This window comes from Somniosus microcephalus, unplaced genomic scaffold (assembly GCF_052327205.1).
Source record: "Somniosus microcephalus isolate GS21.2 unplaced genomic scaffold, FLI_Smic_1.0 unresolved_chr1, whole genome shotgun sequence".
NCBI classification, from domain to species: domain Eukaryota; kingdom Metazoa; phylum Chordata; class Chondrichthyes; order Squaliformes; family Somniosidae; genus Somniosus; species Somniosus microcephalus.
In genome coordinates this window covers 24,260,573-24,332,661 of record NW_028225179.1, presented here as the reverse complement: position 1 = coordinate 24,332,661, position 72,089 = coordinate 24,260,573, and the positions used below count along the sequence as shown (strand labels likewise).

The following is a 72,089-nucleotide window of genomic DNA, read 5'->3' as shown; positions in this document are numbered from 1 at the left end:
TTGAGGCTAAAGGGATCAAGGGATATGGGGAGACAGCAGGGACAGAGTACTGAATTTGGATGATCAGCCATGATCTCATTGAATGGCGGAGCAGGCTCGAGGGGCCGAATGGCCGACTCCTCTTCCTATCTTCTATGTTTCTTCTTTGTTTAATCTGAAGAACACATGAGAGAGGGGGAGGGAGTCCCTTTAAATGTAGAGGAGGTGGGTGTCCCATTAAATGTGGAGGGGTGGCGGATTGAGCCGGAGCAATGTGATTCTGACTGACGGGAGCGCTGACCAATAGGAAAAGGGCTGAGCTGGGAGGACTGAGCTGGGCGGCCTGATCCTCCAACCAATGGCGGCGCGGCTAGGGGGCGGGACATTCCGCCCCGGCGCTGAGGCTGGGGCCCGATTGTGACGTCTTCAGAAGAAGAGGCCGAATCAGGTGGATGGAGGCCCGACCCGGCCTGTGACTGACGGGAGCTCTGACCAATAGGACGAGGGGGGGGCCTCCAACCAATGGCGGCGCGGCAAGGAGGCGGGCCTCCTCTCCAGCTCAGGTGAGCTGGGCCCAATTGTGTCGCACTGTCCCCAGGTGAGAGCAGCTCAGGCAGCACAGAGCTGGGGCTGGAATCTGGGAGAGGGGCCGCAGGCAGCACAGAGCTGGGGCTGGAATCTGGGAGAGGGGCCGCAGGCAGCACAGAGCTGGTGCTGGAATCTGGGAGAGGGGCCGCAGGCAGCACAGAGCTGGGGCTGGAATCTGGGAGAGGGGCCGCAGGCAGCACAGAGCTGGGGCTGGAATCTGGGGGAGGGGCCGCAGGCAGCACAGAGCTGGGGCTGGAATCTGGGAGAGGGGCAGCACAGAGCTGGGGCTGGAATCTGGGAGAGGGGCCGCAGGCAGCACAGAGCTGGGGCTGGAATCTGGGAGAGGGGCCGCAGGCAGCACAGAGCTGGGGCTGGAATCTGGGAGAGGGGCAGCACAGAGCTGGGGCTAGAATCTGGGAGAGGGGCCGCAGTCAGCACAGAGCTGGGGCTGGAATCTGGGAGAGGGGCCGCAGGCAGCACAGAGCTGGGGCTGGAATCTGGGAGAGGGGCAGCACAGAGCTGGGGCTAGAATCTGGGAGAGGGGCCGCAGTCAGCACAGAGCTGGGGCTGGAATCTGGGAGAGGGGCCGCAGGCAGCACAGAGCTGAGGCTGGAATCTGGGAGAGGGGCCGCAGGCAGCACAGAGCTGGGGCTGGAATCTGGGAAGAGGGGCCGCAGGCAGCACAGAGCTGGGGCTGGAATCTGGGAGAGGGGCTGCAGGCAGCACAGAGCTGGGGCTGGAATCTGGGAGAGGGGCCGCAGGCAGCACAGAGCTGGGGCTGGAATCTGGGAGAGGGGCCGCAGGCAGCACAGAGCTGGGGCTGGAATCTGGGAGAGGAGCCGCAGGCCGTGGGCCTGGCAAAGGGGCACAAGCTTCACAATACAAGCTTCTTTGAAATGCAAAATTGTTTCCTACAGACAGCCTTGGTCACTCTGCAAAAAAAACTGTTTAACAATTCATCATAACTCCCCTGCTTTAGGAGAGGGGTAGATTGCAAAAGCAAGGAAGTTATGATGAAACTGTGTAAAAGACTGGAGTCAGCTGTGGCTCAGTGGATAGCAGAGTCAGAAGGTTGTGGGTTCAAATCCCGCTCCAGGGACTTGAGCATATCAAGCGAGGCTGACACTCCAGTGCGGTGCTGAGGGAGTGCCGCACTGTCGGGGGGGCAGTACTGAGGGAGAGCCGTATTGTCGGAGGGGCAGTAATGAAGGAGCGCTGCAGTGTCGGAGGTGCCGTCCTATGGATGAGACGTTAAACCGAGGCCCCCGTCTGCCCACTCAGGTGGACGTAAAAGATCCCGTGGTGCTATTTCAAAGAAGTTATCCCCGGTGTTTTGAGCCCAATATTTATCCCTCAATCAACATGACGAAAAAACATTGTCTGGTCATTATCACATTGCTGTTTGTGGGAGCTTGCTGTGCGCAAATTGGCTGCCGCGTTTCCGACATTACAACAGTGAATACACTTCAAAAGTACTTCATTGGCTGTAAAGCGCTTTGGGACGTCCGGTGGTCGTGAAAGGCAGTTAAGAAGGCAAATGGTATGCTGGCCTTCATTACAAGAGGATTTGAATGCAGGATTACAGAAGTCTTACTCCAATTATATCTTCTTCTTTCTTCTGAGGCAGTCCCTCGGAACCGAGGATGACTTGCTTCCACATTAAAAATGAGTTCTCAGGTGTAAGGGTAAACCGTGAGAGCTTCTTCTCCCCGAGACGGACCCTCTGATATAAAGGGTCGACTGGATCCATGTTTATCTGTAATTTAAACAGAGCTCTGGTCGTCTTCCAAGCTCTTTCCCCTAGAGGAGAGGGTAGAATGGGGGTCTTTAGTGTTAAATGGTTTCACCTGGGTCCAGTGCTTCCATCGCATACCCATCGGTTCCTGTAGACAAACACACGTATCACTTGTCATTAATACAGTACATGGCCCCATTCCCTTTCTTCCGTTAACTTGCGTCATTACTTGTTGACCTATTCTGGGCAACTCGTCTGGTTTAAGTCCAGCATTCTGCCTTTCTAGATCTTTAATCTGTTGTTGGTTCCTTACTTCTTTGTTTAGTGCTTGTACCTCCTGATTTAGTTGTACTAAGTATCGCCTTAATCTATCTTGTACTGGTCCTGGTTCTCCCACCCCTCCAGCCAAATCCTCTGGTAGTCTAATAGCTCGTCCTGTAATTAATTCATGGGGGGTCAGTCCGGTTGTTCGTCCTGGGGTGGCTCGCAGCCTCATTAATATGCTGGGTAATAATTCCGACCATCGCTTCCCTGTTTCTTGGATGGTTTTTATCAGCGCGTTTTTCAGTGTCCTATTCATTCTTTCTACCATCCCCGAGCTCTGGGGGTGATATGGTTTGTGGTATTTTTGTGTCACATGTAGCAGCTTACAGATTTCTTTCATTATTTTGCTGGTGAAATGGGTGCTGTTGTCTGAGTCAATTTGCAGAGGCTCTCCCCAACGGGGTATAACCTCGGTAGCCAATATTAGTGCAACTGTTTTTGCAGAGCAGTATCGGGTGGCAAAGGCTTCCACCCACCTGGTAAATTGGTCAATTATTACCAGGCAATATTTCTTCCCCCGGTCCTGCGCTAAGGGGCCGGTAAAGTCAATTTGTAAGTTTTCCCAGGGTCCTTGGGGCCTGGGTTGGTTTGCTACTCTAACTCTACATCTCTGTCCTACATTATTCTTGCGCATATTATACAGCGGTGGCAATATTTCGCTACTTCCTGACCTATCTTTGGCCACCACCAGTACTGTGTCAGTAGGTGCAACATGTTACTTCTGCCAGTATGTGTTACACCATGGTATAGCGCCATCAGTTGTTGTCTACAATATTCCGGTGCCACCACCTGGTTACGTGGGCCCCATTTCCAAATTCCATCTTGTAATTGTGCGCCAGCTTGTCTCCATTTCTCCTTTTGCTCTTTACTAGTATTTTCTTGTAGCTCCATTATATTCACTTCATGTAACCCACTGACTATCATGACCATATTTATTTCGTTTTTGAACGCGTCCTCTGGTTGCATTTATTCCGCAGCTACTTTTGCGGCTAAATCTGCATACCTATTCCCCATAGGGGTCTGGTCCTGGGGTTCATAGAAACATAGAAGATAGGAGCAGGAGTAGGCCATTCGGCCCCTCGAGCCTGCTCCGCCATTCAATGAGATCTAGATGATTATCCAATTTTGGTACCCTGTCCCTGCCTTCTCCCCATATCCCTTTAGCCTTAAGAAACATAACCAACTCCTTCTTGAATATATTTAATGAATTGGCCTCCACTGCCTTCTGTGGTAGAGAATTCCACAGGTTCACCACTCTCTGGGTGAAGAAATTCCTCATCTCAGTCCTAAATGGCTTACCCCTTATCCTTAGACTGTGACCCCTGGTTCTAGACTCCCCGACCATCGGGAACATCCTTCCTGCATCTAGTCTGTCTAGTCCTGTTAGAATTTTATAAGTTTCAATGAGATCACCTCTCATTCTTCTAAACTCCAGCGGGTATAAGCCCAATCGACCCAATCTCTCCTCAAACATCATTCCTGCCATCCCAGGTATCAGTCTGGTAAATCTTCGCTGCACTCCCTCCATGGCAAGAACATCCTTCCTCAGATAAGGCGACCAAAACTGCACACAATACTCAAGGTGTGGTCTCACCAAGGCCCTGTACAACTGCAGCAAGACATCCTTGTTCTTGTACTCGAATCCTCTCGCTATGAAGGCCAACATACCATTTGCCTTCTTAACCGCCTGCTGCACCTGCATGCTTACCTTCAGCGACTGGTGCACAAGGACACCCAGGTCTCATTGCACTTCCCCTTCTCCCAATCTATTGCCGTTCAGATAATAATCTGCCTTCCTGTTTTTGCCACCAAAGTGGATAACCTCGCATTTATCCATGTTACATTGCATCTGCCCAATCCTCCAACCTATCCAAATCATACTGGAGTTTCTCGGCATCCTCCTGACAGCACACACACCCACCGAGCTTTGTGTCGTCTGCAAACTTGGAGATATTACATCTAGTTCTCTCGTCTAGATCATTAATATATATTGTGAATAGCTGGGGTCCTAGGACCGATCCCTGCGGTACCCCACTAGTTACTGCCTGCCGCTCGGAAAAAGAGCCGTTTATTCCAACTCTTTGCTTCCTGTCTGCCAACCAGTTCTCTATCCAAGTCAACACCTTGCCCCCAATCCCATGTGCCTTAACTTTACACGCTAATCTCTTATGCTGGACCTTATCGAAAGCCTTCTGAAAATCCAAATACACCACATGCACTGGTTCTCCCTTATCTATTTTACCAGTTACATCCTCAAAACATTCCAGTAGATTAGTCAAGCACGATTTATCTTTTGTAAATCCATGTTGACTTTGTCCAATCCTGTTACTGTTTTCCAAGTGCTCTGCTATTACATCTTTTATAATGGACTCTAGCATTTTCCCCACTACCGATGTCAGGCTTACCGGTCTATAATTTCCCGTTTTCTCTCCACCACCTTTTTTGAATAGTGGGGTAACATTAGCTACTCTCCAATACATGGGAACTGTTCCACAGTCTATCGAATTTTGGAAGATGACCAGCAATTCTGTCCCTCTAGTGCTACTTGTCTCTCCCAGTCCTCTCTTCACCTTGTTTCTCCTCTCTAATGGTTCATCCTGGTGCCCATCCCCCTGTCTAATTAATTTAAACCCTCCCCCCACAGCACTAGTTAACCGTCCCATGAGGACATTGGTCCCAGCTCTGTTGTGGTGTAACCCGTCCACCTTGTACAGGTCCCTCCTGCCCCAGAACTGGTCCCTCCTGCCCCAGGAATCTGAAGTCCTGCAATATTTCTCTTTCAGGGGCTTATCCAATTCCCTTTTGAAAGCAGTGATTGAATCTGCCTCCACCACCCTTTCAGGCAGTGCATTCCATAAGCACATAAGAAATAGGAGCAGGAGTAGGCCAATCGGCCCCTCGAGCCTGCTCCGCCATTCAATAAGATCATGGCTGATCTGATCCTAACCGCCAATCTACTATCACAGAACCATCTCCTGAATCTAACAGAATTAGACACACGAAATAGGAGCAGGATCAGACTACACGGCCCCTGGGCCCGCTCCGCTACCCACAGGGCCATGACCGATCCGGACCTAGACTCATGTCCAAATTCCTGCCCGCTCCCCGTAACCCTTAATTCCCTTTACTTCTAGGAAACTGTCTATTTCTGTTTTAAATTTATGTAATGATGTAGCTTCTACAGCTTTTTGAGGCAGCATATTCCATGGACCTACCACCCTCTGAGTGAAGTAGTTCCTCCTCATCTCAGTTTTGAACGAGCAGCCCCTTATTCAAAGACTATGCCCCCTAGTTCTAGTTTCACCCATCATCGGGAACATCCTCCCCGCATCCACCCAATCCAACCCCTTCACAATCTTATATGTTTCAATAAGATCGCCTCTCATTCTTCTGAACTCCAATGAGTAGAGTCCCAATCTACTCAACCTCTCCTCATATGTCCATCCCCTCATCCCCGGGATTAACCAAGTGAACCTTCTTTGTACTGACTCGAGAGCAAGTATGTCCTTTCTTAAGTATGGACACCAAAATTGTACGCAGTATTCCAGGTGCGGTCTCACCAATACCTTGTACAACTGAAGCAATACCTCCCTATTTTTATATTCTATCCCCCTAGCAATGAAAGCCAACATTCCACTGGCCTTCTTAATCACTTGCTGCACCTGCATACTAACCTTTTGAGTTTCGTGCACCAGGACCCCCAGATCACTTTGTACTTCAGTACTTTCCAGTTTCTTGCCATTAAGATAATAACTTGCTCTACGATTTTTCCTGCCAAAGTGCATAACCTCACACTTTCCAGTATTGTATTCCATCTGCCAAATCTCTGCCCACTTACTTAGCCTGTCGATGTCCCCTTGCAGGTTTTTTATGTCCTCCTCACTCACTACTTTCCCTCCCATCTTAGTATCATCTGCAAACTTTGATATGTTACACTCGGTCCCCTCCTCCAAATCGTTAATATAGATTGTAAGGAGTTGGGGACCCAGCACTGACCCCTGCGGAACACCACTTGTTACTGATTGCCAGCCTGAGAATGAACCATTTATCCCAACTCTCTGCCTTCTGTTAGATAGCCAATCCTCTATCCATGCCAGAATATTACCCGCAATCCCATGATTTTTTATCTTAAGCAATAATCTTTTGTGTGGCACCTTGTCAAATGCCTTTTGGAAGTCTAAATACACTACATCCACTGGTTCCCCTTTATCCACCCTATATGTTACTTCCTCAAAGAACTCCAGCAAATTTGTCAAACATGACTTCCCCTTCATAAAACCATGCTGACTTTGTCCTATTAAATTATGATTATCCAAATGTCCTGTTACTGTCTCCTTAATAATGGACTCCAAAATTTTACCTACCACAGATGTTAGGCTAACCGGTCTATAGTTTCCAGCCTTCTGTCTACTGCCCTTTTTAAATAAGGGTGTTACATTAGCAGTTTTCCAGTCTGCCGGGACCTTTGCCGAGTCCAGGGAGTTTGGGAAAATTATTACCAATGCATCCACAATCCCTACTGCCACTTCCCTCAAGACCCTAGGATGTAAGCCATCAGGTCCAGGTGATTTATCCGCCTTGAGTCCCATTATTTTACCGAGTACCACTTCCTTAGTGATTTTGATCGTGTTTAGCTCCTCCCCCCCTTTAGCCCCCCGTTTGTCCAGTGTTGGGATATTCTTAGTGTCTTCTACTGTAAAGACTGATATAAAATATTCATTCAGTGTTTTTGCCATCTCCATATTTCCCACCATTAATTTCCCGGTCTCATCCTCTAAGGGACCAACATTTACTTTAGCCACCCTTTTTCTTTTTATATAACTATAAAAACTCTTACTATCTGTTTTTATATTTTTTGCTAATTTACTTTCACAATCTATCTTCCCTTTCTTAATCAATCTTTTTGTTATTTTTTGCTGTCTTTTAAAGTTTTCCCAATCCTGTATCCTCCCACTAGATTTGTCTACCTTATATGCCCTTGTTTTTAGTCGAATAATATCATAAATTTCTTTACTTAGCCACGGATGGCTGTCTTTTCTTTTACACCCTTTTCTTCTCAGTGGAATATATATTTTTTGGAAGTTGTAAAATAACTCCTTAAATGTACACCACTGATCATGTACCGTCTTACCCTTTAATCTATTTTCCCAATCCACTCTACTCAATTCCGCTCTCATACCTTCATAGTCTCCTTTATTCAAGCTTAGCACGCTTGTTTGAGATCCAACTTTCTCACCCTCTAATTGAATATGGAATTCAACCATGTTATGGTCACTCATTCCAAGGGGATCCTTTACTAGGACATTTTTAATTAATCCTGTCTCGTTACACAGGACCAGATCTAACGTTGCTTGCCCCCTGGTCGGTTCAGTTACTGCTCAAGAAACCCATCCCTAATACACTCAATGAACTCATCCTCAAGGCAGCCCTGCCCAATTTGATTTGTCCAATTAATATGATAGTTAAAATCCCCCATAATTATAGATGTTCCCTTATTACAAGCCTCAACTATTTCCAGATCCTAACCACTCGCTGCGTAAAAAGTTTTTCCTCATGTCGCCTTTGGTTCTTTTGTCAATCACCTTAAATCTGTGTCCTCTGGTTCTCGACCCCTCTGCCAATTGGAAGAGTTTCTCTCTATCTACTCTGTCCAGACCCCTCTTGATTTTGAACACCTCGATCAAATCTCCTCTCAATCTTCTCTGCTTCAAGGAGAACAACCCCAGCTTCTCCAGTCTATCAATGTAACTGAAGTCCCTCATCCCTGGGATCATTCTCGTAAATCTTTTCTGCACCCTCTCTAAGGCCTTCACATCCTTCCTAAAGTGTGGTGCCCAGAATTGGACACAATACTCCAGTTGAGGCTGAACTAGTGTTTTATACAGTTTCATCATCATTTCAACACTTTTGTACTCTATACCTCTATTCATGAAGCCCAGGTTCCCATCAGCTTTTTTAACTGCTTTCTCAACCTGCCCTGCCACCTTCAATGATTTGTGCACATATACCCCCAGGTCTCTCTGTTCATGCACCCACTTTAGGATTGTACCCTTTAGTTTAGATTTCCTCTCCTCATTCTTGTATCACTTCACATTTTTCTGCATTAAATTTAATCTGCCACGTGTCCGACCATTCCACCAGCCTGTCTATGTCCTCTTGAAGTCTATCACTATCTTCCTCACTGTTCACTATACTTCCAAGTTCTGTGTCATCTGCAAATTTTGAAATTGTGCCTTGTACACCCACATCCAAGTCATTAATATATATCAAGAAAAGCAGTGGCCCTAGAACCGACCCCTGGGGAACACCACTGTGTACCTTCCTCCAGTCTGAAAAACAACCATTCACCACTACTCCCTGTTTCCTGTCACTTAGCCAATTCCCTATCCATGCAGCCACTGTCCCTTTTACTCCATGGGCTTCAACTTTGCTGGTAAGCCTATTATGTGGCACTTTGTCCAACGCCTTGGAAATCCATGCACACCACGTCAACCGCAGTGCCCTCATCAACCCTCTCTGTTACCTCATCAAAAAACTCCAAGTTGGTTAAACACGATTTGCCTTTAACAAATCCGTGCTGGCTTTCCTTAATTAATCCACACTGTTAATTTTGTCCCTGATTTTTGTTTCTAAAAGCTTCCCCACTACCGAGGCCAAACTGACTGGCCCGTGGTTGCTGGGTTTGTCCTTACACCCTTTTTTGAACAAGGGTGTGACATTTGCAATTCTCCAGTCCTCTGGCACCACCCCAGTTTCTAATGAGGATTTGGAAGGTTATGGCCAGTAGCTCCGCAATTTCTTCCTTCACTTCCCTCAGCGTACTAGGATGCTTCCCATCTGGTCTTGGTGACTTATCTACTTTAAGTACAGCCAGCCTTTCTAGTACCTTGTCTTTATCAATTTTCTCCCATCCAGTATCTCCTCGACCTCCTCCTTCACTATGTCTATGGCAGCATCTTCTTCCTTGGTGAAGACAGATGCAAAGTACTGATTTAGTACCTCAGCCTTACCCTCTGCCTCCGTGCGTAGGTCTCCTTTTTGGTCCCTAATCAAACCCCTCCTCTTACTACCTGTTTATTATTTATATGCCTATAGAAGACTTTTGGATTACCTTTTATGTTAGCTGCCATTCTATTCTCATACCCTCTCTTTGCCCCTCGTATTTTCTTTTTCACTTCTCCTCTGAACTTTCTATATTTAGCCTGATTCTCAGATGTATTCTCGACCTGACATCTGTCATACACGCTCTTTTTCTGCTTCATCTTGCTCTCTATCTTTTTCGTCATCCAGGGAGCTCTGACTTTAGTTGCCCTACATTTCCCCTTAGTGGGAATGTACCTCGACTGTACCTGAATTATTTCCTCTTTAAAGGCAGCCCATTGTTCCTCTACAGTTTTTTCTGCCAATCTTTGATTCCAATTTACCTGGGCCAGATCCATTCTCATCCCACTGAAATTGGCCTTGCCCCACTGTGCAGTGGATGCGCTCTAGACTGCACTCTCCCCCCGAGGTGTCATCACCCTCACCGGGATTCAGCACTGAAAACCGGTTTCAGAGCGCCGCACTCCCGGGGGATTCCTGCACTGCCTTGCCTCCTCAAACCCTGCTGGGCGGCCACCCAGTTAAATTACATAGAAACATAGAAGATAGGAGCAGGAGTAGCCATTCGGCCCCTTGAGCCTGCTCCGCCATTCAATGAGATCATGGCTGATCATCCAAACTCAGTACCCTGTCGCTGCCTTCTCCCCATATCCCTTGATCCCTTTAGCCTTAAGAAATATATTTAACTCCTTCTTGAATATATTTAATGAATTGGCCTCAACTGCCTTCTGTGGCAGAGAATTCCACAGGTTCACGACTCTCTGGGTGAAGAAATTCCTCCTCATCTCTGTCCTAAATGGCTTACCCCTTATCCTTAGACTGTGACCCCCTGGTTCTGGACTCCCTCGCCATCGGGATCATTCTTCCTGCATCTAGTCTGTCTAGTCCTGTTAGAATTTTATAAGTTTCAATGAGATCCCCTCTCATTCTTCTAAACTCCAGCGAGTATAAGCCCAATCGACCCAATCTCTCCTCATGCGTCATTCCTGCCATCCCAATTCCCACGAACTCTCTGCGGCTGCGGGGTGACCACCTCCTGGAACGTGCGCTCCAGGAAACTCTCAGCCTCCCGTCTGCCCGGCAGTGACTCCAGCCACTCCCCAAGCTCAGAGACCCTGAGCTCGAGTTCCAGCCACTGGAGGCACTTCCTGCACCTGTGGTTCACCAGGACACGTGAAGCGTCCCGGAGTTCCCGCATGGCACAGGAATTGCAGACATCGGTCCCATCGTTTGGCTTAAAATGTGTCTACTTAAGCTAGAGATATATATGATGTGAGGTTAGTGTCCCCTTACCCCTGTTTATTATTCAATCAGTGATTGCCTTTTTGCCAAGCCCACTGCCTGCGGCCCCTCTCCCAGATTCCAGCCCCAGCTCTGTGCTGCCTGCGGCCCCACTCCCAGATTCCAGCCCCAGCTCTGTGCTGCCTGCGGCCCCTCTCCCAGATTCGAGCCCCAGCTGTGTGCTGCCTGCGGCCCCTCTCCCAGATTCCAGCCCCAGCTCTGTGCTGCCTGCGGCCCCTCTCCCAGCTTCCAGCCCCAGCTCTGTGCTGCCTGCGGCCCCTCTCCCAGATTCCAGCCCCAGCTCTGTGCTGCCTGCAGCCCCTCTCCCAGATTCCAGCCCCAGCTCTGTGCTGCCTGCGGCCCCTCTCCCAGATTCCAGCCCCAGCTGTGTGCTGCCTGCGGCCCCTCTCCCAGATTCCAGCCCCAGCTCTGTGCTGCCTGCGGCCCCTCTCCCAGATTCCAGCCCCAGCTGTGTGCTGCCTGCGGCCCCTCTCCCAGATTCCAGCCCCAGCTCTGTGCTGCCTGCGGCCACTCTCCCAGATTCCAGCCCCAGCTCTGTGCTGCCTGCGGCCCCTCTCCCAGATTCCAGCCCCAGCTCTGCGCTGACTGAGCTGCTCTCACCTGGGGACAGCAACTGGAGCCTGAAAATCAGCTTCAATGCCCCTGGGCTGGGAAAGGGGGACATGAGGCAACATTCTCCCTCTTACTACTTTCTACACCCCTTTTACAAGGTTTTAGAAGTGGAGCATTTACAGGCAGGAAGCTCAGACCAAACATCACGTCAGGATCAGACAGAGTCGCTCGATTCATCAGGACCTGAATATCATCGGCCTTTGCACATGGAAGGAGAGCAATGATCGCAGCGCCGACAGACCGCACACGTGTTGTGTGTGTGGACTCGCCTTCAGCCGATTGCCTGCCTTGGCGAGACACGTGCACCGTCACACCGGGGAGAAACTGGGTAAAGGTGGGGATGGCAGGAAGGGATTCAGTTCCCCGTCTGCGTCAGATGTTCATCGGCGCAGTCACACTGGGCACAGTCTGTTCACCTGCTCCGTGTGTGGGAAGGGATTTGTTTATTCATTCCACCTGCTGAGACACCAGCTTGTTCACACTGCTGAGAAACCATTTAAATGTTCTGACTGTGGGAAGAGCTTTAAATGCACTGGGGACCTGAAGCATCACCAGCAAGTTCACACTGATGAGAAACCCTTTAAATGTTCTGTCTGTCAGAAGAGCTTTAAATACTCCGGGGACCTGAAGCAACACCAGCGAGTTCACACTGATGAGAAACCGTTTACATGTTCTGACTGTGGGAAGAGCTTTAAAAGCTCTGGGGATCTGACCAGACACCAGCGAGTTCACATCGGGGAGAGACCATTTCCCTGCTCTGTGTGTGGAAAGGGATTCTCTGATTCATCCAACTTGCTGACACACCAGCATGTTCACACTGATGAGAGACCCTTTAAATATTTTGGCTGTGGGAAGAGTTTTAAAGTCTCCGGGGCTCTGACCAGACACCAGCGAGTTCACACCGGGGAGAGGCAGTTCACCTGCTCTGTGTGTGGGAAGGGATTCTAGCAGTCCACCAACCTGCTGGCACACCAGCTTGTTCACACTGATGAGAGAGCGTTTACATGTTCTGACTGTGGGAAGAGCTTTAAAAACTCGAATGACCTGCTGAGACACCAGCGAGTTCACACTGTTCTGTAACGCAGGACCCTGCAGACAGCTGGGGTGACATGAACGTGGAATGGATGAATGTTTTATAAATTCTTGTACTGCTGTTTAATCTTTCAATCTGTTGTGCTGATGATTCCCTTGATTTGACTGTTAATGTTATTTTTGTTTTTCTCCTTATCACAGGCAATTGCCTATTAAAAAAGTCAACAATCGGAACCAATAAAACCTGTAACATAACAAAAAAAGTTTAAAGGAAACTTAAATTAAATTAAAATTCTATTTTCGGTGGGGATGATGCACGCCAGTCCCTCCGGTACCCACCGGTCACGGAAGGCCTCGAGCGCGCCGGTGGACTGTTCAGGTTATTACATCGAAGGCACAGCACAGAAACAGGCCATTCGGCCCAAGCCGGGGTTTATGATCCACGCGAGCCTCCTCCGACATATACTCCGAATGTTTATCTGGCTTCTCCTTAAATACATATATGCCATTGGTCTCAACTGCTCCTTGTGAGAGCGAGTTCCACATTCTCATCACTCTCTGGGTAAAGACATTTCTCCTGAATTCCCTCCTGGATTTATTAATGACTATTATATTTATGGCCCCATAAATATGATGAGATTCTGTTAAGCTGACCAGTATGTTGTTGTACTTTGTCTTTTTCTGATGAATGAAACATTACTGAGCCCCTCTACCCGTGTTATGGGATGAAGTGCCAGACAAGTAAAGACACAACGTCTGGGTGTGAATCTGATAACCTCACGGACTGTATAGGTGTGATAACCAGACGGGCTTGTGGTTATAGTCTGGTCACAGATGGACTAAATTCCCTGAATTAGCAGGAGTTCAGGAGGCAGTCAACAGACAGGTCCAAACAATCCCATTTCCTGAGTGGTAACCAAGCTTGTGTATAAGAACAGGCCACTTAAGCCGTTGTCAGTTGGAACAGACTCGAGAAGATCGCGCATGAATCCACTGTACTTCTATTCTCCAGATTGATGGAATTATCACCCGATCTGCGTTATGCAGCGCTCTTAATAAAGCCTGGAGAGACAATTTGTGTTCTTGTGAGCTTGATTATCTGGTATCCGAAACCCTGGGACTCCTGATCATTAGAGTCAACGTCAGTGTGTGGAAAGGGATTCCCTGGTGTATCCCACCCGCTGACACACCAGAGTGTCCACAGTGTGACTGCGGTGGGTCGATTCCACTGTTTCCGATGCCTTTAATCACATCCAGGACTGAACCATGTTAATTCAGGCAACTGGGGCTTGTTAATGTTAAGAGCCCCCAATAACTGGGCTGGATTTAAAGATTATTCCCTGTTCTCTCAGTACTAGTGAGCAGAGAGAAGCTGATGTTATAGAATCATAGAGCACAGTAGGATGCCTTTCGGCCCATCGTGCTGGTGCCGGCTCTCTGAAAGAGCGATGCAATTAGTCCCACTGCCCTGCTCTTTCCCCACAGCCCTGCAAATTTCTGCTTTTAGTATATATCCAATTCCCTTTTGAAAGTTACTATTGAATCTGCTTCCACCTCCCATTCAGGCAGTGCATTCCAGATCATCACAATTCGCTGTGTAAAAAAAGTCTCCTCATTTCCTCTCTCGATTCTTTTGCCAATGATCTGAAATCTGTGTCCTCTCGTTACCGACCCTCCTGCCCGTGACAACAGCTTCTCCTTGTTTGCTCGATCAAAACCCCTAATAATTTTGAGCACCTCGATCACAGCTCCACTTAACCGTCTCTGCTCCAAGTTGTATTGCCATTGTTTTGTGAATTTTTGCTGTGATCGAGGTGCTGGATGTCCGTGCCTGGGGAATGGGACATTCTATACTCGTGAGCACCGAGTGTCAGCATCCAGCAATCTCTGGTCAGGGACTGTCTTTTTAAACTGCCTCACCTGAGCTTTTTGCCTCCCTGATTTCATTCTTAAACATTTCAGTGTTTTTGCAGAGTGACCAAGGCTGAACAGATAAATGTGAGGTATTACATTTTGGTAGGAAGAATGGGGAGGTCACTTATCACTGGGAGGGTGCGAGTCTAGGTGGGGTAGAGGAACAAAGGGATCTCGGAGTACAAATACACAAATCACTAAAAGTTGGGACAGGTTAGCAAGGCCATAAAAAAAGCAAACCAAGCACTAGGGTTTATTTCTAGAGGGATAGAATTGAAAAGTAGTGAAGTTATGCTAAACCTGTATCGAACCTTGGTTAGACCACACTTTGAGTAAAGCGTACAGTTCTGGTCGCCATATTATAAAAAGGATATAGAGGCACTGGAGAGGGTGCAGAGAAGATTTACAAGGATGATACCAGAAATTCTCCTCATCTCAGTCTTAAATGGGTGACCCCTTATTTTTAAACAATGACCCCTAGTTCTAGATTCTCCCACTAGAGGAAACATCCTCTCCACATTCACCATGTCCAGACCCCTCAGGATCTTATATGTTTCAATCAAGAAGGGTAGTAGGGATAAACCAGGGAATTACTGGCTAGTGAGCCTAACATCAGCTGCGGTACACCACTGGACACAGGCTTCCAGTCACAAAAACAACCTTCGACCATCACCCTCTGCCTCCTGCCACTAAGCCAATTTTGGATCCAATGTGCCAAATTGCCCTGGGTCCCATGGGCTCTTACCTACTTGACCAGTCTCCCATGCGGGACTTTGTCAAAAGCCTTATTGAAGTCCATGTAGACTACATCAACTGCATTACCCTCATCCACACACCTAGTCACCCCCTCGAAAAATTCAATCAAATTGGTCAGACATGATCTCCCCTGGCAAAGCCATGCTGGCTATCCTTGATTAATCCTTGCCTCTCCAAGTGGAGACTAATTCTGTCCCTCAGAATTTTTACCAATAATTTCCCGACCACTGATGATTCATTGGGGCCTGACCAGAGTTTGTGGACAAGAGGCCCAGAAATGAGTGATTTCCTGACAAAACACCAGATGCCAACTTGTTGATCATCCAGGGCCCATTGTCCCACTTCCTCTCGCTGTCTTCCGCCCATTGTGTTGACAAAGTTGTGGTCAAACAGGCAGGGATCAGACATCCAGGACTTCAGCAGGAAGCAAGCAGCACTGTCGGCTCAACTGTGAACGGATATTATCAAACCCGGAAACATCCTGGGAATGGACAATTTAACCCTTTCATCATTTCTAGCACAGCACAAATCCACAAGTCAACAGAAAGCAGAAAAACCTTCATCACATGAGATTAAACCAAACCCTAATCCTACAGATATATGTATACACGACCAGGGTATTTTACAGTGTAGAGGGAGCTTTACTCTGTATCTAACCCGTGCTGTACCTGCCCTGGGAGTGTTTGATGGGACAGTGTAGAGGGAGCTTTACTCTGTATCTAACCCCTGAGGTACCTGCCCTGGGAGTGTTTGATGGGACAGTGTATCTGGAGCTTTACTCTGTATCTAACCCGTGCTGTACCTGCCCTGGGAGTGTTTGATGGGGCAGTGTAGAGGGAGCTTTACTCTGTATCTAATCAGTGCTGTACCTGCCCTGGGAGTGTTTGATGGGACAGTGTAGAGGGAGCTTTATTCTGTATCTAACCCGTGCTGTACCTGCCCTGGGAGTGTTTGATGGGACAGTGTAGAGGGAGCTTTACTCTGTATCTAACCCGTGCTGTACCTGCCCTGGGAGTGTTTGATGGGACAGTGTAGAGGGAGCTTTACTCTGTATCTTACCCGTGCTGTACCTACCCTGGGAGTGTTTGATGGGACAGTGTAGAGGGAGCTTTACTCTGTATCTAACCCGTGCTTTACCTGCCCTGGGAGTGTTTGATGTTGATTCCAGGTGCTGAGAATTTTAAAATGTTCCATTCCCCCACAATGACTTCCAGAACCTCGATTGTAATAAAACACAAAGTAACAGAAGCTTCTCTCCTGGACACAGATATTGAAAGGACAGGGAATGTCTGTAACAAGTCATCAATTGGCTCTCGTCTTATCTTAGAAACAAGGACTCAATCGATTGTATGTATCAAACGAAGCTGATTTATTTGTACAGAATATTAAAATGCAGCTCAGTCATTGGGGTTTTAACATCCACAAAATATAAGATGGTCACTAATAAATCCAGGAGGGAATTCAGGAGAAACTTGGTTACCCAGAGAGTGGTGAGAATGTGGAACTCGCTATAACAGGGAGTGGTTGAGGCTAAAAGTATAGATGCATTTAAGGGGGAGCCACATGAGGGTGAAAGGGAGGCTAGAGCAGTTGGGCCAGATGGCCTGTTTCTGTGCTGCACCTTCTATGTAATACCATGAAAGGTCAAATGAAGGGAATCATCAGCTCAACAGGCTGACAGATTAACTAGCAGTACAAAATTTATAAAACATTTTCCACATTCACGTTGCCCCAGCTGCCGGCAGGGCAGAGTGAACTCGCTGGTGTCTCAGCAGGTCAGAAGACTGAGTGAATCTCTTCCCACACACAGAGCAGGTGAACGGCCTCTCCCCGGTGTGAAGACGCTGGTGTCTCAGCAGGTGAGATGACCGAGTGAATCTCTTCTCACACATGGAGCAGGTGAACGGCTTCTCCCCCGTGTGAACTCGCTGGTGAGTCAGCAGGTCAGATGACTGAGTGAATCCCTTACCACACACGGAGCAGGTGAATGGCCTCTCCCCAGTGTGAACTCGCTGGTGAGTCAGCAGGTGGGATGACTGAGTGAATCCCTTCCCACACATGTAGCAGGTGAACGGCCTCTCCCCCGTGTGAACTCGCTGGTGAGTCAGCAGGTAGGATGACTGAGTGAATCCCTTACCACACACGGAGCAGGTGAATGGCCTCTCCCCGGTGTGAACTCGCTGGTGAGTCAGCAGGTGGGATGAGTGAGTGAATCCCTTCCCACACATGGAGCAGGTGAACGGCCTCTCCCTGGTGTGAACTCGCTGGTGAGCCAGCAGGTCGGATGACCGAGTGAATCCCTTCCCGCACACAGAGCAGGTGAACGGCTTCTCTCTGGTGTGAACTCGCTGGTGTCTCAGCAGGTCGGATGACCGAGTGAATCCTTTCCCACACACGGAGCAGGTGAATGGCCTCTCCCCGGTGTGAAGATGGTGGTGTGCCTTCAGCTCTTGGGAACTATTAAAGCTCCTCCCACAGTCACAACATTTAAAGGGTCGCTCATCAGTGTGAACAAGCTGGTGTCTCAGCAGATGGTTGGACCGAGAGAATCGCTTCCCACACACGGAGCAGGGAAACAGCCCCTCTCCAGTGTCAGCACGCTGGTGATTCATCAGATTCCCAGGACTTTTGAAGCTCTTCCCACAGTCATAACATTGAAACGGTCTCTCATCAGTGTGAACAACATGCTGGTGTCTCAACAGGTGGGATGACTGAGTGAATCCCTTCCCACACACGGAGCAGGTGAACGGACTGTCCCCGGTGTAACTGTGCCGACGAACCTCCGACACAGATGTGGAACTGAATCCCATCCTGTTGTCCCCACCTTTACCCAGTTTCTCCCCGGTGTGACAGTGCACGTGTCTCGCCAGGTCAGGCGATCGGCTGAATCCAAGTCCACACATGGAACACGTGTGCGGTTTGTCCGCGCTGTGATCGCTGCTCTCTCCTTCCATGTGAAAAGGCCAATGATATTCAGGTCCTGATGAATCGAGCGACTCTGTCTGACCCGGACATGATTTTTGGTCTGAGCTTCCTGTCTGTAAATGCTCTACTTCTAAAACCCTGTAAAAAGAGTGTAGAAAGAGTAAGAGGGAGAATGTTGCCTCATGTCGCCCTTTCCCAGCCCAGGGGCAGTGAAGCTGATTTTCAGGCCCCAGCTGCTGCACAAGTTGGTTAGCCTACCATCAGTAGTTGGGAAAACGCTAAAGAGTCTATTATGAAGATTGTGATAACAGGACACTTAGAAAACATCAACGGGATTAGACAAAGTCAGCACAGATTTATGAAAGGGAAATAGTGTTTGACCAACCTACTGGAGCCTTTTGAGGATGTCACTGGTAGAATAGATAAGGGAGAACCAGTGGATGTGGCGTATTTGGATTTTCAGAAGGCCTTTGATAAAGTCCCACATAAGAGGTTAGTGTGCAAAATTAAGGCAATAGGATTGGGGGTGATATACTGGCATGGATTGAAAATTGGTTGACAGACAGGAAACAGAGAGTAGGAATAAATGGGTCTTTTTCGGGGTGTCAGGCAGTGACTAGTGGGGTACCGCAGGGATCAGTGCTTGGGCCCCAGCTATTCACAATATATATCAATGATTTGGATGAGGGAACCAAATGTAATATTTCCAAGTTTGCTGATGACACGAAACTAGGTGGGATTGTGATTTGTGAGGAGGATGCAAAGAGGCTTCAAGGTTATTTAGACAAGCTGAGTGAGTGGGCAAATATCAAATCAAATCAACTTTTATTGTCATTGTTAGTGCACAAGTGCAGTACAACGAAATGTAGGCTTGCGGCTCCCGAGAGTGTACAATTTGGATTAGGACACTTAAACATTTCAACATACATTTGTACATATATATTAGCATAAATATGGCCATAATAAAGTGCATCGGCAGGTGTGCAGGCTTTAGTGTTTATTTGTGGAGTTCAGTAGGATGACAGCCCTGGGAAAGAAGCTGTTCCTAAATCTGGTCGTACGGGTGCGAATGCATCTGTAGCGTCTTCCAGATGGTAGGAGGCAGATGCAGTATAATGTGAATAAATGTGAAGTTATCCACTTCAGTAGGAAAAACAGAAAGGCAGAATATTATTTAAATGGTGATAGATTGGGAAATGTTGATGTACAAAGGGACCTGGGTGTCCTTGTACACCAGTCACTGAAAGCAAACATGCAGGTGCAGCAAGCAGTTAGGAAGGCAAATGGTATGTTGGCCTTCATTGCAAGAGGATTTGAGTACAGGAGCAAGGATGTCTTACTACAGTTGTACAGGGCCTTGGTGAGACCACACCTGGAGTACTGTGTGCAGTTTTGGTCTCCTGACCTCAGAAATGATATACTTGCCATAGAGGGAGAGCAGCGAAGGTTCACCAGACTGATTCCTGGGATGGCAGGACTGTCGTATGAGGAGAGATTGAGTTGACTAGGCCTGTATTCACTAGAGTTTAGAAGAATGAGAGAGGATCTCATTGGAACATATAAAATTCTGACAGGGCTAGACAGACTGGATGCAGGGAGGATGTTTCCCCTGGCTGGGGGGGTGGTCTAGAACGAGGGGTCACAATCTCAGAATACGGGGTAGGACATTTAGGACTGAGATGAGGAGAAATTTCTTCACTCAGAGGGTGGTGAACCTTTGGAATTCTCTACCACAGAAGGCTGTGGAGGCCAAGTCACTGAATATATTTAAGAAGGAAATGGATAGATTTCTAGACACAAAAGGCATCAAGGGGTATGGGGAGAGAGCGGGAATATGGTATTGAGATAGAGGAACAGCCCGGATCATATTGAATGGCCTACTCCTGCTCCTATTTTTCTATGTTTCTCTGCACTGCAGCCAATGCAAGTATATCCTTCCCTAAATATGGAGACCAAAACTGTACGCAGTACTCCAGGTGTGGTCTCACCAGCACCCTGTAAAGTTGCATCAAAACTTCCCTACTTTTATACTCCATACCCCTTGCAATAAAGGCAATTCCATTTGCTTTCCAAATTACTTGCTGTACCTGCATGCTAACTTTCAGAAGTTAGCATGCAGAAGCAACAATAAGGAGGCACATTCATAGGACAGAAACATAGAAGATAGGAGTAGGCCATTTTGCCCCTCGAGCATGCTCCGCCATTCAATGAGATCATGGCTGATCATCCAAATTCAGTACCCTGTCCCTGCCTTCTCCCCATATCCCTTGATCCCTTTAGCCTTAAGAAATATATCAAACTCCTTCTTGAATATATTTAATGAATTGGCCTCCACTGCCTTCTGTGGTAGAGAATTCCACAGGTTCACCACTCTCTGGGTGAAGAAATTCCTCCTCATCTCTGTCCTAAATGGCTTACCCCTTATCCTCAGACTGTGACACCTGGTTCTGGACTCCCAACCATCGGGAACATCCTTCCTACATCTAGTCTGTCTAGTCCTCTTAGAATTTTATAAGTTTCAATGAGATCCCCTCTCATTCTTCTAAACTCCATCGAGTATAAGCCCAATCGACCCAATCTCTCCTCATATATCATTCCTGCCATCCCAGATATCAGTCTGGTAAATCTTCGCTGCACTCCCTCCATGGCAAGAACATCCTTCCTCAGATAAGGCGACCAAAACTGCACACAATACTCAAGATGTGGTCTCACCAAGGCCCTGTACAACTGCAGCAAGACATCCTTGTTCCTTTACTCGAACCCTCTCGCTACGAAGGCCAACATACCATTTGCCTTCTTAACCGCCTGCTGCACCTGCATGCTTACCTTCAGCGACTGGTGCACAAGGACACCCAGGTCTTGTTGCACTTCCCCTTCTCCCAATCTATTACCGTTCAGATAATAATCTGCCTTCCTGTTTTTGCCACCAAGTGGATAACCTCGCATTTATTCACGTTATATTGCATCTGCCATGCTTCTGCCCAATCACCCAACCTGTCCAAATCATACTGGAGTTTCTCGGCATCCTCCTCACAGCACACACGCCCACCCAGCTTTGTGTCGTCAGCAAACTTGGAGATATTACATCTAGTTCCCTCGTCTAGATCATTTATATATATTGTGAATAGCTGGGGTCCCAGGACCGATCCCTGCGGTACTCCACCGGTCACTGCCTGCCATTCGGAAAAAGACCCGTTTTTTCCAACTCTTTGCTTCCTGTCTGCCAACCAGTTCTCTATCCAAGTCAGTACCTTGCCCCCAATCCCATGTGTTTTAACTTTGCACGCTAATCTCTTATGCGGGACCTTATGGAAAGCCTTCTGAAAGTCCAAATACACCACATCCACTTATCTCCCTTACCTATTCTACCAGTTACAGTCAGGGTAGGCAGTCAGGCTGATGGGATGAAATCTGGGTGGAGAACTGTTTGTACAATCAGTTTCAAAATTCTCATCCTGGTGCAAATCCCTCCATGGCCTCACCCCCCTCCCCATCTCTATCTCCTCCAGCCACCCCCCCACCAAAGAGATCTCTGCGCTCCTCCAATTCTGCCCTCTTGAGCATCCCTGATTTTTAATCGCTCCACCATTGGCCGCTGTGCCTTCAGCTGCCTGGGCCCCGAGCTCTGGAATTCCCTCCCTAAACCTCTCCGCCTCTCTTTCTTCCTTTAAGATGCTCCTTAAAACCCACCTCTGTGACCAAGCTTTTGGCCATCTCCCCTAATATCTCCTTATGTGGCTCGGTGTCAAATTTTTTGTCTTCTCATACTCCTATGAAGCACCTTGTGACGTTTTACTATTTTAAAGGCGCAATATAAATACTACTTGTTGGTGTAGATTTCTGTATTGTGAACCTGTCCATTTTTAGAGACTTCAGGCTTTCTTGAACAGTCTCTCTGTTTTCTGAAGATGAAGTTTAATTCCATTTCCCCCCCCACAGTTTCCACATGTACGCTGATGACACCCAGCTCTACATCACTACCACTTCTCTCAACCCCTCCACTGTCTCTGAATGGTCAGACTGCTTGTCCGACATCCGGTTCTGGATTAGCAGAAATGTTCTCCAATTAAATATCGAAGACCGAAGCTATTGACGTATGATATGATATGATTGGGATTACGGAAACATGGCTCCAGGGTGACCAGGGCTGGGAACTCAACATCCAGGGGTATTCAATATTGAGGAAAGACAGGCAAAAAGGAAAAGGAGGTGGGGTAGCATTGCTGGTTAAAGAGGAGATTAACACAACAGTAAGGAAGGATATTAGCTCTGATGATGTGCAATCTGTATGGGTAGAACTGAGAAATACCAAGGGACAGAAAACATTAGTGGGAGTTGTATACAGACCCCCAAACAGTAATGTGGAGGTTGGGAATGGCATTAAAAGGGAAATTAGCGACACGTGCAATAAGGGCACAGCAGTTATCATGGGTGACTTTAATCTACATATAGATTGGGCTAAACAAATTAGTAACAATACTGTGGAGGAGGAATTCCTGGAGTGTATACAGGATGGTTTCCTGGACCAATATGTCAAGGAACCAACTAGAGATCAGGCCATCTTAGACTGGGTATTATGTAATGAGAAAGGAATAATTAACAATCTTGTTGTGCGAGGCCCCTTGGGGCATAGCGATCATAATATGATCGAATTCTTCATTAAGATGGAGAGTGAAGTAGTTGACTGAGAGTCCTGAATTTAAATAAAGGAAATTATAATGGTCTGAGGAGCGAGTTGGGTAGGATTGATTGGGGAATGCCACTCAAAGGGTTGACGGTGGATAGGCAATGGCAAACATTTAAAGATCGCATGGATGAACTGCAGAATTTGTTCATCCCTGTTTGGTATAAAAATAAAACAAAAAAGGTGAATCAACCGTGGCTAACAAAGGAAATTAGGGATAGCATAAGATCCAAGGAGAGGAGATATAAATTGGCCAGAAAAAGCAGCAAACCTGAGGATTGGGAGCAGTTTAGGATTCAGCAAAGGAATTAATTAAGAGGGGGAAATAGAGTATGAGAGTAAGCTTTCATGGAACATAAAAACGGACTTTAAAAGCTTCTATAGATATGTGAAGAGAAAAAGATTGGTGAAGTCAAGCATAGGTACCTTGCAGTCAGAATCAGGGGAATTTATAATGGGGAACAAAGAAATGGCAGACCAATTAAATATATACTTTGGTTCTGTCTTCACAAAGGAGGACACAAATAACCTCCCAGAGATGTCGGGGAACATAGGGTCTAATGAGAGGGAGGAATTGAAAGAAATCAGTATTTGTATGGAAATGGTGTTAGGGAAATTGACGGGATTGAAGGCCGATAAATCCCCAGGGCCTGATAATCTACATCCTAGGGTACTTAAGGAAGTGGCCCTAGAAATTGTAGATGCATTGCTGGTCATCTTCCAAAATCCGATAGACTCTGGAACAGTTCCCATGGATTGGAGGGTAGCTAATGTTACCCCACTATTCAAAAAAGGTGGTAGAGAGAAAACGGGGAATTATAAACCGGTAAGCCTGACATCGGTAGTGGGGAAAATGCTAGAGTCCATTATAAAAGATGTAATAGCAGAGCACTTGGAAAACGGTGACAGGATCGGACAAAGTCAACATGGATTTACAAAAGGTAAATGGTGCTTGACTAATCTACTGGAATTTTTAGAGGATGTAACTGGTAAAATAGATAATGGAGAACCAGTGGATGTGGTGTATTTGGACTTTCAGAAGGCTTTCGATAAGGTCCCGCATAAGAAATTAGCGTGCAAAGTTAAGGCACATGGGATAGGGGGCAAGGTATTGACTTGGATAGAGAACTGGTTGGCAGACAGGAAGCAAAGAGTTGGAATAAACTGGTCTTTTTCTGAGTGGCAGGCAGTGACTAGTGGGGTGCCGCAGGGGTCGGTCCGAGGACCCCAGCTGTTCACAATATATATTAATGATCTAGACGAGGGAACTAGAGGTAATATCTCCAAGTTTGCAGACGACACAAAGCTGGGTGGGCGTGTCTGCTGTGAGGAGGATGCCGAGAAACTCCAGTATGATTTGGACAGGTTGGGTGATTGGGCAGAAGCATGGCAGATGCAATATAACGTGGATAAATGCGAGGTTATCCACTTTGGTGTCAAAAACAGGAAGGCAGATTATTATCTGAATGGCAATAGATTGGGAGAAGGGGAAGTGCAACGAGACCTGGGTGTCCTTGTGCACCAGTCGCTGAAGATAAGCATGAAGGTGTAGCAGGCGGCTAAGAAGGCAAATGGCATGTTGGCCTTTGTAGCGAGAGGGTTCGAGTACAGGAACAAGGATGTCTTGCTGCAGTTGTACAGGGCCTTGGTGAGACCACACCTTGAGTATTGTGTGCAGTTTTGGTCGCTTTATCTGAGGAAGGATGTTCTTGCCATGGAGGGAGTGCAGCGAAGATTCACCAGGCTGATACCTGGGATGGCAGGAATGACGTATGAGAGATTGGGTCGACTGGGCTTATACTCGCTGGAGTTTAGAAGAATGAGAGGGGATCTCATTGAAACTTATAAAATTCTAACAGGACTAGACAGACTAGATGTAGGAAGGATGTTCCCGATGTCGGGGAGTCCAGAACCAGGGGTCACAGTCTAAGGATAAGGGGTAAGCCATTTAGGACAGAGATGAGGAGGAATTTCTTCACCCAGAGAGTGGTGAACCTGTGGAATTCTCTACCACAGAAGGCAGTGGAGGCCAATTCATTAAATATATTCAAGAAGGAGATAGATATAGTTCTTAAAGCTAAAGGGATCAAGGAATATGGGGAGAAAGCAGGGACCGGGTACTGAATTTGGATGATCAGCCATGATCTTATTAAATGGCGGAGCAGGCTCGAGGGGCCGAATGGCCTACTCCTGCTCCTATCTTCTATGTTTCGGTCCCCGCCACAAACTCCGCTCCCTGGCCACTGACTCCATCCATCTCCCGAACAATGGGTGACCACCAGAAGGAAAAGGAGGACCAGGCAGGTAGTGCAGGAGTCCCCCCGAGTGCATCTCGCTCTGGTGAGGGCGATGGTTCCTCTGGGGAGTACAGCCAGAGCCAAGTTAACAGTACTAAGGGTGGCTCAGCTGTACCGGAGTGGGGGGAAATCAGGAAAAGCAATAGCGATAGGGGATTCGATAGTTAGGGGAACAGACTGGTGTTTCTGCGGTCGCAGATGTGACTCTAGGATGGTATGATGCCTCCCTGGTGCCAGGCTCAAAGATGTCACTGAACGGCTGCCGGACAGGTGAACAGTCAGAGGTCGCGGCCCATATCGCTACCGACGACATAGGCAGAAAGAGGAATGAGGTCCTGCAGGCAGATTTTAGGGAGCTAGGAGAGAGAGATTAAAAAGCAGGACCTCAAAAAGGCAGTAATCTCCGGATTACTCCTGGTGCCAGGTGTGAGTGAGGATAGAAACAGGAGGATAGAGCAGATGAATGCGTGGCTGGAGAGATGGTGCAGGAGGGAGGGATTTAGATTCCTGGGACATTGGGACCGGTTCTGATGGAGGTGGGACCTGTACAGGTCAGACGGGTGTAAGATTCGCGAAATTTTCATTAAATAATCACGCAGGAAAATAGGGTTAAATAAAACAGCTTTATTGACCAAAGAAGCTTATACAGAGAAACCTTTGATAAAAGGGCACACAAAAATGGCCGCCAGACCTCGTGACCAGCTTCTGGGACCATTTGAATTTCTGTTACTGCAAGCCAGACAGGCTTGTGGATTGAGGGCATTAAAAGCCGGCGAAAACCAGTTTCGGGAAGCTGAAACTCATGGAACTGAGCATAAATATTGATTAGATTATAAGTACAGGACAGATTTGGGTGGCAGGATGAGACCCATCAAGAAATGAGCGGACAATTGAACGAACGCTTAAACCCATTACACTGTACAAAGAGAAGCCGTTTAACAGCCATCCAGGGCAATCTCCAGACCGATCAATATACAAACCAAGTTACGGTGACAAAGCAAAGACATTATCGGCCCAGGAAGGCCAGTTAAGCTATCACCGACTCCCGTTATGAAGACAAAACACCCCTGCAGAGAGTTCTGCCCGCCAAAATTATTACAAAGACAGGACTATGATTTGGCGGGAGATAAGAATGTTCCAAAAAAGTATAACTGTGAATTGAGTAAAGTCCAAGGACGCTTGGGGACAGACTCTTCGGTTAAACGGCACTTCGGTTCGGAACGTGTTCAGTGTTCGGCCAGGCAAGGCCCGGCCACGACGAGAAGAATTCGGCTTGGAAGCCAGCTCGGCCAGGAAAGGCCCAGCCATGACGGGAAGAAGACGAGGGAGGCCCGGGTACTTTTGTCGGGAGATCATCGACGACCCAGGCCGGAGAAGAAGACACTCAGGTCCCGGAGCCCAGGATCCAGTTCTTCAACATCACATCGGTAACGGATTCATCCGTGTGCATCCAGTTCTTAAAAATCACATCGGAAACGGATCCATCCGTGGCGAGCGCTCACCAAGGCTGTGCCGGCTGCCTACATCGCAGGAGAACCAAGAGGAAAACAAGCTGCGCCAGAAGCTTCCAAACCCACGTGACGACGGAAAGCTGTGTCGAAAGGCTGCAAAGCCTTTTTCACAATTCTTAAAGTGGTGAGCATGATCCCGGGTCCCTCAAATCAAAACTTAGTTAGGTTTAGGGGAGGGGGTTAAGGGTAATTGTAATGTGTTACCCCTTTCACGATGTGCCGTGTGTTCCCCATTTCTATAGAGTTAAGTTTATAGATGTGTGCATGCTTGTAGTTGCTCTAATCTGTGCATATGACATGTATTTTATAATGCTGCAAACTGTTCAATAAAGGCATCCATTTCGTGCTATTCGACCTGGTCTATTGAGTTTTTCTGCACTACAGCTCCCTGCACCTAAGTCCAAGGTCTAGAACCGTAGGGGCGAGTGGGTCGAACCACTCACGGGTAATTATTGCAAGAAGCCTGGCAGGAGACCAGAGCAAGCAAGAGAAACCCCCTACACGGGTTACACCTCAACAGAGCCGGGACCAATATCCTCACTGGGGGGTTTGCTGGTGCTGTTGGGGAGGGTTTAAACCAATTGAGCAGGGGGATGGGCACCAGGATGGCTATGATAAATTGACCCTTAGTGTTAGGGGGATTAAATACGTGGGGTTACGGGGATAGGGTGGGATATGTGTTGGTGTAGGCGTTACAGGGATCGGGTGGGATATGTGTCGGTGCAGGCTCGATGGGCCGAAATGGCCTCTATCTGCACTGTGGGGTTTCTGTGATTCTGTGATGTAGCATTAGCCAGGACAAACATGGTGCACAAAAGAGTGGGAGATACAAAGAGCACTAGAGTAAGAAATAGTACGGTATTAGGTGGGGTCAGTCTAAGAGAATACTGTGGCAGAGCCACCAAGAGACTCTTGCAGTAATGTATATAATTGCCTTTAACAGGGGTTCGTTACCTTTAATTGTTTGCTTTGTATAAATAGCGCAGGTTCGGTAAAATATCGATCCAGCGCGATGACGTCATCACGCAGGTCACGTGACGTTCCCAACGGCGGGAAACGTGATGACATCAGTGGGGGGAGGCGGTCTCTCTCTGTCCTCGTGGAACCAGTTTGAGTACAGACCTGTTTAGAGTTTCTCCTGCGTTTTTGTTTGAAACTTTTACCAGTTTGCATTAAACCTCATTTGGTTGGCTGATAGTCTCGATCTCAGTACTTTCGTTAAGAATTTGACAATTCCTACAATACAAGAATTTTACAGTGCATGTATTTAAACGCACAAAGTGTGGTAAGTAAGGTTGGTGAGCTGCAGGCACTAATAGCCACATGGGAATGTGATGTGCTGATAACAGAGACCTGGCTCAAAAAAGGGCAGGATTAGGTATTAAAAATTCCTGGATATCAGGTGTTCAGGAACGATAGGGAAGGAAAGAAAGGTTGTGGTGGTGTGGCAGTATTGATTAAAGGAGTATATTATAGTGCTCCTTGAAAAAGCCTCCTTGAAAAAGTGCAGCAACCCCACCGACACCTGGGAATCCCTGGCCCAAGACCGCACAAAGTGGAGGAGAAGCATCCGGGAAGGCGCCGAACACTGAGTCTCTTCACCGGGAGCAAGTAGAAGCCAAGCACAGGCAGCGCACGTCAACCCAAGCACCCCACCCACCCGCCCCTTCAACCACCGTCTGCCCCACCTGTGACAGAGACTGTAGGTCCCACACTGGACTCATCAGTCACCGAGAACTCATTTTTAATGTGGAAACAAGTCATCCTCGGTTCCGAGGGACTGCCTAAGAAGGAAGAAGGAGAATATTACAGTGCTGGAGAGAGAGGATGTCCTGGAGAGATCAAGGACAGAATCTATTTGGTTTGAGTTAAGAAACAATAGAGGTGCCATTACACTACTACGTGTATTCTATAGGCTACCGACTAGTGGGGACAATATGGAGGAGCACATTTGCAGGGAAATTGCAGAGAGATGCAAGAACAATAGAATAGTGATAATGGGGTACTTCAATTATCCTAATATAGACTGGGATAGTAATAGTGTAAAGGGCAGACAGTGGGAAGAACTTCTGAAGTGTGTTCAGGAGAACTTTCTTGATCAGTACGTTTCCGGCCCAACGAGGAAGGAGGCATTGCTGGATCTGGTTCTGGGGAATGAGGTGCGTCAGGTGAATCAAGTTTCAGTAGGGGAATATTTAGGGAAGAGTGATCATAATATCATAAGGTTTAGGTTAGCTCTGGAAAAGGACAGGGAGCAATCTAGAGTCAAAATACTTAACTGCAGGGGGGCCAATTTCAGTGGGATGAGAACAGAGCTGGCCCGGGTAAATTGGAATCAATGATTGGCAGGCAAAACTGTCATCGAACAATGGGCTGCCTTTAAAGATGAGATGGTTCGGGTACAGTCGCGGTACATTCCCACGAGGGGGCAAGGTAGGGCAAATAAAACCAGAGCTCCCTGGATGACAAAAGACAGAGAGTAAGAAAGCAGAAAAAAGGGGGCGTATGACAGATGTCAGGTTGAGAATACATAGAAACATAGAAGATAGGAGCAGGAGTAGGCCATTCGGCCCTTCGAGCCTGCTCCGCCATTCAATGAGATCATGGCTGATCATTCAAATTCAGTACCCTGTCCCTGCCTTCTCCCCATATCCCTTGATCCCTTAAGCCTTAAGAAATATATCCAACTCTTTCTTGAATATATTTTATGAACTGGCCTCCACCGCCCTCTGTGGCAGAGAATTCCACAGGTTCACCACTCTCTGGGTGAAGAAATTCCTCCTCATTTCAGTCCTAAATGTCCTACCCCTAATCCTTCGACTATGACCCCTGGTTCTGGACTCCCCGACCATCGGGAACATCCTTCCAGCATCTAGTCTGTCTAGGCCTGACAGAATTTTAGAGGTTTCGATGAGATCCCCTCTCAATCTTCTAAACTCCAGTGAGTATAAGCCCAATCGACACAATCTCTCCTCATACGTCATTCCTGCCATCCCAGGTATCAGCCTGGTGAATCTCCGCTGCACTCCTTCCATGGCAAGAACGTCCTTCCTCAGATAAGGCGACCAATACTGCACACAATACTCAAGGTGCGGTCTCACCAAGGCCCTGTACAACTGTAGCAAAACATCCTTGCGCTTGTACTCGAACCCTCTTGCTATGAAGGCCAACATACCATTAGCCTTCTTAACCGTCTGCTGCACCTGCATGCTTACCTTCAGCGACTGGTGCACAAGAACACCCAGGTCTCTTTGCACTTCCCCTTCTCCCAATCTATTGCCATTCAAATAATAATGTGCCTTCCTGTTTTTGCCACCAAAGTGGATAACCTCACATTTATCCACATTACAGTGCATTTGCCATGTTTCTGCCCAATCACCTAACCTGTCCAAATCGTACTGGAGTTTCATGACATCCTCCTCGCAGCATACCCTCCAACCCAGCTTTGTGTCGTCTGCAAATTTGGAGATATTACATCCAATTCCCTCGTCCAGATCATTAATATATATTGTGAACAGCTGGGGTCCTAGGACCGATCGGTACCCCACTAGTCACTGCCTGCCACTTGGAAAACGACCCGTTTATTCCAACTCTTTGCTTTCTGTCCGCCAACCAGTTCTCTATCCAAGTCAATACCTTGCCCCCAATCCCATGTGCCTTAATTTTGCACGCTAATCTCTTATGCGGGACCTTATCGAAAGCCTTCTGAAAGTCCAAATACACCACATCCACTGGTTCTCCCTTATCTATTTTACCAGTTACATCCTCAAAAGATTCCAGTAGATTAGTCAAGCATGATTTACCTTTTGTAAATCCATGTTGACTTTGTCCGATCCTGTCACTGCTTTCCAAGTGCTCTGCTATTACATCTTTTATCATGGACTCTAACATTTCCCCCACTACCGATGTCAGGCTTACCGGTCTATAATTCCCCGCTTTTTCTCTGCCACCTTTTTTGAATAGTGGGGTAACATTAGCTACCCTCCAATCCATGGGTACTGTTCCAGAGTCTATCGAGTTCTGGAAGATGACCAGCATTGCATCTACTATTTCTAGGGCCACTTCCTTAAGTACCCTGGGATGTAGATTATCAGGCCCTGGGGATATATCGGCCTTCAGTCCCATCAATTTTCCTAACACCATTTCCCTACAAATACTGATTTCTTTCAGTTCCACCCTTTCATCAGACCCTATGTTCCCCGGTATTTCTGGCAGGTTATTTGTGTCCTCCTTTGTGAAGACAGAACCAAAATATGTATTTAGTTGGTCTGCCATTTCTTTGTTCCCCATTATAAATTCCCCCGATTCTGACTGCTAGGGACCTACGCTTGACTTCACCAATCTTTCACTCTTCACATATCTATAAAAGCTTTTACAGTCAGTTTTTATGTTCCCTGCAAGCTTACTCTCATATTCTATTTTCCCTTTCTTAATTAATCCCTTTGTCCTCCTTTGTTGAATCCTGAACTGCTCCCAATCCTCAGGATTATTGCTTTTTCTGGCCAATTTGTATGTCCTCTCCTTGGATCTTATGCTATCCCTAATTTCCCTTGTTACCCACGGTTGAGTCACCTTTATTGTTTTATTTTTATGCCAAACTGGGATGAACAACTTCGGTAGTTCATCCATTCGGTCTTTGAATGTTTGCCATTGCCTATCCACCATCAACCCTTTGAGTGCCATTCCCCAATCAATCCTACCCAACTCACTCCTCAGACCATCGTAGTTTCCTTTATTTAAATTGAGGACCCTTGTTTCTGAGTCAACTACTTCATTCTCCATCTTAATGAAGAATTCGATCATATTATGATCGCTCCGACCCAAGGGGCCTCGTACAACAAGATTGCTAATTAATCCTTTCTCGTTACATAATACCCAGTCTAAGATGGCCTGATCTCTGGTTGGTTCCTCGACCTATTGGTCCAGGAAACCATCCCGTAAACACTCCAAGAATTCCTCCTCCACAGTATTGTTGCCAATTTGGTTAGCTCAATCTATATGTAGATTAAAGTCACCCATGATGACTGCTGTGTCCTTATTGCACGCTTCTTTAATTTCCCTTTTAATGCCATCCCTAACCTCCGCCTTACTGTTTGGGGGTCTATATACCACTCCCACTAATGTTTTTTTCCCCTTAGTATTTCTCAATTCTACCCATACAGATTCCACATCATCAGAGCTAATATCCTTCATTACAATTGTGTTAATCCCTTCTTTAACCAGTAATGCTACCCCACCTCGCTTTCCTTTTTGCCTATCTTTCCTGAATATCGAATACCCCAGTCTTGGCCATCCTTGAGCCACGTTTCCGTTATCCCAACCAAATCATATTAGTTTACCTCTATTTGTGCAGCCAATTCATCCACCTTATTACAAATGCTCCTCGCATTAAGACACTCTGGGCCAGATTTTCAGTATAGGCAGTTTTGGGGCGCTAACCTTAGCGCCCGCCCAAAGTTAGCGCCCGCCCCAAAGTAGCGCCCCGTTGCCGGAAATTCAGTGGATTCGCCCTAAGAGGTTGGTGGAGCGCTAAAAGAGGCGTTCCACAACTATCTTTAGGCGCTAAGCCGGCGGTCCAGAGGGATAGCGCCCAGGCGGGGCGCAGCGCGGGTGCGGTCATTTTTGGACTGGCAGCAGACCCCGTGGCGCCGACCAGCTCTTAAGGGGGAAGGGGCGAATTGTTCTGCTGCCACACCCTGCACACTGCAGCCTTGCAAAGAGGCCTCAACACTGCTGCTCAGCCCCAGGGAGTCATGGCAACGCCAGATTAGGCCCGTGAGCGTGCCCTGCGCTTCTCAGAGGGTGATCTGGACATAATGGTCACAGCTCTGCAGCTGAGGTGCAAGATCTTGTTCCCAGAGAATGGGAGGAATCCAACCCACCACGACTACACCAAAGCCTGGAAGCAGATCGCCCAGAGGGTGATGTTCACCGGCGATGCCCCCAGGACCCACAATGTCGTAAAAAATGCAATGACCTGACCAGGATTGTCAGGGTGAGTACCCTTTCCAGTCTCCTCCTCATTCTTGCATGTACACCTGACATGATGGACAAAGGGAGCTCAAAGTCGTAATGGCCAGCCCTCAGCCAGCAGCATTGGGACAGTCATGAGCATCAATTGGCCATTCGGCACTCTACACTCTGGCCAAGCTATTCCACCATGGGAGGCAGTGCACACTACATCAGGGCTTCACTCTGTCCAAGCTATTCCACCATGGGAGGCTGTGCACACTACATCAGGGCTACACTCTGTCCAAGCTATTCCACCATGGGAGACAGTGCACACTACATCAGGGCTACACTCTGTCCAAGCTATTCCACCATGGGAGGCAGTGCACACTACATCAGGGCTTCACTCTGGCCAAGCTACTCCACCATGGGAGGCAGTGCACACTACATCAGGGCTTCAATCTGTCCAAGCTATTCCACCATGGGAGGCTGAGCACACTACATCAGGGCTACACTCTGTCCAAGCTATTCCACCATGGGAGGCAGTGCACACTACATCAGGGCTACACTCTGTCCAAGCTATTCCACCATGGGAGGCAGTGCACACTACATCAGGGCTTCACTCTGGCCAAGCTATTCCACCATGGGAGGCTGTGCACACTACATCAGGGCTACACTCTGTCCAAGCTATTCCACCATGGGAGGCAGTGCACACTACATCAGGGCTTCACTCTGGCCAAGCTATTCCACCATGGGAGGCAGTGCACACTACATCAGGGCTACACTGCGCACTTACAGCCCGTCCTTTCTCTTGCAGGCTAAAGTAGCCTATAATCGCCAGGCCCGTGCCAGGGGTGGCCGCGCCAAGCTGCAGAAGCTCAGTCGGCTGGAGGAGCAAATGTGTGTGCTCATGGGAGCCCGTGTGATCGTCCCCACAGCGTGCGGAGTAGCCAACCCTCCACTGCCCGGCAATGGTAAGGACCTCACCTTTTGGCCCTCTCACGTCGCACTGGCCCATCCGAGCTACCTCCTTTGCCACTGTCCCACCAATGCGCTGAATGCCACCAGTCCTAACTCCCTCGCTGATGCCGTCTCCTCACTCTGAAGCAAATCTTGTGCATTCCTGCTTTCAGCTGGTGACGACCAGGACCCTGAAGCTGCCAGTGACACCACCTCCGAGCAGGAGGAGGAGGAGGAGGAGGAGGAGCAAGCCGGACCATCGGAGGAACACTCACGTCCTGCAGGAGAGGAGGAAATGCTTGGCACCTCCTCACTGGACGAGTGCCTGGAGGAACTGTCGCAGGGGAATGCAGCTTCTGGGACCAGTGGCGTCAAGCCACCCAGGAGCCGTGCGCGTGGCCCGCGGCCATCCCCCCAAAGGGGGGAAGGATCGGAGGGGAGTGCTGCTAATCGGCACACTCGCCGCCACCAACGTGGCAAGGGCTCCCCAGCGGGAGAGTCGCGACTCCAGTCCGGACACCTTCACCTCGGAGGAGGTGCGGAAGCTGGATAAGATGGCTGAGGATTTGGACCGGCGCCACACAGAGCTCATGAGTGTGGTGGGGCGCATGCCTGAGGCCATCGAGTCGCTGGCGACCAGTGTGCGCGAGATCAGGGCAGCAACTGCCGTGAGTGGCGGCATGCTGACTGATGCCATCAAGACCCTGGCGGATGTGATACGGGTGCACACCAGGACAACAGGGGCACTCATTGCTGTCACACGTGCTGTCTCAGGCAGGCATCGCAAGGGCAGCCACCGCGCTGGACCATCCCAGCGAGCCTCCCCTCGGCTGATTGTTGTGGATCCTGCAGTGCGGGCCCGGCCGAGTGCCAGCGCGCCACAGCACCAGCCAGCGCATCCCATACGCCAGCTGGCCCACATTGCACCATCCGTTGCCGCCATTCCCCCACTGGGGCGTCAAGGGCAAGCGGCTGCAGCTGATGGTGGCCAGGCTCAGGTGGGCCACTCAGCAGACGGCCCCTCGAGGCCCAAACGCCATGTAGGCTGCCCTCCAGCGGCATCTGGCGGAAGGGCATCTTAGCCTCAGGCGCCTTCCCCCAGCCTCGCAGCAGCCACTGGGCAGAGCTTGCGAAGGAGCAGCAGGCCGGGCAGGGGAGGCAAAAGGCTGGGCAAGGTCTTGCCCTCGCGGGCCACTCAATAGAGGGTGTGGCCAGCTTTCCTTTTATATGGCGGTGGCCATCTTTATTTTGCCCATGGTTGTTTTGTTGGAGGGCTTATTTTTTGCGTTAGGCCGACGTTGAGGCCCGGTTTGAAGAAATGTGGAGTGACTCCTCCCCAGTTTGTGGGAGTGAGTCGTTTGTTGGGCTTTTTGTGGGGCCCGTTTATTGTTTTTGGGGATTTATGTGGGAAGGGGTTTTCATTTTTGTGTAATAAATAATTATCTTTATTCATGCAGTCTCCATGGCTGTTCTTCTTAGTGTTTGTTGGCTTCGCCGGATGAGGGCTTGTGGAGCAGCTGCATTCATCTTCCCTCATGGTCCCAAGGCATTCCCTGACAGGGGGCTTAGAAGTACCGTGTAATAAGGTTGCGTCGCGCGGTCCTTGGCCCTGGTCGCTCCCTCCTGGGAACGTACTCCTGCTCCTCCTCCTCCTCCTCATGCTCCTCCTGCTCCTCCTGCTCCTCCTCCTGAGGTGCTGCTCCAACGTCAGGTGGCAGTGCCTGAGTCCTGCGGATAGCCAGGTTGTGTAGCATGCAGCAAACCACCACAAATTGGGAGACCCGGTCCGGCGAATACTGGAGAGCTCCTCCGGAGCGATCAAGGCAGCGGAACCGCTGCTTGAGGACCCCAATAGTTGCTCGATGATGTTGCAGGTGGTTTGATGGCTCTCGTTGTAGGCCTCTTCAGCAGCGGTCCTGGGCGCGCGGAGCGGGGTCATGAGCCAGGTGCACAAAGGATAGCCTTTGTCCCCGAGTAGCCATCCTCTTGGGGGAGGCTGTGGCTGGAACATGTCATGCACAGTACTCTGCCGCAGGATAAAGGCATCGTGGCTGCTGCCTGGGAAGCTGGCATTGACAGCCATGATGCGCTGCTTGTGGTCACACACCAGCTGCACATTCAGAGAATGGTAGCCCTTCCTGTTGCGATACTGCTCACCATGCTCCAGAGGGGCCCGCAAAGCCACATGCGTACAGTCAATGGCGCCTTGCACCAAGGGGAAGTCCCCGAGTCTGGAAAATCCCAATGCGCGCTGATGCTGGCTCTCCAGGGCCATGGGGAAGGAGATGAATTGGCTTCTCCTTCTGAACAGTGCTTCGGTCACCTGGCGGATGCAGCGACGCGCACCGTACTGGGAGATGTTTGCTATGTCCCCAGCAGCGTATTGGAAGGAGCCGGTGGCATAGAAGTTCAATGCCACCGTCACCTTCACTTCCACCGACAGAGACGTCCTGCACCTGAGCTTTGGCTGCAGATCTCCGCGAAGCAGGTGGCAGATCTCTGCAATCACCTCCTTTTGGAATCGGAGCCTTTTAACACATCGCGCGGCACTCATGTTTAGGTAGGAGTGCTGCTGGCGGTATAGCCTGACTGGGTAAGGCCTACGTGGCCGATGCCTGTAGCCCCCTCTGCCTCTAGCCAGGGCTGCCCTTCTCACAATGCGTCTGCGAGCCCTACGGACATGGAGCTGCAGCTCCGCGTTGGCACCCCATGCAACCCCCATCAAATCCTGGCAAACACTCAAATTTCCAAAAGGCCACTTGCAGCGCTCTGGCCCGAGTCCAAAAATACCTGAGCTCTTGCTGCTTGAAACCAGTTAGCTATCCTCCTTGTTGTGTCTCCAGAAATGCGTTGCACAAGAGTGTTTGCTGAAAAATGGCTGGCCTTTATACTGGAGAGCACGTCCCCTTTAATTTGCACACCCCGGGGCCCACGCTGGTTGTGTTGCGTTCCTTTTTTCAAATGCTCCGGCCGCCAGCCGCACAATGGGATGGTCTGACTAAAGTTTGGAATTGGGGCGGCCAAAGGGCATTGCACGAGGATGTGACGTCATTTGCTGCGTGCGCATCCGGGCGGGCGCTAAACTTTGCGCCGGCGCTAACGGGCAACGTAATTTGGGGCGGGGCGCAAACTGCGCTGCGCACGGGCACTACACGCATAGCGCCCGAAAGTCACTTCTCTTAAGGCGCTAACTGCTGGCACAAGCAACTGAAAATCTAGCCCATAGCCTTCAGGCTTGTTTTTTTAACGCTCTTAGGCCTATTAGAATTATTATTTACTGTGGCCATGTTTGATTTAAACCGTTGATTTCTCTGGCTGCCACTTTTGTTTTTCTCCTTCCAATCTTTTGCTTTTATCCTTGTTTCCCTTTCCTCTGTCTCCCTGCTCAGGTTCCCAACCCCCTTCCATTCTAGTTTAAACCCTCCCCCACAGCACTAACAAACATACCCCCTAGGACATCGGTTCCAGCCCTGCCCAGGTGCAGACCGTCCGGTTTGAACTGGTCCCACCTCCCCCAGAACCGGTTCCAATGCCCCAGGAACTTGAATCCCTCCCCCTGGCACCATTCCTCTAGCCACATATTCATCTGAAGTATCCTTCTATTTCTACTCTGAATTGCACGTAGCAATGGTAGCAATCCTGAGGTTACTACCTTTGAGGTCCTGTTTTTTAAATTTACCTCCTAACTCCCTATATGCCGCTTTTAGGACCTCATCCCGCTTTTTACCTACATCGTTGGTGCCTATATGCACCACGACAACTGGCTGTTCACCCTCCCCTTCCAAGATGTTCTGCAGCCGCTCGGAGACATCCTTGACCCTTGCACAAGTGAGAACCAGGCTGAATACAGAAAGTTCAGAGGGGAAGTGAAAAAAGAAATAAGGACAAAGAGAGTATGAGAATAGACTGGCAGCTTACATAAAAAGAAATCTGAAAGTCTTCTATAAGCATATAAATAGTAAACGGGTAGTAAGAGGAGTGGTGGGGCCGATTAGGGACCGAAAAGGAGACCTACGCATGGAGGCAGAGGGTAAGGCTGAGGTACTAAATCAGTACTTTGCATCTGACTTCACCAAGGAAGAAGATGCTGCCATGGACATAGTGAAGGAGGAGGTAGAGGAGATACTGGATGGGCTAAATTTTGATAAAGAGGAGGTACTAGAAACGCTGGTTGTACTTAAAGTAGATAAGTGACCATGACTGGATGGGATGCATCCTAGGATGCTGAGGGAAGTAAAAGGTGGAAATTGCGGAGGTACCGACCATAATCTTCCAATCCTCCTTGGATTCGGGGGTGGTGCCAGAGGACTGGAGAATTGCAAATGTTACACCCTTGTTCAAGAAAGGGTGTAAGGATAAACCCAGCAACTACAGGCCAGTCAGTTTAACCTTGGTAGTGGGGAAGCGTTTAGAAATGATAATCCGGGACAAAATTAACAGTCACTTGGATAAGTGTGAATTAATTAAGGGAAGCCAGCATGGATTTGTTAAAGGCAAATCGTGTTTAACCAACTTGATGGAGTATTTTAATGATGTAACGGAGAGGGTTGATGAGGACAATGCGGTTGATGTAAGTCTGATATCGGTAGTGGGGAAAATGCTAGAGTCCATTATAAAAGATGTAATAGCAGAGCACTTGGAAAACAGTGACAGGATCGGACAAAGTCAACATGGATTTACAAAAGGTAAATCGTGCTTGACAAATCTACTGGAATTTTTTGAGGATGTAACTGGTAGAATAGATAAGGGAGAACCAGTGGATGTGGTGTATTTGGACTTTCAGAAGGCTTTCGATAAGATCCCGCATAAGAGATTAGCGTGCAAAGTTAAAGCACACGGGATCGGGGGCAAGGTACTGTCTTGGATAGAGAACTGGTTGGCAGACAGGAAGCAAAGAGTTGGAATGAATGGGTCTTTTTCAGAGTGGCAGGCAGTGACTAGTGGGGTACCACAGCGATCGGTCCTTGGACCCCAGCTATTCACAATATATATTAATGATCTAGACGAGGGAACTAGATGTAATATCTCCAAGTTTGAAGACGACACAAAGCTGAGTGGGCGTGTGTGCTGTGAGGAGGATGCCAAGAAACTCCAGTATGACTTGGAAAGGTTGGGTGATTATACTGCATTTGCCATGCAGCTGCCCAATGTGGATAAATGTGAGGTTATCCACTTTGGTGGCAAAAACAGGAAGACAGATTAATATCTGAATGGCAATAGATTGGGAAAAGGGCAAGTTCAACAAGACCTGGGTGTCCTTGTGCACCAGTCACTGAAGGTAAGCATGCAGGTGCAGCAGGCGGTTAAGAAGGCAAATGGTATTTTGGCCTTCATAGCAAGAGGGTTCGAGTACAGGAGCAAGGAAGTCTTGCTGCAGTTGTACAGGGCCTTGGTGAGAACACACCTTGAGTATTGTGTGCAGTTTTGGTCGCCTTATCTGAACAAGGATGTTCTTCCCATGGAGGGAGTGCAGCTAAGATTCACCAGACTGAAACCTGGGATGGCAGGAATGACATATGAGGAGAGATTGGGTCGATTGGGCTTATACTCGCTGGAGTTTAGAAGAATGAGAGGGGATCTCATTGAAACTTATAAAATTATAACAGGACTAGACAGACTAGATGCAGGAAGGATGTTCCCGATGGTCGGGGAGTCCAGAACCAGGGGTCACAGTTTAAGGATAAGGCGTAAGCCATTTAGGTCTGAGATGAGGAGGAATTTCTTCACCCAGAGAGTGGTGAACCTGTGGAATTCTCTACTGCAGAAGGCAGTTGAGGCCAATTCATTAAATATATTCAAGAAGGAGTTAGATATATTTCTTAAGGCTAAAGGGATCAAGGGATACGGGGAGAAAGCAGGGACAGGGTACTGAGTTTGGATGATCAGCCATGATCTCATTGAGTGCCGGAGCAGGCTCGAGGGGCCGAATGGCCTACTCCTGCTCCTATCTTCTATGTTTCAATGATGTGGTGTACATGGACTTCCAAAAGGCATTTGATAAAGTGCCACAGCCATGGGCTTCAACTTTGCTGGCAAGCCCATTACTAAAAGGGACAGTGGCTGCATGGATATGAAATTGGCCTAGTGACAGGAAACAGAGAGCAGTGGTGAACGGTTGTTTTTCGGACTGGAGGAAGGTATACAGTGGCGTTCCCCAGGTGTTGGTTCTAGGACCACTGCTTTTCTTGATATGTTCTGGATGAGCAAATATTTTCTCCAATTAAATATTGGGAAGACCGAAGCCATTGTTTTCGGTCCCCGCCCCAAACTCCGTTCCCTAGCCACTGACTCCATCCCTCTCTCTAACATCTGTCTGCGGCTGAACCACACTGTTCACAACCTTGGTATCATATTTGACCCTGAAATGAGCTTCTGACCACATATCCACAGCATAACAAAGACCGCCTACTTCCACCTCGGTAACATCGCTCCGTAACATCGCCTCAGCTCATCCGCTGCTGAAACCCACATCCGGGCCTTTGTTACCTCTAGACTTGACTATTCCAACGCACTCCAGGCTGGCCTCCCACGTTCCATCCCACGTAAACTTGAGGTCATCCAAAACTCTGCTGCCCGTGTCCTAACTCGCACCAAGTCCCGTTCACCCATCACCCCTGCTCGCTGACCTACATTGGCTCCTGGTTAAGCAACGCCTCGATTTCAAAATTCTCATCCTTGTTTTCAAATCCCACTGTGGCCTCGCCCCTCCCTATCTCTGTAATCTCCTCCAGCCCCACAATCCCCCAAGATATCTGCGCTCCTCTAATTCTGCCCTCTTGAGCATCCCTGATTATAAATCACTCAACCATTGGTGGCCGTGCCTTCTGTTGCCGGGGCCCTAAGCTCTGGAATTCCCTCCCTAAACCTCTCCACCTCGCTACCTCTCTTTCCTCCTTGAAGACGCTCCTTAAAACCTACCTCTTTGACCAAGCTTTAGGTCACCTGTCCTAATTTCTCCTTATGTGGCTCGGTGTCAAATTTTTTGTCTTAAAATCCTCCTGTGAAGCGTCTTGGGACGTTTTACTACGTTAAAGGCGCTATAGAAATACAAGTTGTTGTTGATATATATCAATGACTTGGACGTGGGTGTACAGGGCACTATTTCAAAATTTGCAGATGACACAAAACTTGGAAGTATAGTGAACAGTGAGGATGATAGAGATAGACTTCAAGAGGATATAGACAGACTAATAGAGAGGGTTCGAGTACAGGAACAAGGATGTCTTGCTGCAGTTGTACAGGGCCTTGGTGAGACCGCACCTTGAGTATTGTGTGCGGTTTTGGTCGCCTTATCTGAGGAAGGATGTTCTTGCCATGGAGGGAGTGCAGCGAAGATTCACCAGGCTGATACCTGGGATGGCAGGAATGACGTATGAGGAGAGATTGGGTTGATTGGGCTTATACTCGCTGAAGTTTAGAAGAATGAGAGGGGATCTCATTGAAACTTATAAAATTCTGACAGGACTGGACAGACTAGATGCAGGAAGGATGTTCCCAATGGTCGGGGCGTCCAGAACCAGGGGTCACAGTCTAAAGATAAGGGGTAAGCCATTTAGGACAGAAATGGAGGAGGAATTTCTTCACCCAGAGAATGTATTCAATCTTTCCTTGCAGCTGAAATTCTCTAGTCCTGGCAACATCCTCGTAAATCTCCCGTCTCGAGCAGTCACATCTTTCCTGCAATGGGGACGACCAGAACTGCACGCGGTGGCCTAACTGGTGTTTTTGTACAGTTCAAGCAGAAACTCCCTGCTCTTACATGATACAGAAAGAGAGGCACTGCCCCTTTAAATACCTGGGGACACATGGAAACATAGAAGATAGGAGCAGGAGTAGGCCATTCGGCCCCTCGAGCCTGCTCCGCCATTCAACGAGATCATGGCTGATCATCCAAATTCAGTACCCTGTCCCTGCCTTCTCTCCATATCCCTTGATCCCTTTAGCCTTAAGAAATATATCTAACTCCTTCTTGAATATATTTAATGAATTGGCCTCCACTGCCTTCTGTGGTAGAGAATTCCACAGGTTCACCACTCTCTGGGTGAAGAAATTCCTCCTCATCTCAGACCTAAATGGCTTACGCCTTATCCTTAAACTGTGACCCCCGGTTCTGGACTCCCCGACCATCGGGAACATCCTTCCTGCATCTAGTCGGTGTAGTCCTCTTAGAATTTTATAAGTTTCAATGAGATCCCCTCTCATTCTTCTAAACTCCAGCGAGTACAAGCCCAATCAACCCAATCTCTCCTCATACGTCATTCCTGCCATCCCAGGTATCAGCCTGGTGAATCTTCGCTGCACTCCTTCCATGGCAAGAACATCCTTCCTCAGATAAGGTGACCAAAACTGCACACAATACTCAAGATGTGGTCTCACCAAGGCCCTGTACAACTGCAGCAAGACATCCTTGTTCCTGTACGCAAACCCTCTCGCTACGAAGGCCAACATACCATTTGCCTTCTTAACCGCCTGCTGCACCTGCATGCTTACCTTCAGCGACTGGTGCACAAGGACACCCAGGTCTCGTTGCACTTCCCCTTCTCCCAATCTATTGCCATTCAGATAATAATCTGCCTTCCTGTTTTTGACACCAAAGTGGATAACCTCGCATTTATCCACGTTATATTGCATCTGCCATGCTTCTGCCCAATCACCCAACCTATCCAAATCATACTGGAGTTTCTCGGCATCCTCCTCACAGCACACATGCCCACCCAGCTTTGTGTCGTCTGCAAACTTGGAGATATTACATCTAGTTCCCTCGTCCGGATCATTAATAAATATTGTGAATAGCTGAGGTCCAAGGACCGATCCCTGCGGTGCCCCACTAGTCACTGCCTGCCACTCGGAAAAAGACCCGTTTATTCCAACTCTTTGCTTTATGTCTGCCAACCAGTTCTCTATCCAAGTCAATACCTTGCCCCCAATCCCATGTGCCTTAACTTTACACGCTAATCTCTTATGCATGACTTTATCAAAAGCCTTTTGAAAGTCCAAATACACCACATCCACTGGTTCTCCCTTATCTATTTTACCAGTTACATCCTCAAAAAATTCCAGTAGATTAGTCAAGCACGATTTACCTTTTGTAAATCCATGTTGACTTTGTCCGATCCGGTCACTGTTTTCCAAGTGCTCTGCTATTACATCTTTTGGACATCCTCGTAAATCTCCTGTCTTGAGCATTCACATCTTTCCTGCAATGGGGCGAGCAGAACTGCACGCAGCCGACTAGCCGGTGGCCTAACTGGTGTTTTTGTACAGTTCAAGCAGAACCTCCCTGCTCTTACATGATACAGAGAGAGGCACTGCCCCTTTAAATACCTGGGGGGGCACCCTTTCCCCTTTAAATGGCCAAGCAATTGTTTTTGTTGAAAAGGGGCCGCAGTCCCCTTTGACTCACCCCCCCACCCACCACAAATACTCACAAGAGAGAGAGAGAGAGGAGGAAGATGCTGGTCTTTGTCTCTTTAAAAGTGGCTGCCCACCAAAATGTTCACAGCACCAGGGCTCTTTGTTCTGGATAAAAGGGAAAAAGAGAAAAGGTTCACTTATTTTTAAATGAATTCAATTGATGAATAGCCTTGCAATAAAGGTAATGCAAAGGAATAAACACTCACAAGCTGGGTTTTTATCCACCTCCTCCTCCCCTTCCCTTTAACAGCTCCTGCAGACAATGAAAGCAGGAAATAACAACAGAAAATGCTGGAAAAATTCAGCAGGCCAGGCAACATCCATGGACAGAAATTAGAGTGACGTTTCGGGACTAACCCTTTTTCAAACTGGAAAGGAAATAAAATAAATAGGAAATGAACGCGGCCTGCAGCCTACCGAGGTCCCGCCCCCCTCCCTCCCGCGCCGCCATTGCTTGGAGGACCGTCAGCCCGTCCGGGCCTCCCAGCGTTTTCCGCGCTCCTGATTGGCGGGCGGCTCGCGTCAATCAACCCCCCACCGCTTACGAGCTGACGCATGCACACAACGCCCAGTGGTCGGTTGGATCGGCGCGCGCAGCCCACCGAGGTCCCGCTCCCCTCTCGCGCCGCCATTGCTTGGAGGACCGTCAGCCCGCCCGGTTCTCCCAGCGTTTTGCGCGCTCCTGATTGGTGAGTGCCTCGCGTCAATACAAACCCCCCCCCCCCCCTCCGCTTACGCGCTGACGCCAGCACGCAACGCCCAGGGGTCGGTTGGATCGGCGCACGCCACCGAAAGGTAAAAAAAAGATACCCCACACAAATGAGGATAAACAAGAATAATAATGATCGCACTTTAAGGGGGAGGAGGTTGGGGGAATTAATGAGTTTTCAATTTGTTTCGGAAAAAAAAAATTTGAAAAGCATCCGAACGGTGCGAGGCGGGCTGCGCATGCGCTCCAGCCAGCCTTTGACTCCCCCACGTGGGCCGCGCCCGGACACGCCCACTTCCCTTCACCTGCACCAATCACAGCGCGGGCAGGCGATTCTAGCAATCGTCATCTGTCAATCACCCTCCCCTCCCCCTCGTGGTGTCGATTGACAGCGGTGTCAGCCAATGACGTGCAGGAAGGGGCGGGACCAGTGCCAGGACTGACAGCAAGCCTGAACTAACTCAATTAAATACCTGCATGCAACCAAAAAAAACCTTTTATTTTAGTCAGCCAAAAAACAGCAAAGCAAGTAAGGTTTCCTGAGTCAGCAAAGCCTATTTTAAAGAATTATAGAGCGATATCGCAGGGATCGGTCCTTGGGCCCCAGCTATTCACAATATATATTAATGATCTAGACGAGAGAACTAGATGTAATATCTCCAAGTTTGCAGATGACACAAAGCAGGGTGGGCGTGTGTGCTGTGAGGAGAATGCCGAGAAACTCCAGTATGATTTGGATAGGTTGGAGGATTGGGCAGATGCAGTATAATGTGGTAAATGCGAGGTTATCCACTTTGGTGGCAAAAACAGGAAGTCGGATTATTATCTGAACGGCAATAGATTGGGAGAAGGGGAAGTGCAACGAGACCTGGGTGTTCTTGTGCACCAGTCGCTGAAGGAAAGCATGCAGGTGCAGCAGGCGGTTAAAAAGGCAAATGGTATGTTGGCCTTTGTAGCGAGAGGGTTTGAGTACAGGAACAAGGATGTCTTGCTGCAGTTGGACAGGGCCTTGGTGAGACCACACCTTGAGTATTGTGTGCAGTTTTGGTCGCCTTATCTGAGGAAGGATGTTCTTGCCATGGAGGGAGTGCAGCGAAGATTCGCCAGACTGATACTTGGGATGGCAGGAATGACGTATGAGGAGAGATTGGGTCGATTGGGCTTGTACTCGCTGGAATTTAGAAGAATGAGAGGGGATCTCATTGAAACTTATAAAATTCTGACAGGACTGGACAGACTAAATGCAGGAAGGATGTTCCCGATGGTCGGGAAATCCAGAACCAGGGGTCACGGTCCAAGGATAAGGGGTAAGCCATTTAGGACAGAAATGAGGAGGAATTTCTTCACCCAGAGAGTGGTGAACCTGTGGAATTCTCTACCACAGAAGGCAGTAGAGGCCAATTCATTAAATATATTCAAGAAGGAGTTACATATATTTCTTAAGGCTAAAGGGATCAAGGGATATGGGGAGAAGGCAGGGACCGGGTCGAGTTTGGATGATCAGCCATGATCTCATTGAATGGCGGAGCAGGCTCGAGGGGTCGAATGGCCTACTCCTGCTCCTATCTTCTATGTTTCTATGCAGTGCAGGAGGAGGCCATTCAGTCCCTCGAGCCTGCTCCGCCATTCAATAAGATCATGGCTGGTCTGCAGCCTCACTCCATATAGCCGCCTTTGGCCCATATCCCTTAATACCTTTGGTTAACAAAAATCTATCAGTCTCCGATTTTAAAATGAACGATTGATCCAGCATCAATTGCCGTTTGCGGAAGAGAGTTCAAAACTTCTACCACCCTTTGTGTGTAGAAGTGTTTCCTAATTTCACTCCTGAAAGGTCTGGCTCTAATTTTTAGACTATGCCCCCAGTCCTAGAATCCCTAACCAGCGGAAATAGTTTCTCTCTATCTACCCTATCTGTTCCCCTTAATATCCTGAAAACTTCGATGAGATCGCCCCTTAACCTTCTAAATTCTAGGGAATACAACCCTAGTTTGTGTATTCTCTCCTCATAACTTAACCCTTGAAGTCTTTGAAAGAGCTCTCCAATTAATCCCACTCCCCTCATATCCCTGCAAATTTTTCCCCTTAAAGTACCGATCCAATTCTCTTTTGAAAGCTACTATTGAATCTGCTTCCACCACCCTTTCAGGCAGCGCATTCTAGATCACAACAACTCGCTGCGTAATAAACATTCTCCTCACCTCGCCTCTGGTTCTTTTGTCAATGACCTTATATCTGTGTCCTTTGGTTACCGACCCCCCTGCCACTGGAAACAGTTTCTCTTTATTTACTCTATCGAAACCCTTCATGATTTTGAACGCCTCTATTAAATCTCTCCTTAACCTTCTGCTCTAAGGATAACAATCCCTGCTTCTCCAGTCTTTCCACACAACTGAAGTCCCTCATCCCTGGAACCATCCTGGTAAATTTCCTCTGCACCCTCTCCAAGGCCTTGACATCCTTCCTAAAGTGTGGTTCCCAGAACTGGACACAATACTCCAGCTGGTGCGTAACCAGTGATTTATAAGGGTTTAAGAACATAAGAAACAGGAGCAGGAGTAGGCCATTCGGCCCTTCGAGCCTGCTCCGACATTCAATGAGATCATGGCTGATCTTCGGTCTCAACTCCATTCACCGGCCCGTATCACCATATCCCTTGATGCCCTTACTAGTCAGAAATCTATCGACTTCTGTTTTGAATATACCCAATAACTGAGCCTCCACAGCCCTCTGGGGTAGAGAATTCCAAAGATTCACCACCATCTGTGTGAAGAAATGTCTTCTCACCTCAGTCCTGAATGGCTTACCCTTTATCCTGAGGCTGTGGCCCCTGGTTCTAGACACCCCAGCCAAGGGAAACATTCTTCCAGCATCCATCCCTATCAAGCCCTGTAATAATTTTGTATGCTTCAATGAGATTCCCTCTCATTCTTCTGAATTCAAGAAAATACAGGCCTAGTTTACTCAATCTCTTCTCATACGACAGTCCCGCCATCCCAGGAATCAATCTCGTGAACCTTCGTTGCACTCCCTCTATGGCAAGTATACCCTTCCTTAGGTAAGGAGACCAAAATTGTACACAGTACTCCAGGTGTGGTCTCACCAAGGCCCTATATAATTGGAGTAAGACTGCTTTACTCCTGTACTCAAATCCTCTTGTAATGAAGGCCAGCATACCATTTGCCTTCCTAATGTCTTGCTGCACCTGCACATTCACTTTCAGTGACTGATATACAAGGACAGCCAGGTCCCTTTGATCATCTGCATTCCCCAATCTTTCACCATTTAGGAAATATTCTGCCTTTCTGTTTTTTCTACCAAAGTGAATAACTTCAAATTTATCCACATTATATTCCATCTGCCATGTTCTCGCCCACTCACTGAGCCTGTCAAGATCCCCTTGAAGCCTCTTCACATCCTCTTCACAACTGACACTGCCACCTAGCTTTGTATCATCAGCAAATTTGGAAATGTTACATTTGGTCCCCTCATCCAAATCATTGATCTAGATTGTGAATAGCTGGGGCCGAAGTACCGATCCTTGCGGCACCCCACTAGTCACAGCCAGCCATCCTGAAAAAGACCCATTTATCCCTACTCTTTGTTTTCTGTCTGTTAACCAATTCTCAATCCATGCTAGTATATTGCCCCCAATTCCATGTGCCCTAATTTTGTTCACCAACCTCTTGTGTGGGACCTTATCGAAGGCCTTCTGAAAATCCAGATACACCACATCTACCGGTTCCCCTTTGTCTACTCCACTAGTTACATCCTCAAAGAACTCCAATAGGTTTGTCAACAGGATTTCCCTTTCATAAATCCATGTTGACTCTGCCCAATCTTACTATTAGTTTCTAAGTGCCCAGTTATTGCATCCTTTATAATAGATTCCAGCATTTTCCCAACTACTGATGTGAAGCTAACAGGTCTGTAGTTCCCCATTTTCTCTCTCCCTCCTTTCTTAAATAGCGGGGTTACATTTGCTATCCTCCAATCTGCAGGAACCGTTCCAGAAGCTATAGAATTTTGGAAGATGACAGCCAATGCGTCCACTATCCCAATGGCCACCTCTTTCAAAACCCTAGGATGTAGGTCATCCGGTCCTTGGGATTTATCGACTTTTAGTCCCATTAATTTTGCTAGTACTGTTTTATTACAAACTAGCTGGAGTGCCAAGCGGTGCCGAGGGTTCTTTGAGGGCATGTTGTTGTTGGAAGAGAGAGAGAGAGAGACTGAGGGGAGCAGAGAGAGACGGGGGGGAGAGAGAGAGAGACTGGGGGGCAGAGAGAGAGAGACTGCGGGGGGAGAGAGAGAGACTGGGGGGAGGGAGAGAGAGAGAGAGACTGGGGGGAGAGAGCGAGAGAGAGATGGGGGAGAGAGAGAGAGAGACTGGGGGGGAGAGAGAGAGAGAGAGACCGGGGGGAGAGAGAGAGAGAGAGACAGGGGGGAGAGAGAGAGAGAGACTGGGGGGAAGAGAGAGAGAGAGACCGGGGGGGAAGAGAGAGAGAGAGACTGGGGGAAAGAGAGAGAGAGAGAGAGAGACTGGGGGGGGAGAGAGAGAGAGAGAGACGGGGGGAGAGAGAGAGAGAGACTGGGGGGGAGAGAGAGACACGGGGGGGAGAGAGAGAGAGAGATGGGGAGAGAGAGAGGCAGGGGGAGAGAGAGAGACGGGGGGAGAGAGAGAGAGAGACTCGGGGAGAGAGAGAGAGAGACTGGGGAGGGAGAGACTGGGGGGAAGACAGAGAGAGAGACTGGGGGGAAGAGAGAGAGAGAGACTGAGGGAAGAGAGAGAGAGAGAGACTGAGGGGAAGAGAGAGAGATGGGGGAGTGAGAGAGAGAGGCTGGGGGGAAGAGAGAGAGAGAGAGAGACTGGGGGTGTCGAAGTCTCGACTGCCAAGTAAGACTCTTTAAACACAATGTATCGTTATAGACAGGCTTTATTTGCTTGCAAGGGAAGAGTTGTGTAGTCAAGGGCTACATCAGACCTCTTCAAAGAAATAAAGAAGTTGTTCATATTTATACAGTATAGAAACAAACCAAGCTTTCTATGCTACATGACATAGTATGGAATCATACTTGATTACAAAGGCACAGACCTTGCGAATTATTGAAACAGCGTATTCCGGGCTGCGTTAGAATAGCAAACAGAAATACCTCGGGATAATATTAACTAATCCTTTATTATGGGATCCCTCTGTTCCTTCTGTTCCCTCACTATACCAGCTGGACCTGTAGGCCAATGTTTAACTTATCATGTCCTTGGCTAATTGTTTGGTGAATGAGGCTCTTTGTAAGCTTATAATAGATAAGGAGTACGTATGTAGCATTCCTAACTTGTCTCATCCCCTAGAGACTGGTTAGTGAATCATGCTGTCGGCCATTTAAGTTTTTAGTCTATGCCCAGGAAGCCATTTTGTGTCTAAGTGAGAAACTGTACTTCCACATTCTTCCCTTTTGTCCTTACAAGGACAACATAACTGAAATTAACCCTTTTTTTTCGGTCCTCATACCAAATTTAGATTTTAGCCAAGGATACCGACTTCTGTTTTGAACCATCCTCGAGATATACCTGTATTGATGGTTGACCTTATCTAAGATCGTCTTTCGTTTTTGTTTATTCTTAGTGTTTGAGCGTGTATTCTTGTAGGGGTTGAATTGTGTTTGATTTGATTTCAGGTTTATGTCTTTGTGAAGTTCTGCAGCTTATATTAGCCTGCAGGGAAATTAGAACACTGCAGGCTAACATAAGCTGCAGAACTTCACAAAGACATAAACCTGAAATCAAATCAAACACAATTCAACCCCTACAAGAATACACGCCCAAACACTAAGAATAAACAAAAACGAAAGACGATCTTAGACAAGGTCAACCATCAATACAGGTGGGTATTCACGTGTAATTCTCGTTTCTTTCGGGATCTTTCCCCATCTCCTTGGCATATTAGACTCAGTAGTCCGATTAGTATACAAAATATAAGTAACGTCTTCATTGTTAGAGTCTTTCAAAAATCAATTGTCTCTATTCGGTGCCTTCTTGCAGTGGGATGCGTGAATCCAGGAAGATCTTTCCTTGACTTTTACGGCTGTGTTTGTAGTCAGGAGCACTTGATATGGTCCTTCAAAGCGTGGTTGTAGACCGTTCTTCCTTTTAAAAACCTTCACGTAGACGTCATCTCCTGGTTTCAAGTCGTGGCACTTTCCCTCTGCTGGACTCGTTTGAGCTTCTTTTACCTGTTGGTGAAAGCTGGAAATACATTTAGTTAATGCAATGCAATAGTTTAGCATAGTCTCGTCCATTTTATGAATGTCCATTTGTTTCACCGTAAATGGTGCTGAGAATGGCAGCCTTAGGGGTCGTCCCATAACAATCTCATATGGAGACAGTCCATTTGTCCTGTTAGTTGCTGCTCGCATTATCATCAATGCTAAGGGTAATAGTTCGACCCATTTAAGTCCAGTTTCATTGCAAAGTTTAGAAAGTTTATTCTTCAGCACTCCATTATGTCTTTCCACCAGTCCTGCGGATTGTGGATGATAACTGCAGTGAAAATGCTGGTTAATCTGCAAAGCTTTACATAGTTCTTTTATAATTGCTCCAGTGAAATGCGATCCTCTGTCGCTTGAAAGCTGCATAGGTATTCCAAACCTGGGTATGACTTCTTTTAACAAGCACTTTGCTACTGTTACAGCATCATTCTTTTTACATGGGAAAGCTTCGACCCATCTTGAAAACATAACTATAATTACTAACACATACTTAAATCCTAAACATGGAGGTAATTCAATAAAATCCATTTGTAAATGTACGAAAGGGCCTGGTGGATTTGGGTGGGAGGCAGCTTGTACCTTCTCTGTCTTGCCTGGATTCATTTCCTGGCAAATGGTGCACCTTTCACTGATTTGTTTTGCAATTGCCGAAATACCTGGTGCATACCATGTTTGATTAATATAGTCTGCCATCCCCCCTTTGCCTGCATGCGTGAAAACATGAACGCATCGGGCAATCCATGGAAGTAAAGATTTTGGAGCCACCATGCGGCCGTCATGGTGAACCCATACCCCTTCAGGCGTTTTAAAGCAAAAATCCCTTGCCCAAGCTAACACTTCGTCCGGGTTAGCCTGTGGCTGAAAGGCTAAAACATCATTAATAGAAGGTGGGTCATTATCTGATTTCTGTTGACGCAAAACAAAGGCTGAGACCAGTGGCCCTGTATCTGACAGAGCGGCTGATTTAGCAGCTCTATCTGATCGCTCGTTACCCAAGGATATCTGATCCTGACTACCTGTATGAGCCTGACATTTAATAACTGAAATCTTAGTGGGGCACACTAGAGCCTTTAAAAGATTATTGATTTGCTCGGCATTCTTAATAGTTGATCCTGAGGAAGTTAGAAATCCCCTTAATTTCCAGATCTGTCCATAATCGTGAGCAACTCCAAAAGCATACCTGGAGTCGGTATAAATGTTAACAGTTTGATCAGTAGCCAATATACAAGCTCTGGTAAGAGCGAAGAGTTCTGCTTGTTGCGCTGAAAATGATTGAGGTAGTGAGAGCGCTTCCACAACTGAATGATCATCAGAAATGGCATACCCAGCCCTAGGTGATCCTTTATCATCCCTAAGGGCCGATCCATCTACGTAGAATACCAAGTCACTATTAGGAACAGGAGTTCCAGATAAATCTGTTCGGGGCTTAGTAGCCAACTGGGTAACCGTGTCACAGCAGTGTGGGATACCGTCCTCTTCTGTGGGTAGCAGCGTGGCTGGATTCAAAACTGAACATCTTTGAATTATGAGATTGGAGTTGGATAACAGTTCAACCTCACATTTGCTGCTACGGGCTGATGTTAGATGCTGAGTGGCGTATTTTGATAACAGTACTTCCACTGAATGTGGTACAAACAAAACAGTTCGGTGATTAAGCGTGATGCCTTGAGCCTGTTGTACAGCGTAATAGGCAGCAGCTAGAATTGGCAGGCATCCAGGCAACCCACGTGCAACAGGATCTAATTGAGTACTGAAATACGCTAAGGGTCGCTGTTTATCCCCGTGGGATTGAGTCAGGACAGATTGAGCAAAACCCGATTTATGATGGACGAAAAGGTTAAACTGTTTCTGATAGTCTGGTAGCACTAATGCTGGAGCTGATGTAAGGGCTTGTTTAACATTTTCAAAGGCGTCTTCTGCCTTTTTACTCCAGACGAGAGGATCTTCCCCTGTGGGTGCGGAGATATCTAGCAGTGGGCGTACCAGATCTGAATATCCCATGATCCATTGCCTACAGTATCCTGACATGCCGAGAAAATGTTTCAATTGCTGTTTAGTAGTAGGCAAGGGTGCCTCGCAAATGGCTTTAATTCTTCCTTGCATCAAACGGCGGCTATCACCATGAAGTTCATGTCCCAAATATTGTACTGTCTCTGACACAAACTGCAGCTTAGAACGTGATATCCTATGTCCTTTTGCCGCTAGGGTGCGTAGCATGATAAGCGAGTGAGTCTGGCATGACTGTGCGTCAGGTGAAGCTATCAGCAAATCATCGACGTATTGGATAAGCGTGGATCCTCCGGTAAAGTGTATGTCTTCTAAATCGCGTTTCAGGCTTTGTGAAAAAATTGTGGGGCTTTCTGTGTAGCCCTGCGGGAGTCTCGTCCAAGTGTACTGTGTTCCTTTGAATGTAAATGCGAACAGGAATTGCGAATCTTGGTGGATAGGGAATACTGGTCAGGATAGTGGCAGGATTTGGCACAACTGGATAAACGGGTAATACTGATTCGTTCACTGCTCTAAGATCCTGCACAAGTCTCCACCTTCCACTTTCTTTCTTTTCTACAGGAAAAATTGGAGTGTTGCATTGACTCTGGGTTGGGACAATTATTCCTTGCTCCAACAAAGAGTTAATGACAGGCTGAATTCCTTGTTCAGCTGCTGCTGAAATCGGGTACTGCGGTCTACGGGGCAATCGAACGGCTGGCTTTAATGTGATCTTGTATGGCTGAGCAGTTAGCATTTTGCCAACTTCATTTGTGTGACTGGACCATACCTGTGGTGGGATCTGATCGAGCAGTTGCTCTGTCTCCCGTGGGATAACTTGAGGGGAGCATTCACGTAAGGGATACATGGTGCATCTGCCAGTAGGTATATACACCTGTAATCCCTTCTCTGAGCAAATTATTGTTGCTTGCATTTTGCACAACAAATCTCTTCCCAAGAGATTCATAGGGGTTTCCTCTGATAGGAGAAAGACATGTTGGCCATGGGAATTATCTGCTTGTATCTCTCGTGGTTGCGACCACGTCATAGTTTGTGAAGATCCGGAGAGCCCTATACATGAGACATTCTGTTCAGTACACGGGGTTCCTCTGGCATATTGCTTTGTCAATATGGAACTAGTAGCTCCTGTGTCGACGAGAAAGGGAACGCTCTTGCCCTGCATTTGTATAGACAGATATGGCTCCTCTCTAGCATTTACTGACACTAAGGGTAACTGCAGGAGGTGGTTAACGTCTGGGGCTGCGTCTCTGCGTCATGCTGAATAATTTTGCACTCCCGTATTTTGAGTTTCCCAAGGATTCCCTGTAGTGAAATTTGCCTGCGGACGATTGTGACGCTGGGCTTGGGTACTCATATTGTTGGGTGTACCTTCCCAACCTTGATTGTGCGGTGTTGGGTAAGGGCAATTGGCTTTCCAGTGGTCAATCAGACCACAATTAAAACATGTGCTTGTATTTCCTCCTCCGTTCCAGTGGCCCCTGCCACCACCACCTCTACCCCTGCCTCTGAATCTACCTCTGTTATATCCTCTACCTCGTCCCCTGTTCTGACCCTGGTAGTAAATAGTAGTCTGGGTGGTCGGGGCTGGAGAAGCTGCTTGCTCCATTAACAAAGAAACTTTATTCTTTTGATCTTTATTCCTTTCCTGTATTCCTTTCAAGATTTGTGTCAATTCAGGAATGGGTTTATGTCTCCAGTCAAGGCAAACTAAAGTCAACGGTTCCTTAAGTTCTGTTCTGAGGCCGTTTACAAGGGCATTAATTAAAGGGATTTGATCATTTTCTTTTGTCATACCCGAATGCTGTCCCATAACCGCTTCCATTATTTCCATATAATCCTCAACGTCTTCATCCCTTTTGTGAGTTGTCTCAATTATCTTTGTCCAATTCATCCTTTTTATGGAATTTGACATGCATTATTCTGTACAATTCAGTCCAGAATGCATCATCAGGTAAGGTTTCTGGATTCCAGCCTTGATTTGTTCTATGGTTTTCGAAAAGCTGAAACCTATCCTGGCCTACGCCTTCCGTCAAAAGGCGGTATTTGGTATCTTTTAACCAAGCTCTAAATAGCTGGTCAACATCCACAATGGTGGGCTGGTGGCAGATAATGATACTTTTGAGTTCATTAATTGCCTTTTCTAAGTTCTCTGTGGGATCGGGTAATTCATGAATTATTGTCCTAAGCTCACCAGCTGTCCATGAGCGGTGGACAGCGACTGGAGCTCCGTCAACATTGTGGACATTGGGGAAACGTCTGCGTGGAAAAGCACCAATTCGTTCAGCTCCTCCTTGGTTTGATTGACTGGCAGTCACAGACCTAGTGTTGGGTCTGTTCTCCTGCCTTGCAGCACCGGGGTCAGGTGGTTCAGCAGCTGGTGCGGCTGGTTGTTGTGCTTCGTAGTCAGGAGGTGGGGCTGGTCTTCTGAACCATCCCTCATCCTCGTCATTACTGGAATGAGTCGTGGGAAGGGGAGGATATTCACAAGGAGGGGCGGTGGGCTTCGGGATTTGTCTTAAAGGCATTAGTGTAATCTCTTGTTTAGTCAATTTATTCATTAGATCTCTTTTCTTATTTTTGTTCTCAATTTTGCTAGTTAATATGCTGCGCTCTTTACGTTTTTCTGCTTCCCTTTTCCAGTCTGAGAAGGCAGACCAATTTATTGATTTTGCACCCCTTCTACGTGGGTCTCTGCCTGCTAGGCAGTTTTCTAGACACGTGATTCTATCTAGATTGAATGTACCATCCACGGGGAAAGGGTGTCTATCTTTCTTTGTCCATCTAGCCCACTTAGGTAAATCATTTGTGGATATCTGACCATAGTAGGTAAAGACATAAGAAGCGGGAGTTCCCTTTTCTGGGATCTTGCTCTGTGCAGCTCCCATCTTAGTTTGTTTGGTGTGTTTTTTTTTTAAACTAGGCTCTCTTCTTCTAGATCGCAAGTTTCACCCCTTACCCCCTCACGATTATTACTGACTGTCCAAAGGACCACAAGTGATGAAAAATAACAAGTAATAACAACCGTCAAAGAAAAGATAAGCAATGCAGCTGCCCAAACAGGCAAACAGACCAAATATTCAGACATTTATCTTATACTTTAAACTAAACAAATAGCCAATTCTCAGTTTGCGTTGTACGCCACTACAAGCTGAGTCCTTAACGTTTAACTTATACTTTATGTGAGAGTTTTCTGTCTTAATGTTGTCAATAGTCAACAAAAATGGAAAACAATATAGAATCCTTATGCTTTATTGCGAGGGGCTTGAACCCTCGTAGAAGGTATCTCAACGGAGAAAAATCCTGAGCCTGATAATACAGATCTTAAAAAATTACAGTGACAATTCTCAAACGATACTTTCTGCCGCGGGACTCAGCCCCAGCTCAAGGGACCCACCCTTGATCAAGGGACCCACCCTTGATACTGCAGTTTTAATTTGGTACCTTATCTGTCTGCGACTCAGCCCTGTCGACTTTCCTTTTGCCTTCTTTGCCCGATACTTTTTCTTTAAAGACTTGAGTTGTCAGTATTCTCCTCCCTTCAGTGGTCAACAATAAAAGAAGCAAATGTTACAGAATTCAACTCAACTCTAAAACATGAGTCTTAACTAGATCGCAGTACTCCCGTCGGAAGAAACAGACCACACCAACATAATATCGAATGAGAAATTCTTTTATGTGAAAAAATCACTGTGGCCATTCAAGATCTGTCATTAGAGATTCACGATGCCCTTGTCCGTGATTTACCGAAAGGCAGCAAGCGATCTCGGTGGAACCTCCAAGTTATACTGTCGAAGTCTCGACTCCCGAGTAAGACTCTTAAACACAAAGTATCGTTAACAACAGGCTTTATTTGCTTGCAAGGGAAGATTTGTGTAGACAAGGGCTACATCAGACCTCTTCCACGTAATACAGGAGTTGTAGTATATTTATACAGTACAGAAGCAAAACAGGCTTTCTATGCCACATGACATAGTATTGAATCATAACTGATTACAAAGGCACAGACCTTGCGAATTATTGAAACAACGTATTCCGGGCTGCGTTAGAATAATGAACGGAAATACCTTGGGATAAGATTAACTAATCCTTTATTATGGGATCTCTCTGTTCCCTCTGTTCTCTCACTGTACCAACTGGGCCTGTGGGCTGATGTTTACCTTATCATGTCCTTGGCTGTTTGTTTCGTAAAGGAGGCTCCTTGTTAAGCTTATCACAAACAAGGAGTATGTATATAGCATTCCTAAATTATCTCGTTCCCTTGAAACATGATTAGTGAATCATGCTGTTGGCCATTTTAAATTTTAAATGGATTTCGCTCTATGCTCAGGAAGCCATTTTATGTCGAAATGAGAAACTGTACTTCCACATTAGTTTGGGGATTGAAACAAGGCTGTGGGGAGAGAGCGGGGCATTGGGATTAGTTTCGGATTGATACAGGGCTATGAGGAGAGATCGGGGCAGTGGGATTAGTTTGAGATTGATACAGGGCTTTCGGGAGAGAGCGGGGCATTGGGAATAGTTTGGGATTGATACAGGACTATCGGGAGGGATTGGGGCAGTGTGATTAGTTAGGGATTGATACAGGGCTATGGGGAGAGAGCGGGGCAGTGGGATTAGTTTGGGATTGATACAGGGCTATGGGGAGAGAGCGGGGCAGTGTTATTTGTTTGGGATTGATACAGGACTATGGGGAGAGAGCAGGGCAGTGGGATTAGTTTGGGATTGATACAGAGCTATGTGGAGAAAGTGGGGCAGTGGGATTAGTTTGGGGATTGATACAGGGCTATGGGGTGAGAGTGGGGCAGTGGGATTAGTTTGGGGATTGATACAGGGCTATGGGGTGAGAGCGGGGCAGTGTGATTAGTTTGGGATTGATACAGGGCTATGGGGAGACAGTGGGGCAGTGTGATTAGTTTGGGATTGATACAGGGCAATCGGGAGAGAGCGAGGCATTGGGAATAGTTTGGGATTGATACAGGGCTATTGGGAGAAACTGGGGCAGCGTGATTAGTTTGGCATTGATACAGGGCTATGGGGACAGAGCGGGTCATTGGGATTAGTTTGCGATTGATACAGGGCTATCGGGAGAGAGCGGGACAGTGGGATTAGTTTAGGATTTATACAGGGCACTCGGGAGTGAGCGGGGCAGTGGGATTAGTTTCGGATTGATACAGGGCTATGTGGAGTGAGCGGGGCAGTGGGATTATTTTGGGGATTGATACAGGGCTATGGGGAGAGAGCGGGGCAGTGTGATTAGTTTGGGGATTGATACAGGGCTATGGGGAGAGAGCGGGCAGGCGGATTAGTTTTGGGATTGATACAGGGCTATGGGGTGAGAGTGGGGCAGTGTGATTAGTTTGGATTGATACAGGGCTTTGGGGAGAGAGCGGGGCAGTGTGATTAGTTTGGGATTGATACAGGTCTATGGGGAGAGAGCGGGGCAGTTGGATTATTTTGGGATTGTTACAGGGCTATGGGGTAGAGCGGGGCAGTGGGATTAGTTTGGGATTGATACAGGGCTATTGGGAGAGATCGGGGCAGTGTGATTAATTCGGGATTGATACAGGGTTATCGGGAGAGAGCGAGGCATTGGGAAAAGTTTGGGATTGATACAGGGCTATGGGGAGAGAGCAGGTCAGTGTGATTAGTTTGGGATTGATACAGGGCTGTCGAGAGAGAGCGGGGCAGTGGTATTAGTTTGGGATTGATACAGGGCTATTGGGAGAGAGCGAGGCATTGGGAAAAGTTTGGGATTGATACAGGGCTATCTGGAGAGAGCGGGGCAGTGGCATTAGTTTGGGATTGATACAGGGCTAAGGGGAGAGAGTGCGGCAGTGTGATTAGTTTGGGATTGATACAGGACTATGGGGAGAGAGCGGCGCAGTGGGATTAGTTTGGGGATTGATACAGGGCTGTCGAGAGAGAGCGGGGCAGTGGTATTAGTTTGGGATTGATACAGGGCTATTGGGAGAGAGCGAGGCATTGGGAAAAGTTTGGGATTGATACAGGGCTATCTGGAGAGAGCGGGGCAGTGGCATTAGTTTGGGATTGATACAGGGCTAAGGGGAGAGAGTGCGGCAGTGTGATTAGTTTGGGATTGATACAGGACTATGGGGAGAGAGCGGCGCAGTGGGATTAGTTTGGGGATTGATACAGGGCTATGGATAGAGAGCGGGGCAGTGGGATTAGTTTGGAGAATGATACAGGGCTATGTGGAGAGCGGGGCAGTGGGATTTGTTTGGATATAACACAGGGCTATGGGGAGAAAGCAGGGCAGTGGGCTTACATTGGGGTTTGATACAGGGCTATGGGGAGAGAGCGGGGCAGTGGGATTTGTTTGGGATTGATACAGGGCTATGGGGAGAAAGCAGGGCAGTGGGATTAGTTTGGGATTGATACAGGGCTATCGGGAGAGATCGGGGCAGTGGGATTAGTTTGGGATTGATACAGGCCTATCGGGAGAGAGCGAGGCATTGGGAAAAGTTTGGGATTGATACAGGGCTATCGGGAGAGAGCGGGGCAGTGGCATTAGTTTGAGATTGATACAGGGCTAGGGGAGTAAGCGGGGCATTGCGATTAGTTTGGGATTGATGCAGGGCTATGGGGTTTTGTATATTCCACATGTCCTGTGCTTGAAATCTCTGACATTGGCCAGACAATTTTTCAGCATTTCATTGTCTTGGGCTGTTTACTATGAACACCTTTACCTGTTTCTGATCTACACAGGATGCAACAGATCAGAAAAACCTCCATTCAACCATGCGATTCCTGTCTCTGCAAAGACATCATACTGTTCCACAATGCAGGAATGTCGCAAAAAGCTTTTGATAGCTGAGAACAACTTTAACCATTCAAACCTTTCAGGTAAAGAAGCTTCTAGATTCCGAGCCACAAATTGAATCGTTTAAGGCATAAAGAATGTCACAGAAATGTGATTTATTGCTGTTACTTTACAATTTACAAATATACACACAATTTGTGTCACTGAATTATAAACAAAAAGCAGGCAAAGCTATGACTTAACAGAAAAAAACAATTGTTTTTCTTCTTGGACAGCAAAACCAGTCAGACTGACTTGCAAATGTTTACTGATATGTTGACATAAAGATTTATAATTTACCAATTTTGCTTCTAATGTTTTTCTCTCAAACATTCTCCACAATATTAATCCCTGCTCTTGTCACAAGGAGTGTTGAATTATTTTAGGTACTTCGCAATTAAAAGCAGGATACAAACTTCATTATACTCACAAATTTTAATCTCCTATTTCAAACATTCAAACCAAATCGAAGTGTACGTTATCACTTTAATCAAAGTATTTTCTGTGTCTCTCTCAATAAACAAAGAGTGGTTTCTTCTAAATTAGCTTCCGGCAATTTTTATACATCATTACATAACTCTTGCTTCAATTAACACTCCACTAAATGTATAAGAGGATATCTATATTTACGTTATTCCTGCGACTTGTTAGGACTATCGAATGACAGACATTATAAAATGGTTTGTGTTTTTCCCCTTTCTTGGTTCTCTTCCTAAATGTCTTAATGGTATATTTTTAAAAAGTCATTAAAAAGTAATATGTAACTCCTACAAATCCTCCCCTACCTTCCCCCTCCTCAACACCATGATTGCATGTTTGTGTAAAGCTACTCACTTCAGGCAATCACTCAAAATCAAATCTTGATATATTTCAATTTGAAAACATTTTAACCATTTCAGAGCGTTTGGACTTCAAGACCTGGTTGAAACTTGTTTAGATGAGGGGAAAATTGGCTTTTGCTTCAGTCTCTTCCAAAATCATGCTCGAAACTTAGGGGGAGAAAGTGTTTCTTACACTCATTTTTGGTGAAATGTTCATTAAAAATCTTTAAATTCTTTCAAGTCTCACTGCAGCTTTGACAGAAGAAGTTGCTCCAAGTTTCTCTTTCCCCCTTCAATGCTGTCGTTAAACATCTGACAAACTAAAGTCTAATTCCAAACGGAGCTCCAATCAGAAAGTGAATAAAGTGGTTAAACTTCCTAAGAAGGCGGCGAGGTTATCTATCCCCAGCCTTGGAGATGAGCTGGGATCAGTTTTTGGAGATGTTGTTTCCTCTTTTTCTGTTGCCGCTCCCTCCGTCTCTCAGACTCTGAGGTACAAACTGGGGCACAAACTATTTCCCTTTCTCGCAACATGATTTAAATAACCCTGGCTGATTTCCCTCTCTCTGTAACCCAGAGGTCACTGGGCAGTGATCAGGAGCATGAACCCTGGCTGATTTCCCCTCTCTCTCTAACCCAGGGCTCACTGGACTGTGATCAGGAGCAGGAACCCTGGCTGATTTCGCCTCTCTCTCTAACCCAGGGGTCACTGGACTGTGATCAGGAGCAGGAACCCTGGCTGATTTAACCTCTCTCTAACCAAGGGGTCACTGGATAGTGATCAGGAGCAGGAACCCTGGCTGATTTCCCTCTCTCTCTAACCCAGGGGTCACTGGGCAGTGATCAGGAGCATGAACCCTGGCTGAAATCCCCTCTCTCCGGGCGGCACGGTGGCATAGTGGATAGCACTGTTGCCTCACAGCACCAGGGATCCTGATTCGAATCCGGCCTCGGGTGACTGTCTGTGTGGGGTTTGCACATTCTCCCCGTGTTTGCGTGGGTTTTCTCCGGGTGCTCCGGTTTCCTCCCACAGTCCAACGATGTGCGGGTTAGGATGATTGGCTATGATAAATTGACCCTTAGTGTTAGGGAGGTTAAATACATGGGGTTACGGGGATCGGGTGGGTTATGTGTCGGTGCAGGCTCGATGGGCCGAAATGGCCTCTATCTGCACTGTGGGGTTTCTGTGTTTCTGTGTGTTTCTCTCTAACACAGGGGTCACTGGACTGTGATCAGGAGCAGGAACCCTGGCTGATTTCACATGTCTCTCTAACCCAGGGGTCACTGGGCAGTGATCAGGAGCAGGAACCCAGGCTGATTTCCCCTCTCTCTAACCCAGGGGTCACTGGACAGTGATCAGGAGCATGAACCCTGGCTGATTTCCCTCTCTCTCTAACCCAGGGGTCACTGGGCAGTGATCAGGAGCAGGAACCCTGGCTGATTTCCCCACTCACTAACCCAGGGGTCACTGGATAGTAATCAGGAGCATGAACCCTGGCTGATTTCCCTCTCTCTCTAACCCAGGGGTCACTGGATAGTGATCAGGAGCAGGAACCCTGGCTGATCTCCCCTCTCTCTAACCCAGGGGTCACTAGATAGTGATCAGGAGCGTGAACCCTGGCTGATCTCCCCTCTCTCTCTAACCCAGGGGTCACTGGACTGTGATCAGGAGCAGGAACCCTGGCAGATTTCACCTCTCTCTCAAACCCAGGGCTCACTGGACAGTGATCAGGAGCACGAACCCTGGCTGAGCTCCCCTCTCTCTAACCCAGGGGTCACTGGACAATGATCAGGAGTATGAACCCTGGCTGGTTCCCACTCTCTCTAACTCAGGGATCACTGGATAGTGATCAGGAGCTGGAACCCGGGCTGATTTCCCCTCTCTCTAACCCAGGGGTCACTGGACAGGGAGCAGGAACCCTGGCTGATTCCCCCTCTCTCTAACCCAGGGGTCACTGGATAGTGATCACGAGCTGGAACCCTGGCTGATTTCCCCTCTCTCTAACCCAGGGGTCACTGGACAATGATCAGGAGCAGGAACCCTGGCTGATTTCCCCTCTCTCTAACCCAGGGCTCACTGGACAGCGATCAGGAGCAGGAACCCTGGCTGATTCCCCCTCTCTCTAACTCAGGGGTCATTGGGCAGTGATCAGGAGCAGGAACCCTGGCTGATTTCCCCTCTCTCTAGCCCAGGGGTCACTGGATAGTGATCAGGAGCATGAACCCTGCCTGATCTCCCCTCTCTCTTTAACCCAGTGGTCACTGCACTGTGATCAGGAGCAGGAACCCTGGCTGATTTCACCTGTCTCTCTAACCCAGGGGTCACTGGAATGTGATCAGGAGCAGGAACCCCGGCTGATTTCCCCCTCTCTCTAAACCAGGGGTCACTGGGCAGTGATCAGGAGCAGGAACCCTGGCTGATTTCCCCTCTCTCTAACCCAGGGGTCACTGGGCAGTGATCAGGAGCAGGAACCCTGGCTGATTCCCCTCTCTCTCTAAACCAGGTGTCACTGCACAGTGATCACGAGCAGGAACCCTGGCTGGTTCCCCCTCGATCTAACTCCGGGGTCACTGGACTGTGATCAGGAGCATGAACCCTGGCTGACTTCCCTCTCTCTCTAAACAAGGGGTCACTGGGCAGTGATCAGGAGCATGAACCCTGGCTGGTTCCCCCTCTCTCTAACTCAGGGGTCACTGGATAGTGATCAGGAGCTGGAACCCGGGCCGATTTCCCCCCTCTCTAACCCAGGGTCACTGGACAGTGATCAGGAGCACGAATCCTGGCTGATTTCCCCTCTCTCTAACCCAGGGCTCACTGGACAGTGATCAGGAGCAGGAACCCTAGCTGATTTCCCCTCTCTCTAACCCAGGGGTCACTGGACAGTGATCAGGAGGTGGAACCCTGGCTGATTTCCCCACTCACTAACACCGTTTTCACTGGACAGTGATCAGGAGCAGGAACCCTGGCTGATTTCCCCTCTCTCTAACTCAGGGGTCACTGGGCAGTGACCGGGAGCACGAACCCTGGCTGATTTCCCCTTTATCTCTAACCCAGGGGTGACTGGGCAGTGATCAGGAGCAGGAAACCTGTCTGGTTTCCCTCTCTCTCTAACCCAGGAGTCACTGGGCAGTGATCAGGAGCAGGAACCCTGGCTGATTTCCGTCTCTCTCTAACCCAGGGGTCACTGGACAATGATCAGGAGCAGGAACCCTGGCTGATTTCCCCACTCTCTAACACAGGGGTCACTGGATAGTGATCAGGAGCATGAACCCTGGCTGATTTCCCCTCTCTCTCTAACCCAGGGGTCACTGGGCTGTGACCAGGAGCAGGAACCCTGGCTGATATCACCTGTCTCTCTAAACCAGGGGTCACTGGACTGTGATCAGGAGCAGGAACCCTGGCTGATTTCCCCTCTCACTAACCCAGGGGTCACTGGACAGTGATCAGGAGCATGAATCCTGGCTGATTTCCCCTCTCTCTAACCCAGGGGTCACTGGGCAATGATCAGGAACTGGAACCCTGGCTGATTTCCCCTCTCTCTCTAACACAGGGGTCACTGGACAGTGATCAGGAGCAGGAACCCAGGCTGATTTCCCCTCGCTCTCTAACCCAGGTGTCACTTGGCAGTGAACAGGAGCATGAACCCTCACTGATTTCCCTCTCTCTCTAACCAGGGGTCACTGGGCTGTGATCAGGAGCAGGAACCCTGGCTGATTTCCTTCTCTCTCTAACCCAGGTGTCACTTGGCAGTGAACAGGAGCATGAACCCTCACTGATTTCCCTCTCTCTCTAACCAGGGGTCACTGGGCTGTGATCAGGAGCAGGAACCCTGGCTGATTTCCTTCTCTCTCTAACCCAGGGGTCACAGGGCAGTGATCAGGAGCAGGAACCCTGGCTGATTTCCCCTCTCACTAACCCAGGGATCACTGGGCAGTGATCAGGAGCAGGACCCCTGGCTGATTTCCCCTCGCACTAACCCAGGGATCACTGGACAGTGATCAGGAGCACAAACCCTTGCTGATTTCCCCTCTATCTATAACCCAGGCGTCACTTGACATAGATCGGGAGCATGAACCCTGGCTGATTTCCCCTCTATCTCTAACCCAGGTGTTACTTGACAGTGATCAGGAGCAGGAACCCTGGCTGATTTCCCCTCTCTCTAACTCAGGGGTCACTGGACAGTGATCAGGAGCAGGAACCCTGGCTGATTTCCCTCTCTCTCTAACCCAGGAGTCACTGGGCAGTGATCAGGAGCAGGAACCCTGGCTGATTGCCCCTCTCTCTAACCCAGGGGTCACTGGTCAGTGATCAGGAGCAGGAACCCTGGCTGATTTCCCTCTCTCTCTAACCCAGGAGTCACTGGGCAGTGATCAGGAGCAGGAACCCTGGCGGATTTCCCCTCTCTCTAACCCAGGGGTCACTGGGCAGTGATCAGGAGCAGGAACACTGGCTGATTTCCCCTCTCTCTAACCCAGGGGTCACTGGGCAGTGATCAGGAGCAGGAACCCTGTCTGATTTCCCATCTCTCTAACTCAGGGGTCACTGGACAGTGATCAGGAGCAGGAATCCTGGCTGATTTCCCCTCTCTCTAACACAGAGGTCACTGGATAGTGATCAGGAGCGGGATAAGCTTGGGATTGATCCGGGGCTATGGGGCGTGAGCGTGGCAGTGGGATTAGTTTGTGTTTGATACAGGGCTAGAGGAGAGAGCAGGGCAGTGGGACTAGTTTGGGATTGATACAGGGCTACGAGGAGATAGCGGTGCAGTGGGATTAGTTTGGATATAACACAGGGCTATGGGGAGAAAGCGGGGCAGTGGGCTTACGTTGGGGATTGATACAGGGCTATGGGGAGAGAGCGGGGCAGTGGGATTTGTTTGGATATAACACAGGGCTATGGGGAGAAAGCGGGGCAGTGGGCTTACATTGGGGATTGATACAGGGCTATGGGGAGAGAGCGGGGCAGTCGGATATGTTTGGAAATAACACAGGGCTATGGGGAGAAAGCAGGACAGTGGGCTTAAGTTGTGGATTGATACAGGGCTATGGGGAGAGCGCGGGGCAGTGGGATTAGTTTGGATATGACACAGGGCTATGGGGAGAAAGCGGGCAGTGGGATTTGTTTGGATATAACACAGGGCTATGGGGAGAAAGCGGGCAGTGGGATTTGTTTGGATATAACACAGGGCTATGGGGAGAGAGCAGGGCAGTGGAAATAGTTTGTGATTGATACAGGGCTATGGGTAGAAAGCGGGGCAGTGGGATTAGTTGGTGATTGATACAGGGCTATGGGCAGAGAGTGAGGCAGAGAGATTAGTTTACATAAGAACATAAGAACATAAGAAATAGGAGCCGGAGTAGGCCAATCGGCCCCTCGAGCCTGCTCCGCCATTCAATAAGATCATGGCTGATCTGATCCTAACCGCCAATCCACTATCACAGAACCATCTCCTGAATCTAACAGAATTAGACACACAAAATAGGAGCAGGATCAGGCGACACGGCCCCTGGGCCCGCTCCGCTACCCACAGGGCCATGACTGATCCGAACCTAGACTCATGTCCAAATTCCTGCCCGCTGCCCGTAACCCTTAATTCCCTTTACTTCTAGGAAACTGTCTATTTCTGTTTTAAATTTATGTAATGATGTAGCTTCTACAGCTATTTGGGGCAGCATATTCCATGGACCTACCACCCTCTGAGTGAAGTAGTTCCTCCTCATCTCAGTTTTGAAAGAGCAGCCCCTTATTCTAAGACTATGCCCCCTAGTTCTAGTTTCACCCATCATCGGGAACATCTTCCCCGCATCCACCCGATCCGACCCCTTCACAATCTTATATGTTTCAATAAGATCGCCTCTCATTCTTTGAACTCCAATGAGTAGAGTCCCAAACTACTCAACCTGTCCTCATATGTCCATCCCCTCATCCCCGGGATTAACCGAGTGAACCTTCTTTGTACTGACTCGAGAGCAAGTATGTCCTTTCTTAAGTACGGACACCAAAACTGTACGCAGTATTCCACGTGCGGCCTCACCAATACCTTGTACAACTGAAGCAATACCTCCCTATTTTTATATACTATCCCCCTAGCAATGAAAGCCAACATTCCATTGGCCTTCTTAATCACTTGCTGCACCTGCATACTAACCTTTTGAGTTTCGTGCACCAGGACCCCCAGATCCCTTTGTACTTCAGTACATTCAGGTTTCTTGCCATTAAGGTAATAACTTGCTCTACGATTTTTCCTACCAAAGTGCATAACCTCACACTTTCCAGTATTGTAATCCATCTGCCAAATCTCTGCCCACTTACTTTGCCTGTCGATGTCCCCTTGCAGGTTTATTATGTCCTCCTCACTCACTACTTTCCCTCCCATCTTAGTGTCATCTGCAAACTTTGATATGTTACACTCGGTCCCCTCCTCCAAATCGTTAATATAGATTGTAAAGAGTTGGGGACCCAGCACTGACCCCTGCGGAACACCACTAGTTACTGATTGCCAGTCTGAGAATTAACCATTTATCCCAAATCTCTGCCTTCTCTTAGATAGCCAATCATCTATCCATGCCAGAATATTACCCCCAATCCCGTGATTTACTATCTTAAGCAATAATCTTCTGTGTGGCACCTTGTCAAATGCCTTTTGGAAGACTAAATATACTACGTGCACTGGTTCCCCTTTATCCACCCTATACGTTATTTCCTCAAAGAACTCCAGCAAATTTGTCAAACATGACTTCCCCTTCATAAAACCATGCTGACTTTGTCCTATTAAATTATGATTATCCAAATGTCCTGTTACTATCTCATTAATAATGGACTCCAAAATTTTACCTACCACAGATGTTAGGCTAACCGGTCTATAGTTTCCAGCCTTCTGTCTACTGCCCTTTTTAAATAAGTGTGTTACATTAGCAGTTTTTCAGTCTGCTGGGACCTTTGCCGAGTCCAGGGAGTTTTGGAAAATTATTATCAATGCATCCACAATCCCTACCGCCACTTCCCTCAAGACCCTCGGATGTAAGCCATCAGGTCCAGGTGATTTATCCGCCTTGAGTCCCATTATTTTACGAGTACCACTTCCTTAGTGATTTTGATCGTGTTTAGCTCCTCCCCCCCTTTAGCCCCCTGTTTGTCCAGTGTTGGGATATTCTTAGTGTCTTCTACTGTAAAGACTGATGTAAAATATTCATTCAGTGTTTTTGCCATCTCCATATTTCCCACCATTAATTTCCCGGTCTCATCCTCTAAGGGACCAACATTTACTTTAGCCACCCTTTTTCTTTTTATATACCTGTAAAAACTCTTACTATCTGTTTTTATATTTTTTGCTAATTTACTTTCATAATCTATCTTCCCTTTCTTGATCAATCTTTTTGTTATTTTTTGCTGTCTTTTAAAGTTTTCCCAATCCTCTACCCTCCCACTAGATTTGGCTACCTTATATGCCCTTGTTTTTAGTCAAATACCATCCTTAATTTCTTTACTTAGCCACGGATGGCTGTCTTTTCTTTTACACCCTTTTCTTCTCAGTGGAATATATATTTTTTGGAAGTTGTAAAATTACTCATTGAATGTACACCACTGATCATGTATCGTCTTACCCTTTAATCTATTTTCCCAATCCACTCTACTCAATTCCGCTCTCATACCTTCATAGTCTCCTTTATTCAAGCTTAGCACGCTTGTTTGAGATCCAACCTTCTCACCCTCTAATTGAATATGGAATTCAACCATGTTATGGTCACTCATTCCAAGGGGATCCTTTACTAGGACATTTTTAATTAATCCCGTCTCGTTACACAGGACCAGATCTAAGGTTACTTGCCCCCTGGTCGGTTCAGTTACATACTGCTCAAGAAACCCATCCCTAATACATTCAATGAACTCATCCTCAAGGCTGCTCTGCCCAATTTGATTTGCCCAATTAATATGATAGATGAAATCCCCCATAATTATAGATGTTCCCTTATTACAAGCCTCAACTATTTCCTGATTGATACTCCGTCCAACAGAGTTGCCACTGTTCGGAGGCCTATAGACTACGCCCACTAATGTTTTTTCCCCTTATTATTCCTTACCTCCACCCAAACTGTTTCATTATCCTGATCTTTTGACCCAATATCATTTCTCTGTATTACAGTGATTCCTTCCTTTATTAACATAGCCACCCCACCTCCCCTTCCTTCCTGCCTGTCCTTCCTGATCGTTAAATAACCTGGTATGTTTAATTCCCAGGCATTGTCACCCTGCAGCCATGTTTCTGTAATGGCCACAAGATCATACCCATATGTACTTATTTGTGCCATTAACTCATCTATTTTGTTACGAATGCTACGTGCATTCAGATAGAGAACTTTCAAAGATGTTTTGTGACACTTATTTCCTGCTATTGCCCTTTTTATTACTTTACCTTTTACTCCATATCTTCTGCCCCTTCCTGACACGCTCTGGTTTTTAATTTCCCCACTGCTACCTAAGTCTATGACCTTCTCTGTTGTCATTTTTTTATTTGCTCTCTAGGAACCTCCCCCCCCGCTAGTTAGTTTCAAGCCCTCTCTACAGCCCTAGTTATATGATCCGCAAGGACTCTAGTCCCAGCACTGGCCAAGTGAAACCCGTCCCAACGGAACAGCTCCCTCCTGCCCCAGTACTGGTGCCAGTGGCCCAGGAAGCAAAACCCATTTCTACCACACCAGTCTTTGAGCCACGCAATTAACTCTCTAATTTTATTTGTCCTAGTTTGGAATTGATGCAGGGCTATCTGGAGAGAGAGAGGCATTGGGAAAATTTTGGGATTGATGCAGGGCTATGGGGAGAGAGTGGGGCAGTGGGATTAGTTTGGGATTGTTTCAGGGCTATGGGGGAGAGCAGGGCAGTGGGATTAGTTTGGGATCAAGACAGAGCTATGGGGGGAGAGCGAGGCAGTGGGATTAGTTTGGGATTGATACAGGTCTATGGGGAGAGAGCGGGGCAGTGGGATTAGTTTGGTGATTGATACAGGGCTATGGGGAGAAAGCGGGGCAGTGGGATTAGTTTGCTGATTGATACAGGGCTATGGGGAGAGAGCGCGGCAGTGGGATTAGGCTGTGGACTGATACAGGGCTATGGGGAGAGAGCGGGGCACTGGGATTACGTTGGGGTTGATAAAGGGCTAACAGGAGAGAGCAGGGCAGTGAGATTAGTTTGGGACTGAGACAGAGGGTTGTCAAGTAGCTGTTCCCAGCCCACTTTGGACAGCTCCTGCCTTATCATATTAAAATCGGCCTGTTGTTTGCTAAATTTCCCCACTGAACTCATTGTCAGTCTGCTTTATCAAAACATGCCTGGATCTCCTGGCATGTTTCAATACTGAACCTCGGTAGATTAAACAAAAGTGTTCCCGTGATTTGAATAATGCAGAGGAGAGATTCACATGTGGATGAATGTTGGTCTGCAGATATCTGGGTACACCTTAGAAAAATGAAGCAAATAAAAGACAATTAAAGTCTATTCTGGGTATTCTTACTGAGATTTGAATGCATTTTAGGCCGTGAGACTCACTGTCTTATACACAGGAGTGAAGGATTACATCAAGCAAAGATAATGGATCTGAAATCATGGTCTCCGTATCAACAACTTAGGCCTTGGTAGAGGCCCCGCAAGTTGCATGTTTCCGTCTGCACTGTGTATGCGCTGAATCCGCGGACTTGCAATCTGTCAAGGATTGCTAGAGAATCGATAGAGTAAAGCTCTCTTTAAACCAGCACATCAAAAACTCCCAGGGCAGGAACAACACGCTTAGATACAGAGTGAAGCTCCCTCTACACTGTCCCACCAAACACTCCCAAGGCAGGTACTGCACGGGTTAGATACAGAGTAAAGCTCCCTCTACACTGTCCCATCAAACACTCCCAAGGCAGGCACAGCACGGGTTAGATATAGAGTAATGCTCCCTCTACACTGTCCCATCAAACACTCCCAGGGCAGGTACTGCACGGGTTAGATACAGAGAAAAGCTCCCTCTGCACTGTCCCATCAAACATTCCTAAGGCAGGTACCGCACGGGTTAGATATAGAGTAATGCTCCCTCTACACTGTCCCATCAAACACTCCCAGGGCTATGGGGAGAGAACGTGGCAGTGGGGTTAGTTTGGGAATGATGCAGGGCTCTGGGCAGAGAGTGGGGCAGTGAGATTAGTTTGGATTGATGCAGGGCTATCGGGAGAGAGAGAGGCATTGGGAATAGTTTGGGATTGATACAGGACTATCGGGAGAGATCGGGGCAGTGTGATTAGTTTGGGATTGATACAGGGCTATCGGGAGAGAGCGGGGCATTGGGAATAGTTTGGGATTGATACAGGACTATCGGGAGAGATCGGGGCAGTGTGATTAGTTTGGGATTGATGCAGGGCTATGGGGAGAGAGCGGGGCTGTGGGATTAGTTTGCGATTGATGCAGGACTATGGGAAGTGAGCGGGGCAGTGGGATTAGTTTCGGATAGATGCAGGGCTATGGGGAGAGAGTGGGGCAGTGTGATTTGTTTGGGATTGATACAGGGCTATGGGGAGAGAATGGGGCAGTGGGATTAGTTTGGGATTGAAACAGAGCTATGGGGAGAGAGTGGGGCAGTGGGATTAGTTTGGGGATTGATACAAGGCTATGGGGTGAGAGCGGGGCATTTTGATTAGTTTGGGATTGATATGGGGTATCGGGAGAGAGCGGACAGTGGGATTAGTTTGCGATTGATACAGTGCTCTCGGGTTTGAGCGGGGCAGTGGGATTATTTTGGGATTGATACAGGGCTATGGGGAGTGAGCGGGGCAGTGGGATTAGTTTGGGGATTGATACAGGGCTATGGGAATTGAGTGGGGCAGTGTGATTGGTTTGAGATTGCTACAGGGCTATCGGGAAATAGCAGGGGAGTGTGATTAGTTTGGGATTTATACAGGGCTATGAGGAGAGAGCGGGGCAGTGGGATTAGTTTGGGGATTGAAACAGGGCTATGGGGAGAGAGCGGACAGGGGGATTCGTTTTGGGATTGATACAGGGCTATGGGGTGAGAGTGGGGCAGTGTGATTAGTTTGGGATTGATACAGGGCGATGGGAGAGAGTGGGGCAGTGTGATTAGTTTGGGTTTGATACAGGTCTTTGGGGAGGGAGCAGGGCAGTGAGATTAGTTTCGGATTGTTACAGAGCTATGGGGTAGAGCGGGGCAGTGGCATTAGTTTGGGAGAGGGAGAGAGAGAGAGGCACAGAGAGAGAGAGGGACAGAGAGGCAGAGCGACAGAGGGAGAGTGACAGAGAGAAAGAGGGACAGAGAGAGAGGGACAGAGAGAGAGAGGGACATATAGAGAGAGGGAAAGAGACAGAGAGCGACAGAGAGAGAGAGGGACATAGAGAGAAAGGGACAGAGAGAGAGCGAGAGAGAGAGGGACAGAGAGAGAGAGGGACAGAGAGAGAGGGACAGAGAGAGAGAGAGGGACAGAGAGAGAGGGACAGAGAGAGAGAGGGACAGAGAGAGAGAGGGACAGAGAGAGAGAGGGACACAGAGAGAGAGGGACAGAGAGAGAGAGAGACAGAGAGAGAGAGAGACAGAGAGAGAGGGACAGAGAGAGAGAGAGAGACAGAGAGAGAGAGAGGGACAGAGAGAGAGAGAGACAGAGAGAGAGAGGGACAGAGAGAGAGAGGGACAGAGAGAGAGAGGGAGACAGAGAGAGAGAGACAGAGAGAGAGAGGGACAGAGGGAGAGGGACAGAGAGGGAGAGGGACAGAGAGAGAGAGAGAGACAGGGAGAGAGAGAGACAGCGAGAGAGAGGGACAGAGAGAGAGAGGGACAGAGAGAGAGAGGGACAGAGAGAGAGAGGGACAGAGAGAGAGAGGGACAGAGAGAGAGAGACAGAGAGAGAGAGGGACAGAGAGAGAGAGGGACAGAGAGAGAGCGACGGAGAGAGAGCGACGGAGAGAGAGCGACGGAGAGAGAGCGACGGAGAGAGAGCGACAGAGAGAGAGCGACAGAGAGAGAGGGGGACAGAGAGAGAGGGGGACAGAGAGAGAGGGGGACAGAGAGAGAGAGAGAGAGGGACAGAGAGAGAGAGGGACAGAGAGAGAGAGCGACAGAGAGAGAGAGAGGGACAGAGAGAGAGAGACAGATAGAGAGAAAGACAGAGAGAGAGAGGGGCAGAGAGAGAGTGAGACAGAGTGAGAGAGAGAGACAGAGAGATAGAGAGACAGAGAGAGAGAGGGACAGAGAGAGAGGGACAGAGAGAGAGAGGGACAGAGAGAGAGGAACAGAGAGAGAGGAACAGAGAGAGAGAGAGACAGAGAGAGAGAGGAACAGAGAGAGAGAGGGACAGAGAGAGAGAGGGACAGAGAGAGAGAGAGGGACTGAGAGAGAGGGAC

General features: G+C 48.0%; 1 long non-coding RNA gene and 1 pseudogene across 3 annotated transcripts in view; both read right to left on the bottom strand.

Annotated features, from left to right (window-relative positions):
- Positions 1 to 16,369: 16,369 nt before the first annotated feature.
- Positions 16,370 to 43,521, bottom strand: LOC147094287 (uncharacterized; annotated as a pseudogene). Its single transcript, XR_015074731.1, has 3 exons — positions 43,290 to 43,521; positions 43,098 to 43,188; positions 16,370 to 18,406 (listed from the first exon to the last, which is right to left on the bottom strand). The product of XR_015074731.1 is annotated as an uncharacterized LOC147094287 (transcript).
- A 6,012-nt stretch (positions 43,522 to 49,533) lies between these two features.
- LOC147094286 (uncharacterized) overlaps positions 49,534 to 72,089 on the bottom strand; it is a 47,111-nt gene continuing 24,555 nt past the window's right edge. Inside the window, exons 2-3 of one of the 2 annotated variants that reach the window (XR_015074733.1) lie at positions 55,508 to 55,602; positions 49,534 to 50,036 (exon numbers count right to left, since the gene is read on the bottom strand). This is a non-coding gene — a long non-coding RNA (uncharacterized LOC147094286). The remainder of the gene's footprint in view (positions 50,037 to 55,507; positions 55,603 to 72,089) is intronic. The other variant, XR_015074732.1, reaches the window with a different exon arrangement.